Source organism: Triticum dicoccoides, chromosome 4A (assembly GCF_002162155.2).
Source record: "Triticum dicoccoides isolate Atlit2015 ecotype Zavitan chromosome 4A, WEW_v2.0, whole genome shotgun sequence".
In the NCBI taxonomy this organism is placed as follows: Eukaryota; Viridiplantae; Streptophyta; class Magnoliopsida; order Poales; family Poaceae; genus Triticum; species Triticum dicoccoides.
In genome coordinates, this window is record NC_041386.1 from 141,083,933 (window position 1) to 141,156,021 (window position 72,089).

A 72,089-nucleotide genomic window follows, 5' to 3' on the forward strand; every position below is an offset into this window, starting at 1 on the left:
GATCATTACTAGTTTGCGACCGTTGCGTAGTTTCTCATCGGATTCTTTTATTCGTAAGTTAGCCACCATATTTTGCTTAGTCGCTGTTGCAACCTCACCACTTATCCTTTCCATACCCATTAAGCTTTGCTAGTCTTGATACCCATGGTAATGGGATTGCTGAGTCCTCGTGGCTCACAGAGTACTACACCACCAGTTCCAGGTACAGGTAACGCGATGATCATGACGCGAGAGCGATGTTTATTGTTTTGGAGTTCTTGTTCGGCTTCTTCTTTGTTTGAGGGATAGGTTCCTCGTCGGTATCCTGGGCTAGTAGGGTGGATGTCGTTTGAGCTTCTATTTGTGTTTCATCTGTAGCCGGATGTTGTCTTATGTATGATGTATTGATGTATTCTTGCAGCATTTGTATGCCTTGTATGTATCCCCATCTATTATGTAATGTTGATGTAATGATATCCACCTTGCAAAAGCGTGTCAATATGCAGTTCTATCCTTGGTGGACCTTCGAGTCTCTTTAGGATAGTATCGCATATTGGGTGTGACATAAAGATTCCTCTTTTTCCCCATGCCTTCTTCCTTCTCCTGCTTTCCCATCTTCAAGCTCCAGCGTCCAATCCCCAATCTTTCCCACCACCACCAGCCTCCCCGGCCATGTTAGGATCTGGTTCAAAGGGCAAGTGGGAGGCCTCCTCCGTCACCGAGAAGGACATCAAGGAGCTCCGGGAGGCGGAATATCTATCTGTGGACATCGCGCACCGGCTCCCTGCTAAGGATCAAGTCATCCCACTCCGGAGCCCGGCGAAAGGGTTGTATTCATCCTCCACTTCCTCCGTGGGCTAGGGTTTCCCCTCCACCCCTTCGTCTGGGGCCCTATGTTCTACTACGAGCTAGATTTCCATGATCTAGCCCCGAATTCTTTCCTCCACATCTCGGCGTCGTCATGTGGAGGCACCACTCCGCATCCCCACACACTTTGTCCTATAGCTCAAGGTCTTCAATCGAAGCTGAAGGTGGTCGATGGGCAGCATGCAGACTGCGGCGGCGCCATGGTGAGCAAGCTCCCCAACGCCGTTTGGCCTAAGGGGTCCTTCGTGGAGACTGTCAAGGTGTGGCAGCAGGAGTGGTTCTGTATCACCGAACCCACGATGCCAAGTGGGCGGCCACTCCTGAGTTCAGATCCGGACCCCCTATGCGGCTTACCTCATGGACCACTAAGGGTCTGGACTGTGGATCTATGGCAGAAGTGCTGATGCTGCAAAAGCACATCACAAATATGATAGGCAAGAACACCAGTCTCACTAACGTGATTCAGGTGATGCTCTTCCGCCGGATTCTTCCCTTCCAACTCTGGCCCTCTCAAATGTGGGACTTCAATCCGGAAGATACATGGACCTTGAAGCACTTCTTCGGCACAACGCATGAAGACATCTAGAAGTTCCTCTGCAAGGCCCAAAAAGCGTGGCCGAAGAAGACCGAAGACATCAGTCTTGACAGCGAGAATCCGGCCACACCGATAAAGTATGTTTTTCCCAAATATATATTTGGTCAATAAGTTTTTAGACATAATGTGTTTGTTGTCCTTCATACAGGGTTGGATAGCAAAGGCGGAGCAGATTAAGTGTGCGACACTGCTGCCTGAAGACCCGGCCACACCCCAGTTGACGAAGATGCTGGTCCCGGTGCCCTATCAGGCGCCGGAGAAGAAGGCTAAGAAGAAGAAGGGCAAGGAGGCCAGAGGCGGCCTTCGCCACAAGGGTCCTTCGGATGCAATGTCCGGAGAGACCGAACCCCCTTCCTCCCATGAGGGTGATGAGGAAGAAGAGGAGGAGGAAGCGGAAAGTGACTCCCCTCTTAGGGGGAGGAAGAAGAAGAGGGCAGCCTCCACAGAACCGGAGGAGGAGGCGCCCAAGAGGGGGAAGATGGCCCTCTCAGATGGTTAGGATTTGGATGTCGAACCCATCTCCAAGAGACTTCCCAGGGTGAAGCCCCTAGCTGAATCGTAAGTACCAAAGGGTCTATTTTCTTTCTTTGGTCCTTTATGATTTTATGATATAACTTATTATACCATGTGTCTTTTAGCCCTGCTCGCGACCTCCCCAACCCTTCGCTATCTGAGGGGAGTTCTCTACTGCCCGAGATAGGAGAGAGCGAGACGCCACCGCGAGCCCCTTTGCCAACCATCGCGGATGACACCAGGTGTTGTCCCGAAGGACCTCTCCTGGCTGCGGACGGGTGAGCAAAGCTGCCGAGAAGGCGCCCGAGGGTGATACCGCAGCTGCCGAAGACATGGGGGTGCGACCCCCATGGCGACCGACGGCGGGGGCCCTGATCAATTCGGCTCCCAGCCGGACATCATTCCGGAGACCAACGTGGCTCCGGAATCGGGCGAGCAACCACCTTTGAAGGAGAGGGGAGCATCAGCTCCGACAGTGGCCTCCACTAGTCTGGAGGCACAAAATACTCTTGTGGAAGCACTGGAACGTGCTTCCATCATGGAGGAGCACCGCATGCTGATGGGTGTGGTGGTAGAGAAGGTTCAGTCCGCCAAGAGCGGGCTGAACGAAGCCTTAACCAGCCTACTAATAGGCTTCGGGGTATGCGTTGTAACGCTCTAGATGCGCTCTTTTTTAAGGAATATACAAGTGCATAGATAGTAGCCCCTGATGCTCTGTCTGGTTTTGAAAAAGCCAGATAGAGGATCACATAGTATTCGGAAGAGGTGATGTACTTTTCTATTCTATAACAAGCTTCCCTATTGGTGGCAACCGCCCGGGCCACCAAAGTTGCCGAGCTTAATCGGAAACTGAAGTTGGCCGATGACGAAATTGACCGCATTAACAAGTGGTTCGATGAGATGGAAGGTATGCATGTATTTTAAAGAGTTTTATCATATATCTGAAGTAATATGAAAATTCAGAGTTTAACTCATGTACTGCTGTGATTAGGAGTGCAGTTGGTGCAGCCGAGGTCGTGAACCTCAAGAGCGCCCTTGCCCAGGGCAAGGAGAAGGCGAAGGCGAGTAAAGCAGCCGCTGACAAAGCAGCTGTAGAACTAAAGACCGAACAGGTCGCTCGTCGCCAACACGAAGAGAGGGTGGCCGAAGTATAGCAAGAGTTGAAGGACGCTATCGGCAAGTGCGAGGCCCTGAAGGAGAAGACTTCAGCCTAAGCGACCGACCTTGCCAAAGCCCTCCAAGAGGCTAAAGAGGCGCGGACCGAGTCCCGGAGTGCTTGTGAGGAGATCCGGTAGGCCGAACAGATAGTGGCTGGTAAGCCCTTTCTCTTGCATAGTATATTTGGGGGTCAAAGATATGCCTTGCTCGCTCGACTGTGGAGTTCTCTAGACGCCTTTGCGGATCTTCATGTCAGCGTTCTGGGAACGGGGGTCCCCAGACTTGCCTACCTGCAGCCCACAGCATGGCGCTGCGAGTGGGCCCGTATGGCCCAACTTCACCAACAAGCATTCAAGACCCTCGCGAGGGGCCAAGCCTCGCAAGGCGTGCGACACAGGACCTCCTTAGGAGTGGCCTCACCAGGCTGGCTCGCGAGGGGCGGAGAGATCAAGGCCAGGCAAACCTCACGAGGTTCCAGTGACATGAGCCATGACGATCGAGACCAGGCGGGTGCCAGCGCTCATAGTGTCCTTGTTTCCTCTTTGGTGCTAAGGAAGCAAGCACAACCGAAGAGTACCGAGGCGTCAAGCAAAGGTTTCCATATCGGTGCAATGAGACCAAGACCATCAGGACGGCATGACGGAGGTCACCGTGGAGCCCAAGTCGGCGTCACCACCAGAGCCTTTGGCAGGTGAAGACTGCTTCTTTCAGGTAACTTGTACTAGATGTTCCCTTTCAAATTGGCCGTTGTTGGCTCCCTTCCCACTCAATATTTGGGGAGAGGACCAGGGCCGCTATAAATATGATTAGCCACCACAGCTGAAGGGGGATCGACCTCATCTTAGATCTGAGACATCACATCCTTATCCACGCACCAACCAAGCACAAGAACACCTCACCTCAGGAGGCCGTTCTTCCTCTTGTACTGTTCATCATCATCCCAAGAGGCTATCCACCACACCACACTAGAGTAGGTATTACACCGCAACTTTGGCCCGAACCAGTATAAATCTTGTGTCTCTTGCGTTGTGAGTTCGTTGAGATAGCCTTGGAGATCGCGAAGTGCTTGAGAGCGTGATCGGTGAGGGAGAGATCTTCCCGCGCACCCCAGAGTTCGAACCTTAAGGGTTTTGCCGGAACCCGAAATCCGACATTTGGCGCGCTAGGTAGGGGTGTGCTGGAGCTTTCCTTCCGTCGATTCGCGCTCCACCATCTTCACGCCCATTCTCCATGGCTAGCGCCGCCCTTCCGGCTGGATCTGCGGGTGGCCACAATGACGCACGGGGCTCCGAGCCCTTGCTCCCGCCCTGCGGCAGGTGTAGTGGCCACCCAAGTTCAAGCCGGAGATGCCCCCGCGCTATGACGGCATGACGGACACGTCGGCTTTCCTACTGGCGTATGAGGAGGCCGTCCTTAAGGCCGGGGGCGACGACAAGGTCATGGCCAACTGGCTTCCTATGGCCCTCACTGACGCACCATGCGCCTGGCTGCTCAACCTCCCCGGATCCACGGTGGCGTCCTGGGAGGAGTTGCGCGACCTCTTCGTTGCGCGCTACGCAACACCGGCGCACCACGCGGTTGCGGCCCTCCTCGGCGGCTCACAAGTGCCGCGCTCGGATCGTCACATCAAGCCATTCTTCTGCCAGATCGGCGCCACTTTCAAGCTCCCGGGGGCTCCGCCGGGCTGGGCCGCGCCCGAGGCCGACCTCACCTTCGACTCAGGGGATCATCCCGCCTCCACCGTCGGCTCGGGTGCACTCCCAATGCTTTGCACGCCCACCATCTCCCATGTGTTCATCACCAAGACGCTCGTCGACGGCGGCTGAGGGAGTCCTGGATTAGGGGGTGTTCGGGTAGCCGGACTATACCTTTAGCCGGACTCCTGGACTATGAAGATACAAGATTGAAGACTTCGTCCCGTGTCTGGATGGGACTTTCCTTGGCGTGGAAGGCAAGCTTGGCGATGCGGATATTGAAGATATCCTACCATTGTAACCGACTCTGTGTAACCCTAACCCTATCCGGTGTCTATATAAACCGGAGGGTTGTAGTCCATAGGCAATCAACTCCATATACAACAATCATACCATAGGCTAGATTCTAGGGTTTAGCCTCCTTGATCTCGTGGTAGATCTACTCTTGTACTACCCATATCATCAATATTAATCAAGCAGAACGTAGGGTTTTACCTCCATCAAGAGGGCCCGAACCTGGGTAAAACATCGTGTTCCCTGCCTCCTGTTACCATCCGGCCTAGACGCACAGTTCGGGACCCACTACTCGAGATCCGCCGGTTTTGACACCGACATTGGTGCTTTCATTGAGAGTTCCTCTGTGCCATCACAATCAGGAAGGATGCCTCCTCCTGTCTTTAAAGACGGCGCCGTTGCTAAGGGAGCCTTGGCTGTCGGCCAAACCCTCCGGCTACGTGGTTTCCTCATGACCGCCTGTTCGGCTGTTGCGCCAACGGTGACCTCTCGGGTCATCAAAAGCAACCTACACGTCAGCTCGGAGCTCGTCGAGCAGCTAGATCCAATGGAGCTCTCTTCCGTAAACGAGCTCTTGGATCGCATCGCCGCCCTGGGGGTCGCTACGGATTACGACCAGGTTGGGCTTAAACCCGATCTAAGAGAAATTAACTCTCCCCAAGTCACCCACCGCGTTGCCGTGGTAGAGGCACAGTGCGGCGACCCTTCATCTATTTTAAGGACTAGCTACGTCCGAATTCCCGACTCCTCCAAGCCGGATACCCACGGAGAGGAGGATGTAACTCAAGAGCTGAGCTTAGGATCAGGCAACGGGCTAGATTCGTTGGACAACATCCAAGAATCCAAACTTCAGAGTTCGGAAATCTTCGGCCTCCGAATCTTGGATTGGGTGAGGTTTCAGATTCAACGACACCCGCCCACCCGAACATAAGCGATCTCTCCCAAATCAGGCAGAGGCCCGAGGAAACAGTACATCATTACTGGGCCAGATTCCTCCTGGTTATGAACAGGATAAAGGATTGCCGTGAGGGAGACACAATCTCAATTTCCTGCAGTAATTGCACGGACGAGGGAATCCTTAACGCCGTAAGTCGTCGTGATATTACATGCTTCGCTGACTTGGCGTCCATAGTACAAAACTACTGTGCGATGGAAAGCGCCTGGAAAACCGAAATAAATTTTTGGGATAATCCGGCCTTGAATAGTAATCCCGTCCGAACTAAGAGGGTGCATCATCATAGGACACCCGGGATGAACACCAAAAAGCCATAACCCTCTACAGGGCATGGAACCATACTGGAAAGGTGGCTTGATGGACCCTGTAGAATTCACAATACAGAGGACGCCACACCAACTCACAGCCTTAGAGCATGTTGGATACTCCGGCAGGTGGCCAAAATTGGCGAGGACCTCTTAATTCTGGAGGCCGCAGAAAGCCAGCCCGAGGACACTAGTACCGTTCTCACGGTCTTCGAGACTTTAGCATCAAACAATATGCGAAAAAGAACACTCCGCAGCCTCGCCGAAGTCTATCAAGTTGCAACAATAAATCCATGGAGCGACACTGCTATTACCTTCAACGCAAGTGATGAACCTAGATTCCGAACAGCCCGAGCACCAGCCGCATTGGTCCTCAGTCCCATAGTGGACGGCTTTCGCCTCACCAAGGTGCTCATGGATGGAGGCAGCAGACTGAACCTCATTTATGAGGAAACCCTTCAAAAAATGGAAATAGACTGGAACCGCATCGAGCGAAGCAGCACAACCTTTAGAGGAACAATCCCCAGTCGGGAAGCGCGCTGCACAGGAAAAATCACACTAGATGTGGTGTTCGACACGCTCGATAATTACAGGTCCGAAGAATTCACGTTTCAGGTGGCCCCGTTTAAAGAGCGGATATCACGCTTTACTAGGGCGGGAAGCATTCACAATCTTCCAAGCAATACGCCATTACGGGTACATGAAGCTTAAGATGCCCAGGCCGAATGGAATTATCACTCTAGCTAGTGATCCGGACATAGCACTCCGCGCCGAAAACAAGACAGACGCATTAGCCCTTGAGGCGCTATCCTAAGCCTTAGTGGCCGAGGAACTGACTGCGCTGCGCTCCATGGTCAAAAGGGATGATGTGATACTTGATAAGAGATCCAAATCCACATCCTTCAAGCCAGCCGATGAAATAGTCAAATTCCAGGTCCATCCAATGGACCCCAATAAAATAGCTTCAATCGGGGCACGACTGAACCCTGATGTAGATGCTGCACTACGAGAGTTCCTACGAGAGAACTGGGACATCTTCGCGTGGCACCCTTCAGACATGCCAGGGATCCCACGCAGGTTGGCCGAACACAGCTTAAATATCCTAAAAGGATTTAAACCTGTCAAACAAGCCCTTCGGCGTTTTTCCTAACCCAAGAGATAGGCTATGGGAGAGGAGCTAGCCAAGCTATTGGAGGCCGGATTCTTCAGAGACATAAAACATCCGGACTGGCTAGCAAACCTGGTGATGGTACCAAAGAAGGACAAATCCTGGCGCCTGTGTGTCGACTTTAAAGACCTTAACAAGGCTTGCCCAAAGGATCCCTTCCCCCTCCCCCGCATCGATCAAATTATCGATGCCACCACAGGACACGATTTGTTGTGTTTCCTCGACGCATACTCCGGTTACCATCAAATCAAGATGGCAGAATCAGACCAAGCTGCAACAGCATTCATCACACCATACGGCCCATTCTGCTTCAACACAATGCCCTTCGGGCTAAAAAACACCGGCGCAACATATCAGCGCATGATCCAGACATGTCTGGCAAACCAGATCGACAAAATAGTGGAGGCGTATGTGGATGATGTGGTCGTCAAATCAAGACATGTTGAATCCCTAGTAAATGACCTGAGGGTTACATTCGATAACCTCCAACAATATGACATCAAGCTCAACCCAGAAAAATGCGTCTTCGGCGTTCCAGCCGGAAAGCTCTTAGGCTTCACTGTATCCGGTAGAGGAATTGAAGCAAATCCAGCCAAGATCCGAGCTTTGTCACAATTGGATATCCCAAAGGACCTCAAACAAATGCAAAAATTAACCGGATGCGTGGCGGCTTTAAGCCGCTTCATCTCCCGCTTGGGAGAAAAGGCACTACCCCTCTATCGCCTCCTTCGGCGCACCGAACACTTCGAGTGGACGGAGGCCGCCACGGCCGGACTTGATGAAATAAAAGCCATATTGGCAACAAACCCAGTCCTGGCCGCGCCGAACACCGGCGAACCAATGTTATTGCACATTGCAGCAACACATCAAGTTGTCAGCGCAGTGCTCATTGTCGAGCGGGAAACGGATGGACACAAATTCCCCCTTCAAAGGACGGTCTACTACATATCCACTATCCTCACTCCATGCAAATCACGGTACCCGCATTATCAAAAGATTGCATACGCGGTATTCATGGCATCCCGGAAGCTACGATACTACTTTCAAGAGTGTCCCATAACAGTAGCCTCGGAAGTACCACTCAACGATATTATCAACAACCGCGACGCAACGGGCCGGATTGCAAAATGGGCCATTGAACTTCTCCAGTTCGATATAACCTATAAGCCACGGCGAGCTATTAAATCGCAAGTTTTGGCCGACTTCGTCGCAGAATGGACGGAGGCCGAGCTCCCTAAAGAGTACGACACATATTCAAACTGGATTATGCATTTCGACGGCTCCAAAATGTTGCCCGGACTGGGGGCTGGCGTTGTCCTGACGTCCCCCACAGGAGACACAGTCCAATATGTGCTCCAAATCATGTACATGGATTCCAACAATGCAGCCGAATATGAGGCCCTCCTACATGGTCTCCGGATAGCAGTATCCATGGGTATCCAGCGCCTAGAGGTACATGGGGATTCAAACCTCGTGATATCCCAAATAAATGGAGACTTCGACGCCAAGGACCCAAAAATGGCAGCTTACCGCAACGCCGTCCTAAAAATGTCAGCTCGGTTCGAAGGGCTGGAGTTTCACCATATAGCCCGAGAAAACAATCAAGCAGCGGACGTCCTGGCACGCATCGGAGCAAAACGCGATGCAGTCCCCCCAACATATTTTTGGAAAGATTGTTCAAGCCATCCGTAGCATGGGAGGGGGAACCGGCAAATAACAGCCCGGACCCAGCCGCACCACTCGACGCCGAACAATCTGACACAATTGGAGGCTCTGCCAATGAAATTACACCTTCAGCCCACGTAATAATGGCGGTCATCGCCCCGTGGACAGAACCATTCCTAGCCTACCTTACTAGGCAGGAACTCCCGGAGGACCAAAACGAGGCCCGCTGCATAGTGCGGCGATCTAAAGCCTATAGAGACCATGAGGGAGAGCTTTATAAGAAAAGCACTACCGGAGTCCTTCAAAGGTGCATCTCCGAAGAGGAAGGGCGGAACCTTCTGGCTGAAATTCATGCCGGACTCGGTGGTCACCATGCCGCTGCTCGGTCCCTTGTTAGCAAGGCTTTCCATACAGTCTTTTATTGGCCGACGGCCCGGGCAGACGCTCAGGACCTAGTCCAACGATGCGCTGGTTGCCAACTTTTTGCCAACCAAAGCCATATGCCACCCACCGCACTCCAAACTATACCCATCACCTGGCCTTTTGCGGTCTGGGGGCTTGACATGGTCAGACCCCTTAAAGGTGGGACCGATAGGAAAAAATACTTACTGGTCATGGTGGATAAATTCACCAAATGGATAGAAGCCAAGCCTGTTAAAACGGCCGAATCCGGACCTGTGATAGACTTCATATCCGGGGTTGTACACCATTATGGCGTCCCCCACAGCATCATAACCGATAACGGTACAAACTTTACCGCCGACGAGGTAAAACTCTGGTGCAAAAACATGGGCATCAAGCTCGATTATGCTTCCGTCTATCACCCACAAACCAACGGCCAGGTCGAACGTGCAAATGGTCTTATCATGAGCGGCATTAAACCCAGACTGGTGCGGTCCCTCAAGGAATCTAACACGCACTGGGTAGAGGAGCTTGACTCCGTGCTATGGGGGCTGCAGACCACGCCAAGTCGCACCACCGGATACACACCATTTTTTATGGTGTATGGCGCAGAGGCAGTTCTGCCCTGCGACATAATTCATGACTCACCTAGAGTGCGCATGTACGAAGAAAGAGAAGCCGAGCTCGATCGGCAGGACAACTTGGACGCCCTGGAGGAGGAGCGTGACGTGGCAAAAGCCCGTTCCGCATTTTATCAATAGCAGGCCCAAAGATATCAAAGCAGAGAAGTACGGGCCAAAAATTACAATGTTGGCGAACTAGTTCTACGCCTGCCGGATAGGAAAAAGGACAAACTCAAGCCCAAGTGGGAAGGTCCATTCATAATCGACCAAGTCCTGACTGGTGGGGCATACCGCCTGCGAGATGCGTCGGATAACCGACTCGAGCCGAACCCGTGGAACACCAGCCGTCTCTGAATATTCTATGCCTAGCGCCGGACTATGTGTTCGTCTCCTTCCTCTGTCCATTTTTTGCATTTTTCTGTCTTACATTTCTCTCCTTCCCCTCTTTTCTTTTATAGCCCTTAAAGGCTCATCTAGTGACGCGCCACTCGCGCTCATTAAACCTGGGGGCTTCTTTAACAGAAGCTTATTTATACGGGCTTCACGCCCAACACATGCGTCAAACTTCCGCATGTACCTTTTCCTTCACCATTATATGCATCGATATGACTTAAGTTTTGGCCAAGCTGGGTTGCCTGGCTCCTGTGCTTACCCCTACATTCCCGATTGTTTGGCTAGGCGGTAAAGGGAGCACCTCTGCGATTGTTACTGCCGGGTCAGCTGGATGTGTACCTCAGACTGGGTGAAGCCAAAAGCTAGCGTTCTTAAGGGAATATTCGGTCGGTGAGATAAAAGATGATCTTTTTACTCATTTTATGCGCCCCCAGATGCTTTTTTCTGCGTCTTTTTACGCAGTCCAGACATGCACTTTAGGGCATGCCTCCCAGCGAAAGGAACCCCTAATGGAACTATTCTCTCTAGAAGATGTTTCTTACTAACCATGTAATATAACATAACTAGTTGGGCACTTGTCTGATAAAGCACTAATGACCCCTACGCCTGGTCTCCACGCATACCACGGTTCTTATATAACCGCTATGGTATTCTGACACACTCCGGACCGTCAGGTCCCGAGGTTGAAGCGAAAAGGTTGGCAACGACAAACGATCTACAATCCGGCTAGAAGGCATTACACATGTCAATTCAAAATTACATAGTCATTCTCACTGATTGTATTCCTCTTCTATACCATCTAACAGGCTGTCTAATTTACAGTCCTGCTGGGAATACTTCGCGGCCAGCTCTACTTGGCCGTATACTAAGCTCACAGGGATCTCCTTCCCGTCAGACCCCACTGGTCCGACCTCGGCCATGTGGTTTGGGTCAGACTTTGTAGAACGGGTCTTCACCATGGCCCAGGCTTCCCTAGTGCCTTGTCAGCAGGCCGATATCTTCCACAACCGGAAGCGCCGCCGAGCTCCCTTCAGCTTCTCCGCAAGCTCTCCAAGGCCCTCGGGCATGGAGTGGGCAGGCCATAAGGCTTGGGCAACACCTCGCATCGCCTGCCGAATTCGCTCGTGCAGTTGCATGAGTTTGGGAAGAAGGTCACCCGTAGAACCGGGCATCTCCTCTGTAGGACGACCTGTGAGCATACCTACAGACATTACTCTGTTAGTCAACTTCCTCGCCAAACTCTTTTTTTTTCAAAGTTCGTTCAAGCACTTACTGAATATGCCGCGTCGAAGCCGCTGATTCTCCCTCGTGGAGTCCGACAGCTGGTCACGAACATCTTTAAGTTCGACGTCCAGCCGGGTGTTGGCATCCTGAAGAGCATTCTTCATTCGCCTCACCTTTGTCAACGTACTCTCACCGTCCTTTAGCCGGCGTAAGAGTTGTTGCTTTTCCGGATCGAGTCCGGCGCCATCTGCAACATGATTTGTCAAATTTGCACCCACACCGCACAATACTAATCTTTCAAAGTGTATCTTACCTGAGGGGGTCTCTTTGGGCTCCCCTGCCGCGGCTAGTGCGGCCTCTAGTTGGGCCTTGCACTTTTCCAGCACCTGGGACAGTACAATATTCTTCTCTGTAAGAACCTGCTTATTAAATGATCCTTAAATCAGTTGCTCTAACTGTTTCAAGTCTCAGGGGCTACTGGTATATCTATATTTGACCAAAATTTTCTTACCCGTATGTCTTTTACATACTGCTCCGTGGCTCTGGCTAAACCATTTTGAGCGGCACGGAGGTACGCATCTCCCGAATTAAAGGCATCTAAAGCCTATTGGGAGAAACAAGCATCGCGTAGACCTGTCCGGCGAGGCCTGTGGTTCATGGCACTCTCCACTTCAGAATTTGCGGCAGACAGCCTGTCCGCATCCTCTGTCGGAGGAGCATCCGGTGCGTGCCTTGTGCTCACCTCCGCTTCCTGGCCAGACGTTGGAGCCTGGCTGATGGGGGCGCGATTGGCAACCTCTCCGGATGTAGTCCGATGAGGTCTCTTCGTTCTGAAGATAGCACGAACGTTAATATGCCCTGACAGAATAACACCAGGGAAACAGAGGGTGCTCTATACCTTTGCGCCGGCATCTCAGTCCGGACTGCATTCCTTTTTGCCCCACGGGGTCCTGCGGCCCCTCGTTGGCTAGCCTCCGCAGGTTTGGCCTCCTGCCTCAGAAATCTCCCCTGCAAAACACGGTTGTCGTCAGAAACACCGGAATACGTGAGAGTGGAATCTCTCTCAAGGGAATGAGACTCCGGTTTCTGTCACCCGGGAGGCCGGGATTAACCCTGGGTAATCAGCCGTGATGGCTACCAAGGTATTGTCCTTGCTTAGCTGATGGAACACCCCGTCGATAAGCTCCACCGATATGTCCGGGTCCTCTTCGGAGTCCGGATTGAGGGACCGTTCTGGGTCCTCGGGCTGTGGAGGGCGGCTGTTTATATCCTTTACCTCCTATCGCAGTTCCTGCACTGAAGTCGTTAGACTACATATCTAACCATGGGAGTATAAAACTGACGAGCAAGCACAATTATTCACTTACCCAACTTGGAGGATCGTACATAGTAAATCCGGCCTGTGGATTGACGCGGAGGAATTCCTCCTTTTCTCCCTTGTACAAAGAGGATAAGATCTTTACTAGGGCGGCAGCTGAGGCCGGCCCCTTACGACCGTAACGGGTGGCATCATCCTCCCCGTTGAAATCCCACATGGGGTGGCCTCTATATTGAAGTGGCTGCACCCCCCGCATAATGCATGCAGCCATGACTCCAATCATGGTTAGTCCGGAATGAGCCAACAGTCTTATCCGGCCCATCAGGTAAAGGACGTCTCTGTCGCTTTCTCTCTGAGAGCTCCGCGGATGCCAGCTCAAGCGTTTCTTCAATGGAGCACTGTTGAACTCAGGGAGACCGACCCGGATAGGGTCCGGTAGCGGGACGTCATCTATGTAAAACCATTCCGAAGGCCAGTCCTCGGACGCCTTCTTTGGGGTTCCGGATAGGTATCCGGTCCCGGCGATGCGCCATACTTCGGCTCCGCCCACTTGGTATATAGACCCCTCTCGAGAACGGGGCACCAGGCAGAATAACCTCTTCCACAGCGCGAAATGAGCCTCAATGCCTAAAAATAGCTCGCAAAGGGCGACGAAACCCGCAATATGTAATACGGAGGCGGGCGTGAGATTGTGCAGCTGGAGGCCGTAGAACTCCAGAATCCCGCGGAGAAATGGATGAATTGGAAACCCCAGTCCCCTTATTAGATAAGGGACGAGGCACACCCGCTCTCCTTTAGAAGGATTGGGGGTGCTCTCCGCTTGTTTTCCGCCATTATAGGTGGCGAGACCGGCTCGGACCGGGACCATGTATGCCTGACGGAGAAATCCCTTGGCCTGAAGCGACACTAACTCGCTATGCGGGATGGTGCAATTCTCCCAGTCCCCGGATTTGGGACCGGAGGGGCGAGGGGAGGAGCTGCGACGGCTGATCATGTTGGAATGGACCTTTGCTGGAAGTGCTCTGATGATAACTCGCGGAGAGGAGAAGATGTGGTTTGGACCTAAATCCCCATCCCGTTAAATAGGCGGCTCGTTTAAACGGCTAGGGGCGTGGATGTAAAAACGCACTGGCTTTTCGCATTCGTTTGACACGTGGAAGATGGCCATTATTGGGCGTGGGAGTCGAGGAGCGCTACATTACAAAAATCGGACATTATTCCTACAGGTACACAGGATTTGGAGAAGAACCTGCCTTGCAATGCCGAACAATCTGTGCGCCGGACTCATCGCCATTGAAGCCTGGTTCGGGGGCTACTGAGGGAGTCCTGGATTAGGGGGTGTTCGGGTAGCCGGACTATACCTTCAGCCGGACTCCTAGACTATGAAGATACAAGATTGAAGACTTCATCCCGTGTCCGGATGGGACTTTCCTTGGCGTGGAAGGCAAGCTTGGCGATGCGGATATTCAAGATCTCCTACCATTGTAACCGACTCTGTGTAACCCTAACCCTATCCGATGTCCATATAAACCGGAGGGTTGTACTCCATAGGCAATCAACTCGATATACAACAATCATACCATAGGCTAGCTTCTAGGGTTTAGCCTCCTTGATCTCGTGGTAGATCTACTCTTGTACTACCCATATCATCAATATTAATCAAGCAGGACGTAGGGTTTTACCTCCATCAAGAGGGCCCGAACCTGGGTAAAACATCATGTTCCCTACCTCCTGTTACCATCCGGCCTAGACGCACAGTTCGGGACCCACTACCCGAGATCCGCCGGTTTTGACACCGACAGCGGCGCCAGCCTCAACGTGCTCTCCGTCGAGGCCTTCAGCCTTCTTCACATACCACTCGAGCGGCTCCACCCTAGCAAGCCTTTCTCAGGGGTTGGTGAAGGCTTCGCCCGCTCCCTGGGGCAGATCCGCCTCCCCGTGACCTTCGGCACGCGCGACAACTATCGCACCGAGCTCATCGACTTCGACATCGCCTATTCGGGATCGTAGCAGAAATTTAAAATTTTCTACGCATCACCAAGATCAATCTATGGAGTAATCTAGCAACGAGGGGAAGGGGAGTGCATCTACATACCCTTGTAGATCGCTAAGCAGAAGCATTGCAAGAGCGCATATGAAGGAGTCGTACTCGCAGCGATTCAGATCGCGGTTGATTTCGATCTAAGCGCCGAACAACGGCGCCTCCGCGTTCAACACACGTGCAGCCCGGTGACGTCTCCCACGCCTTGATCCAGCAAGGGGAGAAGGAGAGGTTGGGAAGACTCCGTCCAGTAGCAGCACGACGACGTGGTGGTGGTGGAGGAGCGCGGAACTCCAGCAGGGCTTCGCCAAGCACTACGAGAGACGAGGAGGGAGAGAGGTAGGGCTGCGCCAAGAGGGAGATGATCTCGTGTGTCTTGCAGCCCCCAATACCTCAAGTATATATAGGGGAAGGGGAGGGCTGCGCCCCCATCTAGGGTTCCCTCCCTAGGGGTGGCGGCAGCCCCAAAACCCATCTAGGGTGGCGGCCAAGGGGGGAGAGAGGGGGGCGCACCTAGGGTGGGCCTTTAGGCCCATCTGGACCTAGGGTTTGCCCCCTCCCAGTCTCCCTTGCGCCTTGGGCCTTTGTGGGGGGCGCACCAGCCCACCTGGGGCTGGTCCCCTCCCACACTTGGCCCACGCAGTCTTCTAGGGCTGGTGGCCCCACCTGGTGGACCCCCGGGACCCTCCCGGTGGTCCCAGTACGTTACCGATAGCACCCGAAACTTTTCCGGTGACCAAAATGGGACTTCCCATATATAAATCTTTACCTCCGGACCATTCCGGAATTCCTCGTGACGTCCGGGATCTCATCCTGTACTCCGAACAATATTCGGTAACCACCTACATCTATTCCCTATAACCCTAGCGTCATCGAACCTTAAGTGTGTAGACCCTACGGGCTCGGGAGTCATGCGGACATGGCCGAGACAACTCTTCGGTCAATAAACAACAGTGGGATCTAGATACCCATGGTGGCTCCCACATGCTCCACGATGATCTCATCAGATGAACCCCGATGTCAAGGATTCAATAAATCCCGTATACAATTCCCTTTGTCTATCGGTACGATACTTGCCCGAGATTCGATCGTCGGTATCCCGATACCTTGTTCAATCTCATTACCGGCAAGTCTCTTTACTCGTTCCGTAACACATCATCCTGTGATCAACTCCTTGGTCACATTGTGCACATTATGATGATGTCCTACCGAGTGGGCCCAGAGATACCTCTGCGTTACACGGAGTGACAAATCCCAGTCTCGATTCGTGCCAACCCAACAGACACTTTCAGAGATACCCGTAGTGCACCTTTATAGCCACACAGTTACGTTGTGACATTTGGCACACCCAAAGCACTCCTACGGTATCCGGGAGTTGCACAATCTCATGGTCTAAGGAAATGATACTTGACATTAGAAAAGCTTTAGCATACGAACTACACGATCTTGTGCTAGGCTTAGGATTGGGTCTTGTCCATCACATCATTCTCCTAATGATGTGATCCCGTTATCAATGACATCCAATGTCCATGGTCAGGAAACCGTAACCATCTATTGATCAATGAGATAGTCAACTAGAGGCTTACTAGGGACATGGTGTTGTCTATGTATCCACACATGTATCTGGGTTTCCTATCAATACAATTCTAGCATGGATAATAAACGATTATCATGGACAAGGAAATATAATAATAACTAATTTATTATTGCCTCTAGGGCATATTTCCAACATCGCCCACATTGGCCTCCCGGACAACACCATCCTCGGGTACCCGGCCCTGGCTCAGTTCATGGCGGCAACCCATCCGGCCTACAACCTCATGAAGATGCCCGGGAGCAAGAGTGTCCTCACAGTAGTTGGGGACACCAAGGAAGCCTTGATGACGCTCAATATCGCCCTCAAGACCGCTGCTACTGCGCAGCCCGCCGACACGGATTCCTCCAGGGCCAAGGGAGCCGCACCAACCAAGAAGAAGCAGGTTTTTACTCAGGACAAGGCAGAAACCAAGAAAGTGCCAGTAGAGGAGGACGGGTCCTTTGGGGCAACCTTCACCATAGGCGCTAACCTCGAGCCTGGTGAGGAGGAGGCGCTGGTGAAGTTCTTGCCCGCGAACAAGGAAGTGTTTGCTTGGGAGCCCGATCAGCTGGTAGGGGTCCCAAGAGGGGTGATAGAGCACCAACTGAAGGTGTGCCCGAACGTACGCCCATAAAGTAGAAGGTGAGGCGACAGTCCACGGAGAAGCAAGCTTTCATCATCCAAGAGACCCGCAAGTTGGAGGCTGCGGGTGTCATTCGCGAGGTTCGGTACCCCGAGTGGCTGGCAAACCCCATCGTCGTCCCCAAGAAAGGCGGGAAGGAGCGGATGTGCGTCAACTTCACCAACCTCAACAAGGCCTGCCCCCAAGATCCGTTCCCCCTTCCACGTATCAACCAGATCGTTGACTCCACTGCAGAATGCGACTTGCTGTGCTTCCTGGACGCGTTCTCAGGATATCACCAGATCAAGATGGCGGTAGAAGATGTGGAGAAGACAACCTTCCTGACCCCGTGTGGGGTGTACTGCTACACTTGCATGCCTTTCGGACTGCACAACGCAGGCGCAACCTTCCAGCGGCTCATGCACATCGCCTTGGGTCGGCAGCTCGGGAGGAACGCTGAAGCCTACGTCAACGACATCGTGGTGAAGTCTCGGGAGGCAAGGACCCTGATCCAAGACCTGGAGGAAACCTTTGAAAGCCTCCGCCAGGTGGACTTACGGCTCAACCCGGAGAAGTGCATGTTTGGCGTCCCTTCCAGCAAGCCGCTGGGCTTCCTTGTGTCCCACACGGGGATCGAGGCCAACCCAGAGAAGGTCAAGGCCATTGAAGACATGAGTCCACCACAAACCCTCAAGGAAATGCAGAAGCTTTCTGGACGGGTGACTACATTGGGACGCTTTATTTCCAAGCTGGGAGAGCATGCCCTACCCTTCTTCAAGCTGATGAAGAAGAAGGGCCCATTAGAGTGGACCTTGAAGGCCGATCGAGCATTTCAAGACCTCAAGAGATACCTCACCAGCCCCCCAGTGATGGTGGTGCCGCGACCTCTTGAGCCCCTAGTGCTTTATCTTGCTGCCACTCCCTACTCGGCCAGCATGGCTCTAGTGGTGGTTCGGGAAGAACACCAAGCCAATGGTACATCACGCCGAGCTACGCCCCCAGCTGAGATGACACAAGACCAGAGGGTCAAGCTTAGCTGGACGACGCTCCCAAACCCGCAAAGGCCCTGATAAGCGATCAAGAGTTGGGGGCTCCACCTCCTCAGGAGGCACCCCAACTCCTAGAAGACACAAACCTCATTAGCGCGCCTACCTTCGTCGAGCATTCGGTATACTTCGTTAGCACGGTGTTGCGAGATGCAAGAGCACGGTACCCCATGCCTCAGAAGCTCTTACCCGCGCTCCTGGTGGCCTCATGAAAGCTGCGACACTACTTTCAAGGACACCCCATCAAGGTCGTCTCGGCCTACCCACTGGAGAGGGTGCTCAGAAGCCCCAGCTCCGTCGGGAGGGTAGCCGAGTGGAACATCGAGCTGCAGGCGTTCAGTTGGAGTTCAGCACCACCAAGGTCATCAAGGGGGCCACGCTCGCCGATTTTGTGGTAGAATGGACGGACGCCCCTGCGCTTGAAATAGGCGAGGACCAGTCTCTCTCGTCGGGAAGTGAGGCACCCGATGGCTTGGTCATGTATTTCGATGGTGCCTTCGCGCGCCAGGGCGCGGGGGCTGGAGCAGTGCTCTTCTCGCCCACTCAGGACAAGCTGTACTACGCCGCGCAGCTTTGCTTCCAGCAGGGCGAGAAGGTCTCCAACAACATTGCAGAGTACTAATGCCTCATAGCCGGCCTGAAGGCTGCCGCGACACTAGGGGTGAAGCGTCTCACCATCAGAGGCGACTCGCAGCTCCTCGCAACTTCTCCAACAAGGTATACGAGCCGAAGGATAAACACATGGAGGCATATCTCGCAGAGGTACACAAGATGGAGAAGCAGTTCCTGGGCTTGGAGTTGTAGCACGTGCCCCGGGGAACCAACAAGGAAGCCGACAACATCGCCAGAAGGGCGTCCAAGCCACAACCCCAAGAGCCTGGCGTCTTCGAGGCTCTTGAAGCCATCGGCGACACCACCGCTTTCAAGGACATCACAGCCTTGGGAGGAGCTCCCGCAGCCACCTGCCGCGGGAGCCCCAGCCTGTGGCCCAACTTCGGGAGCGCGTCTACTCTTGGCGCTCGAGCCCCAGGAGGGGTGCTGGACCAAGGAATTCAAGGAATACCTGATGCAAGGGACGTTGCCAGAGAAGGAGGAGGACGCGGAGCGTGTGGCTCGGCAAGCCATGGCATACTGCATCTAGGATGGTGAGTGATATAGGAAGCAGCCAAATGACGTTCACTACGTTGCATCTTCAGGGAACAGGGGAAGGAGCTGCTAGCCGACATACACGACGGGGACTGTGGGCACCACTCGTCGTCACGAACTCTCATCAGCAAGGCATTCCGCAGCGGATTCTACTGGCCTACGGCACTCAATTACGCAGCTAAGCTGGTGAAGTCCCGCGAGGCCTACCAATTCCACGCCAAGCAAATCCACCAGCCAGCTCAGGGCCTCTAGACCATTCCACTCTCGTGGCTGTTCGCGGTCTGGGGGCTGGATATCCTGGGCCCGTTCCCTCGGGCGCTTGGGGGCTATCGATACCTCTACGTCGCCATCGACAAGTTCACTAAGTGGGCGGAGGTGGAAACCGTCCGCACCATCCCAGCTGGCTCTGCGGTTAAGTTCATCAAGGGTCTCGTGAGCCGTTTTGGGGTCCCCAACCGCATCATCACCGATAATGGTTCACAGTTCACCAGTAATCTCTTCAAAATGTACTGTGCTAACCTTGGAACGCAGATCTGCTACACTTCAGTGGCGCACCCCCGTAGCAATGGTCAAGCCGAACGCACCAACGCAGAGGTCCTGAGAGGCCTCAAGACCAGGACCTTCAAGAAGAAGCTCGAAGCCTGCGGTAGGGGCTGGCACGACGAGCTCCAGTCTGTGTTGTGGTCCATCCGCACCACCGCCACCAAGCCAACGGGAGAAACCCCATTCTTCCTCATTTACGGAGCAGAAGTGGTTCTCCCTGACGAGGTCATGCATCGCTCTGCACGGGTCCTAGCATTTGATGAGACATAGCAGGACGCCACACGGAGGATGGACCTTGTGCTGGGGGAGGAATGCCTCCGCGGGGCTGCACTGTGGGCGGCAAGATACCAGCAGGCACTACGGCGGTACCACTGTCACAGCGTCCGCTCCAGGACGCTCGAGGTGGGTGACCTCGTCCTAAGGCGAGTGCTCTCCAGGGAAGGGCTGCATAAGCTCTCACCCATGTAGGAGGGCCCGTTCAAGGTTGTCCATGTCTCCAGGCCTGGCGCCGCGTGCCTGGAGACACAGGACGGGGTACCCATCCAGAACGCCTGGAAGATCCAGCACCTCCGGAAGTTCTACCCCTGAAGAAAGGCCCAACGCCTGTGAAGAAAGGCCCATCGCCTATGAAGCAAGGCCCCGTGCCTGTGAAGGTCTCCGCTCGTGACACTCTCACGTAATAATGAGTGGGGTTGTACACGCCCCGGAGTCTAAGGAGTGCCGCCCTTGGGCCCCGGGGGCTCCCTCCCACATCTTAGTGGCAGCACTTAGCTCCACGCCGGTGAGAAGACATGAAGACTAAACTAGGTGCCGGATTTGCTTTCCTAAGTTGGCCTGCACCTCTTTTAATTGAAATTTGCCTTCTGGTGTCTCTTGCTGGTCTCGTCCTGTCATTTTCGGCCTATGTTTCTACCTTCATTTCTCTGATCGACCTGTACTCTCTCTTGCGTCCCTCGCGAGGGGGCTGAGCAGGTACCCTCGTGAGGTTCCTCCTTCTGTTTTTTGGGAGGTACCCTCGTTCGAGCCCGCAAGATGGCGCACTTCTCCTAATCCGTGCCCCTAAGGTAAAGCGATAAGAAGCGCTGGGTCAAGGCCAGCGGCGCCAGTGACCAAGGCTCGGATGAATGATAAGCCTCTTAACGAATTTTTTGCAGTTCCTGAGCACCTACCAGGCCAAGGAGGCCTCGGCAGGCACCAGGGAGCAAGCGCCTCGCGAGGAGGAGACTACTCCGAGCAAGTCAAGCTTAGTTATCTCTACATAAAACGACGATGTTGCGGCACAACACAGAAATGATAAACATAGCATAATAATTGATAAATCATAATTCGTTGCACGCCCGTCCGGGGCCCATACTGGTTTCTTTCTTGGTGGAGGAAGGAAAGGAAGAATAAAATAAAAGTGGCACGGGCCCCTACAGTGATCAACGAGGGCGGGCTCTTGGCGCCGCCCCGAGCTCAGCCAGACCCCTCCTCGCGCTTCACGGAGGCGCAGTGACGAGACGGCCCACTGCCGCCTTCGATGCAGGCGCGGCAGCTGGTCGTAACCGCCGCTGCTGGAGCTATCATCGGAGGAAGAGCCGCTGTAGCTGGACGAGACGTGGTCGGCCCCAAGGGCGGGTTCGCCCTCATCCTCATCACGACCATCGCCAAGGCCGAGCACCTCCTCGCCGTTGTTGACCTCAGGGCAGCACCTGGTGCGATGACCATCTTTCCCAAACACCCTCACGTAGAGGGTCGCGTCACCATCATACTTGAAATGGAGGGTGCACCGCCTGCCCAAGCCACACGCGCGGGCAAACGTCTGCCAGCCGCGGGCCAGGGGCTATGTTGCCCGCAACAGAGACCTCAACCGCGTCCCAGGAAGCCCTGCTGCAGTAGCCATCTGCCTGTAGCCAGAACCCGCCGGTACCTCAGGCCGGCAGCTCGCCGATGAAGAAGCGCGGGAGCTGAAGCCAGTTACCGACCGGGTTCTCCGACCAGACGACGAACTCGGGTAGCAATTCCGCCAAGTGGAAGCGCAACCGAGGAGACCGCGCGACCACGCCATGTCTTCCCTCATCAACAGGACTGCCACGACCGGAGCGACCCCTGCCACACGAAGCGTCACCGCCACGGTCGCGCGGGGCCGCGACAGGGGTCGCGGTGTGCTTGCGGGGACGACCGCGACCACGCTTGGGCACCGGAGAGCCGGGCCCGTCACGAGGGGCCTTCCCCTTCTCCGGGGCGGAGAACCTCTTCGATGGCGCCATTGGTGTCGCAGCTGGCAATGGAGCAAAGGTGGAGAAGCGAGCGGAATGGGAAGAGATGGGCGATGGGGGCTCTGCTCCCTCCCAATTTATAGCATAAGAAGGCCAACCAACGCCCCCAGCGATCATAGGTAATGATGGTGTTTCCTTGCATGCAGCAGGGACTCGTCAAATCAGGCAGTTGTCGAGGCTGCGTGGGGAAGCGGAGACGCCCACGTCCAATCAACCGCCACGCGTCGACCAAGGCCGCAGGCTATTGGGGCCCGCGGCGCTTCGCACTTGCCCCTTGGCTTCGCGTCGAATACAAGCCCGAGCGCGCCTTGGGCCCGGGGGCTACTGTCAGCGTTCTGGGAATGGGGTCCCCAGACTTGCCTGCCTACTGCCCACGGCGTGGCACTGCGAGTGGGCCTGTACGGCCCAACTTCACCAACAAGCAGTCAAGACCCTCGCGAGGGGCCAAGCCTCGCGAGGCGGGTGACGCAAGACCTCCTCAGGAGCGGCCTCACCAGGCTGGCTCGCGAGGGACGGAGAGATCAAGGCCAGGCAAACCTCGCGAGGTTCCAGTGACGTGAGCCATGACGATCGAGACCAGGCGGGTGCCAGCGCTCACAGTGTCCTTATTTCCTCTTTGGTGCTAAGGAAGCAAGCACAGACGAAGAGTACTGAGGTGTCAAGCAAAGGTTTCCATATCGGTGCAACGAGACCAAGACCAGCAGGACGGCAGGATGGAGGTCACCGTGGAACCCAAGACGGCGTCACCACTAGAGCCTTTGGCAGGCGAAGACTGCTTTTGTCAGGATAACTTGTACTAGTTGTTCCCTTTCAAATTGGCCGTTGATGGCTCCCTTCCCGCTCAATATTTGGGAAGAGGACCAGGGCCTCTATAAATAGGATTAGCCACCATAACTGAAGGGGGATCGACCTCATCTTAGATCTGATCCATCACATCCTTAGCCACGCACCAACCAAGCACAAGCACACCTCACCTCAGGAGGCCGTTCTTCCCCTTATACTGTTCATCATCGGCCCAAGAGGCAATCCACTACACCACACTGGAGTAGGGTATTACACCGCAATGGTGGCCCGAACCAGTATAAATCTTGTGTCTCTTGCGTTCCGAGTTCGTTGAGCTAGTCTTGGAGATCGCGAAGTGCTTGAGGGCGTGATCGCTGAGGGAGAGATCTTCGCGCGCACCCAGAGTTTGAACCTTAAGGGTTTTGCGGGAACCTGTCAGGGATATACCCCACGGCGTAAACCGGCCAGAAGTATAACCCGACCGAACTTGGCGTTTCATTGGTAACCCGACAGAGGATTGGCAACTTATGTGTCTGGCGGTTCATTGGTATGACGATTCACGAGCCTGAACACTCATTGGTGACCTGACGCTTGTTTCAGATGGATGACAAGGCCCAAGGCCCAGAAGGCTGGTTTATGTTAATGGTGGGCCGGTTTACGAGGAAAGGCGTGAGTAATATTTACCTTACAAAGAGTTAAGACCCGGACTTGGAAGGGCTCCCCAAAGAAGGAGAGGAAAAATAAGGTAATTTTTAGGGCTAGACACGAAGAGCCGGTTTACGGCGACTCCATCATGATGATAATAAGACCTAGCCACGAACAACACGTAGGGTTGTTACCGGATGATGTTTCCCGGCACCCGAAGCTGTCTAAATCCTTGTCTTGCATTGCGTCTCTCAATTCCGCTCAACCCCTCTCAAGCTACAACATATATGCGTTGGCCTCATGACTAAGTTCTCACACTAAGACATCTGCCGTGACAATTCCACGACAGTTGACACCCACCGTGGGGCCTACGCACGGTGGTGTTGAGTCCTTGGAGGGCGCTATCCCAGGGATCGAGAAGTTCCGCACATCTCATTGAAGAGTTCCGGCTGGCTCGCAAAAGAGTTCCGACCGACTCGAGAAAAAGTTCCATCAGGCTCATCAAAAGGTTCCGCCAGCTCGTCGGAAGGTTCTTGCCGGATTATTAAAAAGTTCTGAGCACTTCGACATAAGGTTCCGTCTGAATCACCAAAAGGTTCCGCCGGCTCGTCGGAAGATTCTAGCCGGATTATTGAAAAGTTCCGAGAACTTTGATATAAGGTTCCGTCTGAATCAGACGGAAGGTTCCGATCGCCTCGACGAAAAGTTCTGTTCGAAATGTCAAAGGGTTCCAGCCGAATCGCCGAAAGGTTTTGTCCAAGTCGATAAAGAGTTCGGACTTAGATTACGAAATATTCCAGCGGATTATTAGAAAGTTCCGGTTCAAATAGTTTCGGATTATCAAAAGTTCCGGCCACATTATAAAGAGGTTCTGGTTTAAAAGTTCCGGATTATCAAAAAGTTCTGGTTCCAGAAATTCTGGCTTAAAAAGTTCCGGCCGGGTTATGTGGAGACCTTAGGCACTAGAAGACACAGAACCAATCAACTCTTCTCTCAAAAACAAAAGCATCACTATTCATTATCCAGCGCCAGCATCCGGCAAAAAAATACCTGGTGTTATTTTTCCTATGTATTTTATCAGTACGTGTTAATTCATCCGACAACAATTATTCTGGTTTGTAATATTTTTACGTAGGGCAACTATTAAAAAAATGGGGTGGTGGTATACCACGGATGCATGTTCGGCTGTGCCGCACGGCTTTATGGACAGGCGTGTCATGGACTGGTTTACATCAACGCGACGGCCGACTTGCCCGTCCGCGCCGCATTACAGCGCCATAGACGACTCACCCGCCCGCCATCGCGACCGGTTCACGTGTCCGCATCGGCTTACAATGAGGAGGACAATTTGGTCGCCCGCACCGGCTTATAAACGCCGCGGCCGATTTATCTGTCTGCTCCCGCGGCCGATTCACCCGTGAGGGATTTCAGTTTCACCTAGTGATCATCAACTTCCTGGCGGATTATTTTTCGGCCTAAACACATGAGGTGATGTCCATCTAAAATATATTTTATTAGCACATATTATTTTTGTCAAAAATCAGTTCATCTTTGCCTTGGTCTGCAATATTGTTTATGCAGGACAATTATTCACTGCAAAAGCTATGGTTGTGTCATGGATGTATAACTCACGCCGCCATTATAATGCACTAGTATTTTACCATGCTATCAAGATTGATTAAAATATGTGCAAGCCGCCATTCTACAGACCGGTTTACATCAATATATGATGTGGCTAACTCGCCTATCCATGCCGGTTTACAATGCCGTGGTTGATTCATGTTTCTGTGCCGCCTCTGATGCTACGGTTGTTTTTACTGTCCGTCCCTCGCAGTTTGGTCTACATCAACACACCAGGCCGTACCTATCTGCATGAGCTGTTTATTGAATATGAGCAAGTCACTGTTCGGGTAGCCCGGTTTTTCTTTCAAATCGGAGGCAAATTATCATATGTTATCAGCTGCCGTCTGCACTAGATGGCTCAATGGGCAGGCACACAAGTCGTCGCCACTATAGTTTGGTTAACTTCAAATAGCCAGTTGGAAGGAACCATTGGCCGAGTTGCTGACACGGCTCATACGGGATCATTTATAACCCGCCGCAGTCACCTCAACCTTCTGTGGATTCACATCGTGCTATCAACACCAATGGTATACAACTTTTGCCGGTTTATATCACGGTCAAATATGGAGAATCTCAAGCCAACTCCTCGAGTCACCTTGAGACTCGGGGGCTACGATGACATGAGTCAGCAAATCTTGCCAGTTTCAGCAAATTTAAGAACCCCGGGACGATGGAGGGAAAGATAACCCGGTCCGAGATGCTACTGTTATATTGATGAAAATTTAAAGGTCGTGAGAAAATTTCTGGCTTAGAAAGTATATGACAGTTACAAAATCCCGGCTCAATGAAGAAGTTCCGGGTCATCACAAAGGATTCATGTTTAAAATCTGACTGGAGAGATACTTTGAAGATGTCCTAGCGGGTGCCCAAATAGTAGAGGGCCAATGCTCAAAGAACGTTATGTTTGAGTAAATGTATCTGGGCTATCAGAACTTTGTTTTATGAATCAAGGCTTTTAATATATTTATGCCTTTACCTTGAGTTATTTTCCTCCCGTGCGGCTGTTTTAATTTTGAAAGTTTGCCAGTAGTCGGCTTGAGCCCCCACGTAGATACCAAGGGGGTGTTCGGTATAGCGCGTGATCACACTTTATCCAACGTCTTGGTCCGTGAAGGAGGTGTCCGCGCAGTGAACCAGGCAATCAGACTATGCGGCTTTATTACTTTCACTTAGCCATAGGAGTTTGACGGTGGGGCTAAGTACTAGCCCCTGGTGCGTATGTGGCAATCCGAACTAGGATGCCTTTGTCGCATGACTGGGCGAAAGACCAGCCCTTCATATAACATGGGGTAAATCACTAGTGATTTGTTGTAAGTCGCCGAATCGCCGACCAGCTCTCGCCACATCATGATAGTCCGTTTTCGTCTTTCTCTATGGAGGTAATTGACTGGACGAACCAGAAACACAATCGCAGTAGTTCCCCCTTTACTACCTTAGCCGAACTAGCGGAACGTAAGGTGGTAATCACAGGAGCCGGGCAACCCAACTATAGACCAAAGACACGATTCAGAGCTGATGCATATAATACAATATTCGGGACGCTGAAGAATACCCTATAGGTGTTCGGACTTTTCAAAATATACATGGCCAGATAGAGCCCCCGACATTTAGGCCAGACCAAGGCATATGTGGCAATCTGAAGCAAGGAGGGAATGCAGATGGTAAAATAAACCAATACCGAACAGGGGTTGGCGATCAACTGTTTCCTTTATACTCTGATTAATATGTCAAGATGTGCTATTACAGATAATGCCATGGACATCAAGGCTATTTTACATGCCGAGAATTTTTACACAAGGGGAAGCTGTAGCCTAAAAAGAAAAGGTAGTCTTGAAGATCCCATTGATGTTGTGCTGCACGTCTGCGCCATTTCTCCTTGGTCAAAAATCCTTTGAGAGGAGTAATCGACGGTCGTCTATACAAAAGGGGCCTGAAAAAGAGCCCTTGCACGACCGTAGGGTAGCTAGGTTTTTAATGAACTTGTAGTATGAGAGATGAAGAAAAAGAAAGAAAAAGGAGAATAAGTTAAGGTCTGAATAGGGTCAAGCCGCACTATAGACCTTTTCCCCAGTGTGCCTCCGTCCCTGCCCAGGGTATTTTAAGTGCGTAATTATGCACGCGTGGTACGTATGCCGCGGTTTTATGGGGCGATCGGCGGAGGCGAAACTGCTAGTCGAGCTCTGGATCCACTGAGTTGTCGTTCTGCAGAGTAGGCCAGACTCGCTTAGAAGTGTCCAGGGTCTTAATGACCGATGAATTGTTCGGCTTGATGAGGCCGCTCTGCATCTCGGCTGCAAGGGCCGCGGTGTGCTCCTCAGTACGGAGGGAGCGCTCCATATTTCCATTGACTGTGATAACACCGCGCGGTCCCGGCATTTTGAGCTTGAAATAAGCATAGTGCGGGACTGCATTGAAATGGGCGAAGGCAGTTCGTCCGAGCAGCGCGTGATAACCACTTCGAAAGGGGACAATGTCGAAGATCAAGTCTTCGCTGAGGAAGTTATCTGACAAATCAAGGACTACTTCCAATGTTAATGAGCCCGTGCAACGGGCCTCTACGCCGGGTATCACTCCTTTAACGGTAGTATTACTAGGCTTGATACTTGACGGGTCAATACCCATTTTACGGACAGTGTCTTGATAAATCAAGTTAAGACTGCTACCTTCGTCCATAAGGACTCAAGTGAGATGGTATCCATCAATGATTGGGTCGAGTACCAGGGCCACCGAACCTCCGTGACGAATACTTGTTGGGTGGACCCTGCGATCAAAGGTGATCGGACAAGCCGACCATGGATTGAATTTTAGGGCGAGAGGCTCTACGGCATAGATGTCCCTTAGTGCGCGCTTGCGCTCCCTCTTGGGGATATGTGTGACATATACCATGTTCACTGTTTTCACCACGGGGGGAAATTTCTTCTGTCCCCCTGTAGTGGACGGGGTTCATCATCTTCCTCGCTTGGAGGCCCTTTCCCCTTGTGTTCGGTATTTAACTTACCGACTTGTTTAAAAGCCCAACAGTTTCTGTTGGAGTGGATGGCAGGCTTGTCGGGGGTGCCATGAATCTGGTGAGGCATGTCTAGTATCTTATCCAAATTAGATGGACCGTCTCTATTTCCTTTGAATGGCTTCTTCAGCTGACTGGGTTTAGAGCCACTGAATCCGGTGTTGACCGCCATATCTTGAATTTCTTCATTGTTGTTCTGACGCTTGTTTTTGTTATGTTGTGGCCTTCCGTAGCCATCCCTGGCTTCAGAGGTGCCAGGGTCACTGCTACTGTTGCTTCTAAAAGGCAACGAGCTATCTTCGCCCGCGCATAAGCGGGTCATGAGTGCAGTAAGAGCTGCCATAGTCTTTGGCTTTTCCTGACTGAAGTGTCGGGCGAGCCATTCATCACGGACGCTGTGTTTAAAGGCCGCTAAGGCTTCAGCGTCCGGACAGTCGCCGATTTGGTTCTTTTTAATTAAGATTTGAGTCCAGAGTTTGCGGGCTGACTCTTCGGGTTGCTGGACTATGTGACTAAGGTCATCAGCGTCCCGTGGCCGGACATAAGTACTTTGGAAGTTGTCTCGAAAAGCATCCTCCAAGTCTTCCCAGCTGCCAATAGAGTTCTCTGGGAGGCTATTCAACCAGTGTCGTGCTGGTCCCTTTAGCTTTAGGGGGGTATTTAATGGCATGGAGATCGTCACCGTGAGCCATGTGAATATGGAGAAGAAAATCTTCAATCCATACAGCGGGATCAGTCGTTCCATCATATGCCTCGATGTTTACGGGTTTAAACCCTTCTGGGAACTGGTGCTGCATTACCTCATCGGTAAAGCACAAGGGGTGTGTGGCACCTCTGTATCGGGCAACGTCACGATGGAGTTTGGATGACATCCGTGTTCGGTGTTCGGCCCGAGTTTGGTTATGGTTATCACGCCAAGCTTGATGGCCATCGTCTCATGTTGGAGCACGTCCCCTTGATCCATAAATTGATCTAGTCTTCCCAGCTCTATTGTCTAGGTCCCGACGTAAGTCATAGGTATAGCCCGGAGCCGCTACCTCTTTGCCTCGATGGCGAGGCGGCACGGGCTGGTGTTCGCCGTAAGTAGCCACTTTGTCCCTTCCACATGTTAGTCGGTCTGGTTCGCCAGCATGATTATATCTTGACGGTAATGGCTCAAGGTCCTCGTTGTCAAATTGTGGTAGCAACCTGCGCTTTGGGTAGCTTTTTGTTGGGCGCTTGAAGCTGTATTCTTCGGCAGCCAGGACCTTGGTCCATCTGTCGTTGAGCGTATCCTGTTCGGCATGAAGCTTTTTATGTTTCTTTTTAGGCTCCTCGCAGCGGCGATAAGTTGTCGCTTGAAGCATTCTTGCTCAAGGGGTTCTTCTGGTATGATAAAATCTTCGTTACCGAGGCTAACATCTTCCTCGGAGATCAGTAGATAATTACTATCCTCTGAATCCTCGCGATTGACAGGTTCGTCTGGGTTGACTTGTCCTTCTTCCCATCCATCCTACTCGAGGGCAGGTTCGACGGGGTGGTCGGAGTCTTTGGCGTTGTCCGGGGTGTTATTGTCTCCGGTGCCGGTATTACTGTCCTTTTCCCGACGCGATCGTGAGCGGCGCTGCTTACGTCGGCGCTTTGGTGGTGCTTCGACAGGCTTGTCCTCGATTGGATCCTGAGTGCCATCGTCGTCCTTCTTCAGGCGTATCCACCATGTACACGCCGTATGTAGAAGTGGTCGTCCAACATCCAGTGATGGGTGGGTTTTGGCCTGATTTGGCTCTGGCATCGTCGTCCATGTCGTCGATGTCCTCATAGGTGTAATCTAGCATGCCAGTTAGGTCCTCGACAGTGGCTATCAAGTGGGTGGTGGGCGGGACGTAAAATTCCCCGCTCTCAGCCCTAGTTTGGGCTGGGCGTAGTTCGGAGGTGATACTTCCGTAATGGCGAGATATCGCATTAAGTCTAGAGCCTCGTTTAGGAGCGAAGGTTGGATGGGTGACCGAGGTCTTGCAGAGCAAGTATCCAGTGCCCATAGTCGAAGAACTCCTGGATGTCTGGTGCCTCATGGTTTTCTAAACCCGATCTCAGAGCTGGTTATCACCAGATTCGTATGGCTCGGGTCGCACGACAGAAGAACACCCAACATAAAGATGCACACTCCTCCATGTGAAATAGAAAGATTCATCTTCACTTTTTTGTAGTAGTCGTGACCAACAGCCATCAGCAGTCGGCTCGTTGGTAAGGCGAGAGCTTCAAGCCCGCTTTCTGGTGGCACACCCCCAAACAAGCACCACTCGACGAGGGGAGGGGGAAGCTATAGGCCCAAAACCTTCGACCCTTCTTTCCATATGGGGGTGCCCGGGGCACGATTAAGTAGCAGTTGCTTTCGCTGATGGGCCCAGTGAGGGGGGCATTGTCCCTCAGTTCTTACCAACCTCAGGTGTGTACATCTAACTTATTATCTTCTTTTTTCATGCAAGCCTGACCTCAGCTGTCCATTTCTTATTCATTAAGGGCGCCCCTAGTGGACTTGGCGGTGCTCCTTTCTCAAACCAGAACAACTCTGAATGTTAGGGAAAATAAGGGAAGACCACCTGAGCGAACCGACCGAAGGGACTTTACTTATCCGAGAAGGGGACCTTGCAAAGCTTGACAAGTTTTTTTTATATTTATCGATCCAATCTGTCTACAGATAGGCGCCTGCTGTGGCAGCAATTAATTAATCTCCGCCTTAGCATACAAGGACCATGGCTCGCAGCGGGTAGTTACGGTGGTTTTGAGGATACCCGCTCAAGGTCGCTGGTTCGGAGCTATTCCGAGATCTCAAGGAGCGCCAAGCTCAATACGTGCAAGAAGAAAGAAAGGCTTCCACCTACGACTGCAGCTGCTGAGTGCCTGAAACTCCAGTTTTTCTAGGCAGAGGTAGGTATATATATATATATTTAACACATTTTAGTTTGTAGGAAGATTCGCCGCTCTGAATTTTTTTCTATTTGGAGCTTCTTCCAAAGAGGTTGGGATTCTAGTTTCAATTGGATGTGTCCTGGTAAGATCATTAACGACTGATATACTGCCCGAGACAGGGCATGCTCTCCCCTCTGCGTATCGAGAGAAAGAAACAACTTCCTGATTCCAGGAAACTCACTTTGCTATGCTAGGAAACTGACTAATGAAACTAACAAGTTCAAGTGCTCTAGTCAAGTAGTAAGCTCCAGTGGGAAGCGCTAGTCCAGATAGAAAGAATAGACAGGAGGATTGCCAGGTTGGCTACCCATTCCATCCATCATATCAGTCGAGTCGAGGAGATTCGTTCTTATCTATAGATAAGGCAAGAGAGAACTTATGACCTCGCGGATGGAGGGCATGGTAAACGCCACCTGACTATGCTCAGTGGACGCAGACCTCTAGAGTTCAGAGTTAGCATCCAGAGGTGAGTCTGACTTCCCGATGATAGGGAGAGTCCTGTTTGATTCCAGGCCTGCCGATAATACGGTCACCTCTGGGTCTCCAGTAGGGAGCTTTGTAGTAGGAGAGGGTCTGGTAGGGTTCATACTCCTGTCTTCGGACAAGGTTGTCCACTCTGGATCTAAGGCCAGGGCAGGAACGATAGTTGATTCTTGAACGGAGCCTGATGGTGGATCTGACGGGTTTCCTTCTTGTAGACGGGGAACGGTGGTCGGGGCCGAGAACCCTTCGAAGGTCAAGTCTCCTCGGATATCTACGATATAATTCAAGCTTCCAAACCTGATCTGATGACCAGGGGCATAGCTGTCGATCTGTTCAAGGTGACCAGTTGAATTGGCACGCAGAGCGAAGCCACCAAACACAAAAAGTTAACCAGGGAGGAAAGTTTCCCTAGAAATAGCATCGTTGTCGATGATCAAACGAGCCATCGATCCTTCTGATGATGACATAGTGGAAATCTCAATGAAAGTACCAATGTCGGTGTCAAAACCGGCCGATCTCGGGTAGGGGGTCTTGAACTGTGCATCTGAGGATCGAAGGTAACAAGGGACAAAGGGAACACGATGTTTATCCAGGTTCAGGCCCTCTTAATGGATGTAAAACCCTACGTCCTGCTTGATTGTATTTGATGAATATTGGGGTTACAATAGTTGATCTACCTCGAGATCATAAAGGCTAAACCCTAGATGTGTAGCCTATATGAATTCTCATTGTCCCTATGGACTAAACCCTCCGGTTTATATACACATCGGAGGGGCCTAGGGTTGTATAGAGTCGGTTTGTAGAGGAAGGAAATTACATATCCGGACACCAATCTTGCCATCCATGCATAGGGGAGTTCAACCCGGACACGTGGGAAACTCTTCCGCTTTGTATCTTCACGGCCCATCAGTTCGGCCCATATCAAATAGCCTGGACACCCGAGGACCCCCTAATCCAGGACTCCCTCAACCCCCACATATATATAGGTGGGAGAGGGAGGGGAGCAGCAAGGGGCACCACAAGTAGGAGGGATCCTACTTGGGCACCCCTTCCAAGTCGGCCTCCCCCTTCCATATGCATTGGAGGGGGAAGGAAAGAGAGGGGGGAGGGGAAGGAAAGGGGGAGGCTGAATCCTCCCCTTTCCCTCTCCCTTCCCGACGGTGTCCTGGACTAGGGGGTACTCACCATGTCGTCTCCCAATCAGTTGGATTGGGCCGAGGACCCCCATGGCCGTATGCTCACGGGCCAATTCGGACATCCGATGTATACACGAGGAAGATTCCACAAGACTTGGTGATCAAGATAAGGACTCCTCTCCACCGGCGTATTCGACTAGGACTCCTGTTATCCTAGGCCTCTGGTACATTATATAAGCCGAGGCCAGGCTAGTCGGTAGATTATCATGACATTACTCATCATACCTGTAGGGTTTAGACCACAACATACGATCTCGAGGTAGATCAACTCTTGTAACCCTTATACTCATCAAAGTCAATCAAGTAGGAAGTAGGGTATTACCTCCATCAAGAGGGCCCGAACCTGGGTAAACATCGTGTCCCCTGTCTCCTGTCTTCTATGGTATTGTGCATTGTTTTTAACACGTGCCCATAAAATTTTAAGCCTTCTTTGAGGCACTCTTCACCATTGCGCTGGTGTCACACCAGTCCGGTAACATTGCCCCATGTCTGCCGACCTGTGCTAGACAGATCGTTGCTTCATTGAGCCGAGCCTAACCTTATCGGATCATCAGCTCGGCAAGCCGAACAAGAGTTCGGCATCGCGAAGGATAAATCATCACCAACACCATCGCCCCATGGATTGCATGGGTCAGGCGCGCCGACATCGCCGCTTGGTCACTTCATCAATTCGGCATTGACCGCGTCACAAGTTATGACCAGCGTCGGCATGGCCGCACTGTTGCTTTTTCAAGACGATGTCCATCATGCCGAACTGCTTCAACACCTCAGCTGACATGGCAGCTGCAACGTCTCCTTACTGACCCGCTCCGTCATCTCGACTAGACCGGGGACTTTGCTACTTCTTCATCAACATACTCCGGTGACTTCGGCGTCACCAGCCGACCAGCTTCATCACGTTAGCTGGACCGGGGGCTTTGCCTCGGCGAGCCCACCTTTGCCAGCATCGCCATGCTGTCACTTTATCACCCATCAGGCAATGGGTGTGCGGATTGAGTCCTAATTTTGGGAGTAACCTTTCTTCAGATTGCTAGAACAGATAAACCAGGTGCTATTAATCCTAGTATTTTTTGTTGCTTGGGTTTATTTTTCTCAAGGAATTATTACTCTAGTTTGTTTCATCATCTGTACACAGGTCTGTCAAATGGTGGCCGCATTAACAATGGTCGCGCGGTGGTTTGGTCAGTTTCCGTATACAGTTCGGCGAATGCCGCATCCGGAACTCAGACCGGCCTACGAATTCAGGCTTGGCCACGCCTTCACCGCGTCACGCCGACGCCCTGCATCGACATGACTTCGGCGCCAGGCCACATCTCTTTCAATAAATTATTTTTGCGAAAAACAATTATCCTTTTTGTACTGCACTATTTTATGTAGGTGATCGACTTCGACTGCGTCACGCGGTCACTTTGGCAAGCCGACGTCGTTGTCCCAATCGGCTCGCGTGATCACCTTGTTGGTCGAATCGCCATACCGACATGTTCGGTTGCCTCGGGGACTTCGGCATCGCTGAGAGAGCTCTACCTCATCGAGTGTTCAGCACACGGGCCATATCTCTTTTATAACTCACTTTGCGTAAATTATTAATTATGGAACATTTTTTTTATTATTCCTATCATCTCCGGCTTGCACTAGTTTCTGTGCATAGGTAAAGGATCCGGGTCAGGCAGCGCTGTCACCTCGGCGTACCAATGTATCACGTCACCTTGGCTGGATCAAGGGCTTTGTCATTACTTCATTAAGCCACGCTGGGGACTTCGGCCTCACACTGCCGGCCTGCATTGGTCGTGCTATGTCGCCACTTCGGAGTGTCGAGCTCTTCGCTCCGCCACCTCGGGACCGACTTGGGGGCTGGGACCTTGTCCTGCCGTAAGCTCGGGCCGTGCATCGACACCGAGCACATTAACTAGCTAAGTCGCTTCCCTTCTTAAAAACCTTCATTTTTAAATTTCGTTCAGTTCGACCAAGCATTATGCCTTTTTTGACAAAAAGTCATTTGCGAAAAACTTTCTTTGTCAAAACCTTGTTTGTTGCAAGCAAATTCAAATACCCCGTTTACTTGGGGGCTTCCTTTATGAAGCCTTTCCTCTTGCATATGGTTATACTTGTATGGCTTCGTTCCTTGTTCGTGTATTACGCCACAATATGCACCATGTTGACTTAAGTGTTCCGCAAGCTGGGTTGCCTGGCTCCTATGCTTACCCCTACGTTCCTGATTGTTCGACTAGGGAGTAAAGGGAGCACCTCTGCGATTGTTACTACCGGGTCATCCGAGTTAGTACCTCAGACTGGGTGAAGCCAAAAGCTAGCGCTCTTATTGTTTTCAACCATGGTCGGCACACAACGGACCTCATGAGTACAAAAAATCTATTGCACAAGTCTCATAGTAACAATGAGCAACCTAAGAAAGGTATCGGTGGTGGTACTATTTTCTTCGAAGATGCTTCTTACACTTCGTCAGTAATATAGCATAAGTTCCCTGAGCGCGCTTTGTCTGTTACAGCCTTATGGCCTGATTGCCTGGTTATCGGAAACACCGTCGATACTCTCAACAGGTGGAGTACATGACACTTTTCGGCCCTTGACCAAAAAGGGAGAAGCCGACGGTCGGTTAAGATGCGTTTAAAGTTCAGTGAACACAGATATGATATAAGTACATCAGTACATACAATCATTATACATAAAATTCTTTTACCTAAGTCACTTGGGGGCTCTTAAAATTTATATGAGCTATTTAATAGTAAATGTGTTTTATTCTTGGCTGTTGCAAAGTCTTTTTCTACCGCTCCTTTTTCGACTCGAGTGTATGGTCAATTGCCGGATAGCCTATCTTCTCTCTAAAAGCTGCTCGAGTTTAGTTTGCCAAACTGACCTCGGAGAAGTACTCCGCCTTTGGGATAAGGAGCTTGAAGCCGTAGGCTGACCCGCATGAAGTGTTGAGATCGGATGTGTCATGTTAAAGCACGACAGAAGCACATTTTTTTTCTTTTCCAATTTTCGGATTAGCACCGAACACTTGATCTTGTTCGGACGTCAAGTTTTTACTAACTTTTTTGGTTTTACATGCTTATGGCACTTTTAAAACTATTTGTGTGTTTCCAACATAAGTCTCGCAGTGCAATGCCGGACATCTGTAGAGATTCGGCAAAAACATTCCCGGATATTGCTATATATGCATCGGTTTCAAATTGTGTCTTCGGTCAAATAGTTGGGTTGCCCGGCTCCTATGCTTGCCCCCTATGTTCCACTTTGTTCGGCTAGGTGTGCAAAGGGAGAACCACTGCGATTGTGCTTCCAGCTCGCATGGTTAAGCACCTCAGTGGAGAAAGCCGAAAAATGACTGTCACAATAAGCGTAAACTGGTCAGTGATCCGATGACTATGTTAAATGATGGGTCATTCATAACATTGGCCGAAGTGTTTTCGGCTTGACCTCAGAGGTCGCCGAACACTAACCGGGGGCTCGTAGCTAGCTTCCCCAGTTTAAAGCTCCTATGACTAAGTGAAAGTTATAAAGCCCGCATATCTGATTGCCTCGTTTCTGCTAACACAACCGCCTTCGGGCACCGAGACGTCGGCTAAGGGTTGTCTTGTTGTTGCGGGGACACCCTGCATAGTATCTACAAAGGAGTAGAAGCCGACGATGGGCCACTTTCAACTGATAAATGGTCGCAACGGAGTCAACATAAACATATATCGTCATTTGTATTTAATATACAAGGGTTGCCTTCCATAATCATCGTTATAAAACCATAAATATGCATCAATTTGACTTAAGATTTTTGCCAAGCTGGGTTGCCTGGCTCCTGTGCTTGCCCCTACGTTCCCGATTATTCGGCTAGGCGGTGAAGGGAGCACCTCTGTGATTGTTACTATCGGGTCATCCGAGTTAGTACCTCAGACTGGATGAAGCCGAAAGCTACGATCTTAAAGGATCACATTGGTCAGCAATGACGGAAGTAAAAATTTTGGTTCATTAATACCACAAAGTTAGGGAACTTTCCCCGAACTAAATCCTCAATATTTTCGTCCCACATTAATCGTAGGTGAGGTTTCATGATCATGATACGCATGACGACCCAAAGAAAGGAACCGATAGCGGGACTATTTTTCTTGGAAGATATTTCTTACATTAAGTAATATAACATATTTCTCCGCGTACCTTTGTTTGTAAAACCGTATGGTCGGATTGCCTTGTTTTCCATAAATATTTGCCCTTATAACAACTTTACAAAGTAGGACAAACACTTCCTGGCTTCTGGACGAGGAGGTTGAAGCCGATGGTCGGTCAAGAAAGTTTTGTACAATGTGGATCCGAGCATTAATTATGTAAAGTACTTGGATATGTAGAATCATTACACATAATTTGTGGTTTTACTCTGGATATCGATCCTTAATTCGGCCACCCATGCCCACATTAAGGCTCGGGGGCTACTGGGCTTTGGGCTTATCATTCACTAATATTGAAAGGGGCGTATCGATCCCCTGATCTGGTGTTGCCACCTGACCAGTGTCTCGGGGGCTACTGCATTGACAATCCAATGCAGAAAATTTAAAGTGCAATATAACTTTTGAGGAGATTATGATCCTCAGGTTGGTCGGCCGCACCCAACCTGAGTCTCGAGGAATTTGCACACGCTTTTTGTGTCCCGAAGTATTTTGCCGAGCTAGGAGTTGATCCTCAGGCTGATTTTGTGAATCATCCTGAGTCTCAGGAGCTACTGGGATCAGTGGTCTTATGTCATCCTTCAGGTGCATCTCGGGTTTTAGACTGATACACAACTTGAGGGCTACTGGCTATATATCTCGGCAGAGCATAAATTGCACCAATAAAAATATTGACAAAAAATTGGCCTGCGGTCGGGGTGGTGCACCACCTCGGAAGCAGTCCGGCATAAAGCTCGGGCGCTAGTGGCTGGCTCCATAGAGGGCATTTCAGACATTAAGCTCGGCTAAACTCCTTCAACTTTTTTGAACCAAGGTGATTTATGACACCTCGGATATAGTCCGGTGTTGGACCTTGGACATAGTCCGGCGTTGGAGCTCGGATGCAGTCCGGCGCTGGAGCTTGGATGCAGTTCGGCGTTGGTGCTCGGCTGCAAAAGATACCTCGAATGCAGTCCGGCGTTGGAGCTCGGACACAAGAGGACACCGCCGCCCGGGAACAACTTCAAACCCGAGGTGTGGCATAAACATAGCAAGGCATTGATAAAGGCCGAGAACTTAAAGGGGCTCCTCGGATACCCGACGTGTAAACTCTTCGGATTTACTTCGGTGATCCTCAAGATCGAAGATGGGAAGATTTGTTGAACCAGTTTTCAAGACCGATGACCGAAGACGAAGAACAGTTCAAAGGAATCGAGGAGCGTCCCTAACTTGAAGACCGGTTCAGGGGCTACTAACAGTGTCCTGGACTAGGGGATACTCACCCTGTCGTCTCCCAATCAGTTGGATTGGGCCGAGGACCCCCATGGCCGTATGCTTATGGGCCAGTTCGGACAGCCGATGTATACACGAGGAAGATTCCACAAGACTTGGTGATCAAGACAAGGACTCCTCTCCACCGGCGTATTAGACTAGGACTCTTGTTATCCTAGGCCTCTGGTACATTATATAAGCCGAGGCGAGGCTAATCGGTAGATTATTATGACACTACTCATCATACGTGTAGGGTTTAGACCACAACATACGATCTCGAGGTAGATCAACTCTTGTAACCCTTATACTCATCAAAGTCAATCAAGCAGGAAGTAGGGTATTACCTCCATCAAGAGGGCCCGAACCTGGGTAAACATCATGTCCCCTTGTCTCCTGTTACCATCGATCCTTAGACGCACAGTTCGGGACCCCCTACCCGAGATCTGCCGGTTTTGACACCGACACTTCCCTCCTTTCCTTTTCCTCCTATTTCAGCCTATAGGGGGCGCACCAGCCCCTTAGGGGATGGTCAGTCCCTCTCTTGGCCCATTAGGCCCATATAGTTTGCCGGGGGTTGTTCGGAACCCCTTCCGGTGACCCGATACGTACCCGGTACCCCCGGAACACTTTCGGTGTCCGAATACTATCATACTGTATATGAATCTTTACCTCTCGACCATTTCGAGACTCCTTATCATGTCCGTGATCTCATTCGGGACTCCTAACAACATTCGGTCACCAAATCACATAACTCATATAATACAAAATCGTCATCGAACATTAAGCATGCGGACCCTACGAGTTCGAGAACTATGTAGACATGACCGATACACCTCTCTGGTCAATAACCAACAGCGGAACCTGGATGCTCATATTGGTTCCCACATATTCTACGAAGATCTTTATCGGTTGTACCGTAATGACAACATACGTTATTTCCTTTGTCATCGGTATGTTACTGGCCCGAGATTCGATCGTCGGTATCTTCATACCTAGTTCAATCTCGTTACCGGGAAGTCTTTTTACTCGTTCGTAAAACTCATTAGTCATATTGCTTGTAAGGCTTATTATAATGTGCATTACCGAGAGGGCCCAGAGATACTTCTCCCATACTCGGAGTGACAAATCCTAATATCGATCTATGGCACCACAACAAAAACCTTCGGAGATAACTGTAGAGCATCTTTATAATCACCCAGTTACGTTGTGATGTTTGATAGCACACATGGTATTCCTGTGGTATCCGGGAGTTGCATAATCTCATAGTAAAAGGAATATGTATATGACATGAAGAAAGCAATAACAATAAAACTGAATGGTCAATATGCTAAGCTAACGAATTGGTCTTGTCCATGAGTTGCATACTCTCTCTATTGTCAAGGTATGTGCTTTGTTGATAGGTGGGAACCCGATGAACGAGTTCACGCCCGAGGGTGGCCCGATCTTCACGTCGTAGGACAAAATCGGGAGGGATAACTAGCTGCAAGCAGCCGGGTTAACTAGCTTTATACCTGCCAAGGTTGGATGCAACCCGTATGTTGGGGATGGCTGACCGAAGCTACAAGAACTCCAACCCGCTATCCGAACAATCGCAGAACCACAAACCGGGACTAATCCACACAAAACGTCCCGAACCGTAGAGCAGGAGCTAGGGGGATCCAGAGGCTTCTTCTCGCTAATCCGAATGAACTCACAAGAGCAAAGGTAGCAAGATCTCTCGGATCTCTCTAGTAGTCTTGCTACATAAGCTTGTAGCTGAATGGTTTGACAAAAAGGTTTTCTAGAGGATGGGGGAGATGGGGTTTTGTAGTAGGGACAACCCCCCCTAGCTAGGTGTGAACATGGTTTCAAAAGTAAGCAGGTTTGCATGACTTTCTTGGGTGAATAAGCAGTCAACTTTGGAAGTTGTTGCAGAGCTCCTTAGAAATTCGCGAAGTCTTGACAGCCTGGACATCTTCCACGAGAATGACTAGAACTTTTGACTCACAACTCCAAATGATGTGAGGTTTTTTGCATTGGAAAGATAATTTGATGTAGCTTCTGTTGATGTACCTCTATGGCCCCGTCTCTCCATCATATGGGTGTGGCACAAAGAAACATCAGAGGTAAAATCTGACAACATCAGCTTCACTTGAAACTTGTTTTCTCCAAACTTTTTCCTCCAAAGCGATTGCTCCAAAAGTTCATAGGTTGTTGGATTTCTTCCATGTGATACCTAAATTCAACCAACAACAATGGAGATGAAAGTGCAGCCATGTGGTTAAGATTGTGGTATGAACTTAAGTTAGCGTTCACCTGGCCATGTGTTTGCTCGATTTGGCTTAGTAATTCTTTGCAACTAAATTGTGCACTTTTCTGAAATGTCATGTATGATGTACCCATGTGCTCATCATCCTCCCTCCCTTGATGAAGAGTCGTCCTCGACTCTATTTGGTCTACCAAAGATAAGTAGAAGGGAAGTAGATAATATCCATGCAAAGAAGTAATACAATCCTCATTTGTAGCTTTCACCTTTGAATTGTGTTGCATTTGATCATGTACTTGTTTGTCACGACTTGGAGTTTGTTCAGGGATGATCAGTGTTGTTTCAATGATTGAGATGTCCTTACCATCCCTCCTCTTCTTAAAAGGAGTCATCCTCGACTCTACCTGGTCTTCACACAAAAGAAAGTAGGGCAAGACCAAATCATAATGCAAATGTTTCATGATATGAAGAATTTTAGTTTTCAGCTTTGCTATCATATGGACGGTGCCAACATGATGTTTTGTTCGACTTAGGAGTTTCTTCCAGCAAATATTTTCATGGGGAACAAATTTATAACCAACTATGAGCCTCTCCATATCGTCCTCCCTCTCTTGGAGAAAAGTCGTCCTCGACTTCGTTCGCTCTATGAAATTATGGCACGAGGACATTACAAAATAAATAGGACAAGAAAATGATGAATAATCATGTGCAACATTCAGTTTTATTGGATCTTTAATAGCCTCTTCAAGATTAACAAAATCACATTGTTGGATGGATGATGTATCAAACAATTTTTCTCTAACCTTATCACGCCATTGCTTCAAAAACTCATAAGTGCATACCTCTGGGTTCCTCAAAATGGAAGATCCTTTTTGTTTTACCTCATTGAGTACTTGAATGCCTTTCTGAAAATCAATCTTCACACATGCACCTTATGTAGTGGTGTTCCAAGTGCACCACAATTGTTCCTGGATCTCGTCCTCCCATCGTTTCAAGAGAGCTAATAGGTATGACTTTTGTATCTGCACATATTGTAAAGAAAGATAATTTTGTGAAAGGTTAGTAATTGAATACTCCTCTTTCTTTTCATTTGGTGTATCACTCATTTCTTTAATATTATGGGGAAACACCTCAAGCTCACGTTTGGTGAACTCACACAACTCACTAATCTTCTCTCTTGGATGATGTGGTATATTACGTTGTGGTTCACTCATCTCTATAATGTGGTGTGGAATGATCTCAATCTCACATTTGGTGGAGTCACTCAAATCATTTTTGTTTTCACTCTCAAGTGGTGGGATTTTTGAAAGTGGACACTCTTCCTCATTTTTGGTGGAGTCACTCACCTTGCTTTTCTTATCACTCTCAAGCTGTGGGATTTTGGATTGTGGACTCTCTTCCTCACATGGAATTTGTGCCACATGTCTTTTGGATGTTGGGACAATGGTGGTGGTCAAGATGGAAATATTAGGAATGAGCTTATCATGTAAACATGGGCTATGAATCACCGGAGTCGGTTCATCAACTACGGTCATGCTTTGCGGTGGGTTGGGTATGCCGACGGGTGTCCTGACTTTGTCGTCGGGCATGCCGTCCTTGTTGTGATTCATGAGCAGCAGCAACACGCCTAGGGGCAGAAGTATCTTGCCCTCGAGCATGCCATCCTTGCCGCATTTCAAGAGCAGCAGGAACACACCCACGAGCAGCGGCAACACCATGTCCTCGAGCACGTCCTCCTTGCTGCACTTCTTGGGTAGTAGCGACACGCCCACAAGCATCAACATCAAGCCCTCGAGCATGTCTTCTTTGTTGCACTTCATGATTAGTAGTGACATGCCCACGAGCAGCAATGTCATGCCCTTGAGCATGTCTTCTTTGCCGCACTTCAGGAGCAACAGGGTATTGTCGGTGTCGAACCCCATCACCACTTGCTCAAAGACGCTCATTAAGCCTCCTTCGAAATTCTAGAACCATGTTCTGTAATTCCATAAACTCAACACGTGTGATCGGGGCATCTCCTTCCCCATGGTTTTCTCCATAAACACTCGATCTAGATCCTGCCATGTTGGTAAGGCCAAAAGTGTAATAAGATAATTTTGTGGAACCACACAACCTCACCTCTTACTCACCAAATTTCTTATGAGTTCACATCAGATTGGGCTTCTCCCGGATGTGTTAAAGCGATTGAAAGACATGAATCAAAGAACTAGCTTCGGTTTTTGGTGGAGCTCGGTGGGGTAAACAAAAAGGGGCTTGTGCTGAAATCAAGTTGATGCAAACCAAGAAAAATATGTGGATGGATCTGCTGCACCTTTGCACCAAGATTAGGAATACACAACACACAAGCTTTCGAAATTTTTCTACCAAGCTGAAACTTTTGGATCTTACACAACACTTTCTTTTTCTCTCTTGACTTTTTTCACTCTTTTTTCCTCTCTTTGATTTTTTGCCGCTCTTTTTTCTCTCTCTTTTTCCAAAGCACAACAACCAAATCTGAAAGCAATTATGAAGATGAACTTGGTGCAGATCTAAAAGATGAAGAACATGCAAGGTATGCAACAACAAGATCTCAGCACCAACAAGGCTTGGATTTATTTTTGGTGGGGCTTTGGACTTCTAGGACAGAAAATATAGCATGAAAAACACTCTGATCTAAAGGGATGATAGCAACATAAACTTGGAAAACAAATCCTACCGTGTCAACGAAGGCTCTGATGCCAGATGATAGGTGGGAACCCGATGAACGAGTTCACGCCCGAGGGTGGCCCGATCTTCACGTCGTAGGATTGAATCGGGAGGGATAACTAGCTGCAAGCAGCCGGGATAACTGGCTTTATACCTGCCAAGGTTGGATGCAACCCGTACGTTGGGGATGGCTGGCCGAAGCTACAAGAACTCCAACCCGCTATCCGAACAATCGCAGAACCACAATCCAGGACTAATCCACACAAAACAGCTGGAACCGTAGAGCACAAACTAGGGGGAACCAGAGGCTCCTTCTCACGAATTTGAATGAACTCACAAGAGCAAAGGTAGCAAGATCTCTCGGATCTCTCTACCAGTCTTGCTGCATAAGCTTGTAGCTGAATGGTTTGACAAAAAGGTTTTCTAGAGGATGGGGGAGATGGGGTTTTATAGCAGGGACAGCCCCCCTTAGCTAGGTGTGAACATGGTTTCAAAAGTAAGCAGGCTTGCATGGCTTTCTTGGGTGAATAAGCAGTCAACTTTCGGAGTTGTTGCAGAGCTCCTCGGAAATTCGCGAAGTCTTGACAGCGTGGACATCTTCTACGAGAATGACTAGAACTTTTGACTCACAACTCCATATAATGTGAGGTTTTTTGCATTGGAAAGATAATTTGATGTATCTTCTATTGATGTACCCTTATGGCCCCGTCTCTACATCATATGGGTGTGGCACAAAGAAACATCATAGGTAAAATTTGACAGCATCAGCTTCACTTGAAACTTGTTTTCTCCAAACCTTTTCCTCCAAAGCGATTGCTCAAAAAGCTCATAGGTTGTTGGATTTCTTCCATGTGATACATAAGTTCAACCAACAACAATGGAGATGAAAGTGCAGCCATGTGGTCAAGATTGTGGTACGAACTTAAGTTAGCGTTCACCTGGCCATGTGTTTGCTTGATTCGGCTTAGTAATTCTTTCCAACTAAATTGTGCACTTTTCTGAAATGTCATGTATGATGTACCGATGTGCTCATAATTTGTGAAAGTCCAATTAAGCGTCTTGATCTATCTCTATAGATCTTGATGCCCAATATATAAGCAGCTTCACCGAGGTCTTTCATTGAAAAACTCTTAATCAAGTATCCTTTTATGATACCCAGAAATTCTATATCATTTCCAATCAACAATATGTCATCCACATATAATATTAGAAATGCTACAGAGCTCCCACTCACTTTCTTGTAAATACACGCTTCTATGAAAGTCTATATAAAACCATATGCTTTGATCACACTATCAAAGCATATATTCGAACTCCGAGATGCTTGCACCAGTCCATAAATGGATCGCTGGAGCTTGCACACTTTGTTAGCACCTTAGGATCGACAAAACCCTCTGGTTGCATTATATACAACTCTTCTTTGAGAAATCCATTAAGGAATGTAGTTTGACGTCCATTTGCCAGATTTCATAATCATAAAATGCGGCAATTGCTAACATGATTCAGACAAACTTAAGCATAGCTACGGGTGAGAAAGTCTCATCATAGTTAACTCCTTGAACTTGTCGAAAACCTTTCGTGACAAGTCAAGCTTTATAGACAGTAACATTACCATCAGTCTTCTTCTTGAAGATCCATTTATTCTCTATGGCTCGCCGATCATCGGGCAAGTCAACCAAATCCCATACTTTGTTCTCATACATGGATCCTGTAAGTTCATCTAGTGCCACCCTTAGTTGGTTTTGGAGTATTGACGACAAACTTGGTTGAGGGATGCTACCTCTTTTAGCACTGCGTTGGTTTTCCCCGAAGAGGAAGGGATGATGCAGCAAAGTAACGTAAGTATTTCCCTCAGTTTTTGAGAACCAAGGTATGAATCCAGTAGGAGGCTACACGCGAGTCCCTTGTACCTGCACAAAACAAACAAATCCTCGCAACCAACGCAAATAGGGGTTGTCAATCCCTATAGGGCCACTTACGAGAGTGAGATCTGATAGATATGATAAGATAATATTTTTGGTATTTTTATGATAAAGATGCAAAGTAAAATAAAGGCAAAGTAAATAACTAAGTAGTAGGAGATTGATATGATAAAGATAGACCCGGGGGCCATAGGTTTCACTAGTGGCTTCTCTCGAGAGCATAAGTATTCTACGGTGGGTGAACAAATTACTGTTGAGCAATTGACAGAATTGAGCATAGTTATGAGAATATCTAGGTATGATCATGTATATAGGCATCACGTTCGAGACAAGTAGACCGACTCCTGCCTGCATCTACTACTATTACTTCACTCATCGACCGCTATCCAGCATGCATCTAGAGTATTAAGTTAAAAACAGAGTAACGCCTTAAGCAAGATGACATGATGTAGAGGGATAGACTCATGCAATATGAAGAAAATCCCATCTTGTTATCCTCGATGGCAACAATACAATACATGCCTTGCTGCCCTTACTGTCACCGGGAAAGGACACCGCAAGATTGAACCAAAAGCTAAGCACTTCTCCCATTGCAAGAAAGATCAATCTAGTAGGCCAAACCAAACTGATAATTCGAAGAGACTTGCAAAGATAACCAATCATACATAAAAGAGTTCAGAGAACATTCAAATATTATTCATAGATAGACTTGATCATAAACCCACAATTCATCAGTCTCAACAAACACCGCAAAAAGAAGATTACGTCGAATAGATCTCCACAAGAGAGGGGGAGAACATTGTATTGAGATCCAAAAAGAGAGACAAAGCCATCTAGCTACTAACTATGGACCCGTAAGTCTGAAGTAAACTACTCACACTTCATCGGAGAGGCTATGGTGTTGATGTAGAAGCCCTTCGTGATCGATGCCCCCTCCGGCGGAGCTCCGGAACAGGCCCCAAGATGGGATCTCGTGGATACAGAAAGTTATGGCGGTGGAATTAGGGTTTTGGCTCCGTATCTGATCGCTTGGGGGGTACGCGGGTATATATAGGAGGAAGAAGTACGTCGGTGGAGCAACAGGGGGCCCACAAGGGTGGAGGGCGCCCCTGGGGGGGGGGGGGGGCAGGCGCGCCCCCTACCTCGTGGCGTCCTGTTAGCTGGCTTGACATTGGGTCCAAGTCTCCTGAGTTGTATTCGGTGATAAAATCACGTTCCCGAAGGTTTCATTCCGTTTGGACTCCGTTTGATATTCCTTTTCTTTGAAATCCTAAAACAGGCAAAAAACAACAATTCTGGGTTGGGCCTCCGGTTAATAGGTTAGTCCCAAAAATAATATAAAAGTGGATAATAAAGCCCAATAATGTCCAAAACAGTAGATAATATAGCATGGAGCAATCAAAAATTATTGATACGTTGGAGACGTATCAAGCATCCCCAAGCTTAATTTTTGATGCGGAGTGCTACTTGGCATAATTTTAATGTAATTCTTCTTAATTGTGGTATGAATATTCAGATCCGAAATATTCAATACAAGAGTTTATATTGACATAGAAAATAATAATACTTCAAGCATACTAACAAAGCAATTATGTCTTCTCAAAATAACATGGCTAAAGAAAGTTATCCCTACAAAATCATATAGTCTGGCTATGCTCTATCTTCACCACAGTAAGTATTTAAATCATGCACAACCCCGATGACAAGCCAAGCAATTGTTTCATACTTTTGACATTCTCAAAACTTTTTCAATCTTCACGCAATACATGAGCGTGAGCCATGGATATAACACTATAGGTGGAATAGAGTGGTGGTTGTGGAGAAGAAAAAAAGGGGAAGATAGTCTCACATCAACTAGGCGTATCAACGGGCTATGGAGATGCCCATCAATAGATATCAATGTGAGTGAGTAGGGATTGCCATGCAACGGGATGCACTAGAGCTATAAGTATATGAAAGCTCAAAAAGAAACTAAGTGGGTGTGCATCCAACTTGCTTGTTCATGAAGACCTAGGGCAGTTTGAGGAAGCCCATCATTGGAATATACCAGCCAAGTTCTATAATGAAAGATTCCCACTAGTATATGGAAGTGATAACATGAGAGACTCTCTACTATGAAGATCATGGTGCTACTTTGAAGCACAAGTGTGGTAAAAGGATAGTAACATGGTCCCTTCTCTCTTTTTCTCTCATTTTTTTATTTTTTTATTTGGACCCTTTCTCTTTTTTTATGGCCTCTTTTTTTTGGGCTTCTTTGGCCTCTTTTATTTATTTTTCGTCCGGAGTCTCATCCCGACTTGTGGGGGAATCATAGTCTCCATAATCCTTTCCTCACCGGGACAATGCTCTAATAATGATGATCATCACACTTCTATTTTTCTTACAACTCAACGACTACAACTCGATACTTAGAAAAAAAATGACTTTATGTGAATGCCTCCGGCGGTGTACCGGGATATGCAATGATGCATGAGTGACAAGTATGAAAGAATTATGAACGGTGGCTTTGCCACAAATACCATGTCAACAACATGATCATGCTAAGCAATATGACAATGATGGAGTGTGTCATGAACGGAACGGTGGAAATTTGCATGGCAATATATCTCGGAATGGCTATGGAAATGCCATGATAGGTAGGTATGGTGGCTGTTTTGAGGAAGGTATATGGTGGGTGTATGATACCGGCGAAAGGTGCGCGGTATTAGAGAGGCTAGAAAGGGTGGAAGGGTGAGAGTGCGTATAATCCATGGACTCAACATTAGTCATAAAGAACTCATGTACTTATTGCAAAAAACTACAAGTTATCAAAGCAAAGTATTACACGCATGCTCCTAGGGGGATAGATTTGTAGGAAAAGACTACCGCTCATCCCCGACCGCCACTCATAAGGAAGACAATCAATAAATAAATCATGCTCCGACTTCATCACATAACGGTTCACCACACGTGCATGCTACGGGAATCACAAACTTCAACACAAGTATTTCTCGAATTCACAACTACTCAACTAGCATGACTTTAATATCACCATCTCCATATCTCAAAACAATTATCAAGTATCAAACTTATCATAGTATTCAACACACTCATAAGAAAGTTTTATTATTAATCTTGCATACCAAGCATATTAGGATTTTAAGAAAATTACCATGCTATTAAGACTCTCAAAATAATCTAAGTGAAACATGAGAGATCAATAATTTCTATAAAACAAATCCACCACCATGCTCTAAAAGATATAAGTGAAGCACTAGAGCAAAATTATATAGCTCATAAGATATAAGCAAAGCACATAGAGTATTCTAACAAATTCCAAATCATGTATGGCTCTCTCAAAAGGTGTGTACGGCAAAGATGATTGTGGTAAACTAATAGGCAAATACTCAAATCATACAAGACGCTCCAAGTAAAACACATATCATGTGATAAATAAAAATATAGCTCCAAGTAAAGTTACCGATAGAAGTAGACAAAAGAGGGGATGCCTTCTGGGGCATCCCCAAGCCTTGGCTTTTAGGTGTCCTTAGATTATCTTGGGGGTGCCATGGGCATCCCCAAACTTAGGCTCTTTCCACTCCTTGTTCCATAATCCATCAAATCTTTACCCAAAACTTGAAAACTTCACAACACAAAACTTAAAGAAGAAAATCTCGTGAGCTCCGTTAGAGAAAGAAAACAAAAGACCACTTCAAGGTACTGTAATGAACTCATTCTTTATTTATATGGGTGTTATACCTACTGTATTCCAACTTCTCTATGGTTTGTAAACTAATTTACTAGCCATAGATTCATCAAAATAAGCAAACAACACACGCAAAACAGAATCTGTCAAAAACAGAACAGTCTGTAGTAATCTGTAGCTAGCGCAAGATCTGGAACCCCAAAAATTCTAAAATAAATTGCTGGACGTGAGGAATTTATCTATTAATCATCTGGAAAAAGAATTAACTAGATAGCTGTAACGCCCCGTATGTAACTTGCCATATTTGTATTCCAACTCTTGCCATTTTCGGCACAAAGTTATGATATTCCCTCGTGGTTGGGTTTTGTCTTCGTTTTGCATTTTGTCCATGTCATGCATCTCATATCATGTCATGATGTGCATCGCATTTGCATACGTGTTCGTCTCATGCATCTGAGCATTTTCCCCGTTGTACGTTTTGCATTCCGGCACTCCTACGTCCTCCAGCGCCCCCTTTTGCTTCTTTTCGTGTGCGAGTATTAAACGTTCTCGGATTGGACCGAGACTTGCCAAGTGGCCTTGGTACACCACCGGTAGACCGCCTGTCAAGTTTCGTGCCATTTGGACTTCGTTTGATACTCCAACGGTTAAGCGAGGAACCGTAAAGGCCTCATGTGTGTTGCAGCCCAACACCCCTCCAAAGTGGCCCAAAACCCATCTAAACCCCCTCCATCCTCTCGGCCATTCGATCACGATCGCGTGGCCGAGAACTGCACTCCATTTGGAGTCTCCTAGCTCCCTCTACCTATAAATATGTGCCCCTCCCGGATTTTTCGCGCAGTCCAAACCCTAACTCCACCCTCCACCGCCGCCGGACAAGTCCGGGCGGAGCCGGACGCGTCCGCTGCCGCCGCCCGACCTATCGCGCGCCGCCACCTGTCCCGCACGTCGCCCCCGCCGCCGTGGCACGCCGAGCCCAGGACAGGCCCGCCTGGCCCGCGCGCCTCCCCGCCGCCTGCGACCGTTGTTGAGGATATCACTACTGGGCGTAAACCGGCCTATCTGGGCCGGGTTAACTTCTTCAGTAGTTAACTATGTTGAAACGCAAGAAGGCAGATGAGGGCTCAAGGCCCATAGTAGGTTCAAGGCCTGTAGCCGTAAACCGGCGTTGGTATGTAACTTGTATTATAAGTTAGGAATAAGTAGAGACCAAACCGGACACATCTATGAGCCGGTATTGGGAATCTGTGAACCGACGGGCGTCACCCGTGTATATAAGGGGACGACCCGGCAACGCTTCAGACGACAGACAACAACTCGAGACATAGGCGAAGCTTGTTTGCTCCCTAGTCATCGAAACCCAATCAATCCCATCACAACTAGACGTAGGCTTTTACCTTCATCGAAGGGGCCGAACTAGTATAAACTCTATTGCGTCCCTATGTCCGCTTTAACCCCTTCAAGCTAACCCGACGGCGATGGCTCCACGACTAAGTCCTTTTTCTAGGACATCTGCTGTGACAAAACCATGACAGTTGGCGCCCACCGTGGGGCTATCGCACGATGGTTTCAAGTTCTTGGAGGGCCGCTTTGAAGGACTCGAGGGCTACGCTATGGGCCGGATGACTAAGAGTCGTCGCGGCAAGCTCTACATCGATGATGCAGGCTGGGGCCCCGAGGCCGGCTCAGTTGAGTACGGGTACCGGGTCCCCTTTGGTGGCATACACGTTTTCATCGGCAAGATCGGTGAACCGGGCCCTGAGCCAGACATCTGCACCGACCTCGTCGAAACGGCTCAGTGTGCGTGGTCCGCCCGGGTTAAACCGGCCGTGAAGCGTGCCTTCGTGCGAGTTATCGATGGATGAAGTTACGAGGATGGATCGGAATCTCGCGGCGAGACCGTCGTTTATTCCGGCGACGAGTCATCAACCGGAGAAACCGAATCTCTATATCAGCTACAAGATAGCCGGATTGGGGGCTGTTCCGACGGCGACAATATTCCGGACCCCTCTGATCTACCCAACCGAGTTGGAATATTCATGGCCGGCACACAAGCAGCGCTTCATTCTTCGACCGCTGCGCCAATAACCTCTGGTTTAGCAGCGGTGACAGCTGCCGGAGCAGGAAGCTCTGCACGCCCGCCGGCTCAAGTTCTATCAGATCTATTTGATGCATTGACTGTGCTTATGGCAGAAGCTAATCCGGCGGATCAGGAAGTCCACAACTCGGAGATTGCAAAGGTGAAGGAACAGATCACCCAGGCCAAGGCGGACCTGGCAGCTGAGAATGCCAGGATGACCACAGAGCAGGCCGCTTTAGACGCACAAGCCTACAGGCTCATGTTGGACCAGAACGCGTCGCATGAAGTCATGAAGAGGAAGTACCGATCCCGTTTGCATTCGGTTTTCAAGGCCAGAGACCTTTTCAACACCCGAGGAGCAGGAACCAGCAATCCGGTGGAGGGAAACCAGCCGAAAGCTCCGGGGACCGGTGCGCCGGTTCAGCCCCGTCCGATGAATCTGCCTCGTCAAAACACTGTTATACCTCAGGCTATTTCAACACCTCCGGGTCACTACTCCAACCCAATGGACAATCTCGTTGCCGCTGCTGCATGGCTGGAGGCCATTCCAATTGAAGGTGACTCGCCACAGGCGGTAGAGACACGACATGTCAAGGAGCTTCTTAGGACAGCTTTGGTCCAACAGGAAGCGTACTCATACAGCCGCGACCGGATCCACTCGACCCCTCGTCCAAGCCGGAGCTATAGCAGGCGTATGGATGAACCAGCAGTGTCAAGTAATGAACGACATGGAGCACCCCGCGGCAACAACCCGGCGGGTGGTGCTGATAACGCTCAGGAAGTGGTGGACCGGGCCTGAGCGCGCAGGGAGGCCGAGTTAGCCGCACAGTATTAGGCTCGGCAGCTTACGCCGGTTTGTCCAATTATTTCGGTCGAAACCGGTGTTACTTCTAGCTCTTTGGGGGTGCCTTGCCTTGTCCCCGCTTTACGCAATGTGCGCCTGCCCAAGGATTTCAAGGGCCCGCGCAAGGTACCAAATTACACGGCGGATCAACCCCCAGAGACATGGGTGGAGAGCTATGAGATGGTGATGGAGATGCTTGATGTGGATGATGCGGCATGTGCGAAGTACTTCACCATGATGCTTGAAGGAACGGCCCGCACTTGGTTAAAAAGCTTACCGGCCAATTCTATCAGTTCATGGGCCCAATTACGAGCCCGGTTTATCAGTAATTTCAAGGATACATGTAAGCAGCCCATGTCGATAGTAGACTTAGCTGCCTGTGTCCAGGGGGAAGGAGAATTGACAACTCATTGGGTGCGCCGGGTCTCACAAGTGTTGCATTCATCAGACCGCATCAACGCTGACACCGCAGTCTTAACCCTAGAAGGCAACTGCCGGTTTGGGCCCCTAAAGCTGAAGTTGGGACGGATGAAGCGCCATTGCACTGACATGGGGACCCTCATGGCTGCTTTGGTAAAGTATGATGATTCTGATAGTACCAAGGATCCCGAATCTGATGATGACAAGGCAGGGAAGGGAAAGAGGAACAACAACTCCAAAGGTCAGCAACATCACTTGGCAGGCAATGGTGGTGGAGGCAAGCGTAAAGCGGATGGTAGCATGGACTTTGTGGCTAATACCAACGCGCAGGACAAGGGCCAGCGACGCAGGGGTAAACCGCCAAATCGCAGTGGGGCGCCCAACCCTAACCCGGACCGCCTAAATTATCTACTGAGCCAGCTCTGTCCAAGACATGGGACGAAGGAGGTGCCAGCAAACCACCTTTGGAAGGATTGCTTCATTATGCAGGAGTTCAAGAATTCTAATGCTTTCCGGTAAGATCACGGCTCCGACGGTGGCTCAGGATCCGGGCCGGGTTACGGTGGAGGAAATTCCGGTTCAAGATTTAATGGTAATCCGGGCGGACATAATAATCAAAATAATCAGAGCAACCAGGGTGATTACAACCAACAGCAGCAACAGTTAGGTTACCAGAGCAACCCAAAGCAGTTGAATAGTGGGCAGTACCATGTCTTCACCACTAGCTTGGACAAGCGAAACCGGAAGGTTCAGAGGCGGACAGTCAACTCTGTTGAACCGACCGTGCCCCGTTATCTACGCTGGTCTGAACAACCAATCATATGGAGCAGAGAGGATCACCCTCCCCAGGTTGATAATCCGGGTCAGTTGGCTCTGGTGGTGGCGCCTCAGGCGGGAGGTTACAAGTTCACCAAAGTGCTCATGGATGGAGGGAGCGGCATTAATATCTTGTACTATGAGACCTTCCGTCGTATGGGACTAACAGATAAAAATCTCAAACCGTCTAATACGGTGTTCCACGGTGTGGTACCTGCAAGTCAGCATATCCTGTTGGTAAGATAGCTCTGGAAGTGGCCTTTGGAGATGATCATGATTCCAGGTCGGAGACATTGACGTTTGAAGTGGTGAAAATCCAAAGCCCATATCACGCCCTGTTTGGACGACCGGCCTACGCCAAGTTTATGGCACGACCCTGTTATGTGTATTTGCAGCTCAAGATGCCGGGTCACAAGGGGACAATAACGGTTCATGGAAGCCGTTAAATCTCTTTGGAGTGCGAGGAAGGAGATGCGGCCTACGCAGAGTCGGTTTGTGCCACCAAGGAGCGGAAGTATTATAAGGACAATGTTGATCCGGTGGACATGACTCCATTAAAGAAGCCAACTACGGAGCATGATCCGGCCCTGAAGTTCAAATCGGTAGCAGAAACTAAGCTTGTGGACTTCGTACCTGGCGATTCGTCCAAGCAGTTCAGCATCAGTGCCAACTTGGATCCGAAATAGGAAAGCGCGCTCATCGAGTTCATCCGTGAGAATCGAGTCATTTTTGCATGGAAGCCCTCTGACATGCCAGGTGTATCGAGGCAACTCGCTGAGCACACCCTTAATCTGGATCCTAAATACAAACCGGTGAAACAGTTCCTCCGTCGGTTTAACGAAGAAAGACGCAAGGCGATTGGAGAAGAGGTAGCCAGGCTCTTAGCAGCTGGCTTTATTGTTGAAGTTTTTCACCCTGAGTGGCTTGCCAATCCGGTGCTAGTCCTTAAGAAAAACGGCACCTAGCGCATGTGTGTGGATTACACAGATCTTAATAAGGCCTGTCCAGCAGATCCTTTTGCCCTCCCCCGTATTGATCAAATTATTGATGCTACGGCGGGTTGTGAGCGTTTGAGTTTTTTGGATGCATATTCTGGCTATCATCAGATCAAAATGGCAGTTAAGGACCAGGAGAAGACGGCATTCATAACTCCCTTTGGAGCCTTCTGCTATGTGTTTATGCCCTTTGGGCTCAAGAGTGCCCAGGCAACTTATCAACGGTGTGTACAAAAGTGTCTTCACAAGCAGATTGGCCGTAATGTACATGCTTACGTGGATGATATCGTGGTTAAGTCCAGGGAGAAGGAGACTCTGGTTGACGATTTGAAGGAAACCTTTGATAACCTGAGGACGTACATGATGATGCTTAATCCGGCCAAGTGTGTCTTTGGTGTACCGGCAGGCAAGTTATTGGGTTTTTTGGTGTCCAACAGGGGAATTGAGGCTAATCCGGAGAAGATCACAACCATCACCTCCCTGGCTAAACCAAAGTGTATCAATGATGTTCAACGCCTGGCAGGCCGGATTTCCGCGTTAAGCCGGTTTATCAGCCGCTTTGGTGAGAAGGCAATCCCTTTGTATCAGATGTTGAAGAAGACAGATCAGTTCGTCTGGAGTTCCGCTGCTGATGAAACATTTGAGGACTTAAAGCGGCAATTGGCCAATCCGCCTGTGCTCGCCGCTCCCATTGACAAGGAGCCGTTACTGCTATATGTTGCTGCTAATACTCGTGCGGTCAGCATGGCTATTGTGGTGGAGCGAAAGGAGGCAGGTAAGGAGCATCCGGTTCAACGTCCGGTCTATTATATCAGCGAGGTACTCATTGAGTCCAAGCAAAGGTATCCTCATTGGCAGAAGCTGGTGTATGGAGTTTTTATGGCAAGTCGGAAGCTTAAGCAATACTTCCAAGGGCACCCAATTACGGTGGTCAGTTCTGCTCCTTTGGGGGATATCATCCAGAACCGAGAAGCGACTGGCCGGATTGCCAAGTGGGCTATAGAGCTTGGGCCGCACGGATTGAAGTATGTGCCTCGGACGGCGGTTAAGTCTCAAGCACTTGTTGATTTCATCAATGATTGGACGGAAATGCAAGCACTTGAAGAAAAGCCGGATCACACATATTGGACCTTCCATTTTGACGGATCCAGGCAATTGGAAGGCTCGGGGGCTGGAGTCGTATTAACTTCCCCTTGAGGTGATAAGTTTTGTTATGTTCTCCGCTTAATGTTCCCTTGTACTAACAATGCAGCTGACTATGAAGCCTTGCTCCATGGTCTCCGGATGGCTAAGGAGATGAACCTAAGTCGAGTTAAGTGCTTCGGTGACTCGGACCTCGTGGCTCAACAAGTATCTGGCACTTGGGACTCCAAGGACCCACTCATGGCAGCATATCGTCGTGAGCTGGATATTGTTGGAGGTCACTTTAAAGGCTATCAGGTGGACCACGTGGACCGACGGAAGAATGAAGCGGTGGACGCTTTAAGCCGGCTGGGCTCTTAGCGCAAACCGGTCCCGCCCAATGTTTTTCTGGATGTGCTGCACAACCCGTCGGTCAAGCTCCCTGGTGAAGCGGATTTGGCTATTCTTGATATGGAGGCTCAGTTGGTGGCAGCTCTTCATGTCATTCCGGATTGGACGCTTCCTTACCTGGTGTACATGAACCGGGGCGAGTTACCAGAAGATGAGATTCTGGCCCGACAGATAATCCGTCGGTCCAAGTCCATGATTATTGTCAATGGCGAGTTGCATCATTGCAGTGTATCACGGGCATTTCAACGCTGTGTGTCTCCTGAAGAAGGCTGTGAAATTTTGCGTGAGATCCACGAAGGAGATTATGGTCACCACGCCGGTTCAAAATCTTTGGTAGCTAAAGCGTTTCGCCATGGCTTCTATTGGTTAACTGCTCATGCTGATGCGGAGGATCTGGTCAGACGATGTGATGGTTGCCAAAAGTTTTCAAGACGTGCTCATGTGCCGGCTCAAGAATTGAGAATGATTCCAATTACTTGGCCGTTTGCGACTTGGGGGCTGCATATGGTTGGGCCTTTCAAAAAGGTCCAAGGATAAGAAGACCCACCTCCTGGTGGCGGTTGACAAGTTTACAAAGTGGGTGGAGGCAGAACCTGTTAGCGAGTGTGATGCGGCCACGGCGGTTCAGATCATCAAAAAAGTGATTTTCCGGTTTGGCTTTCCACACAATATCATCACAGATAATGGTACCAATTTGTCCAAGGGTACCATGAAGGAGTTCTGCGAACGGGAGCACATCCGGCTTGACGTTTCATCAGTTGCACACCCACAGTCCAATGGTCAAGCAGAAAGGGCTAATCAAGAGATCTTGAAAGGCATCAAGCCTTGGCTTATGGTTCCTTTGCAGAGAACACCGGGTTGTTGGGTAGAAGAGTTACCATCTCTGTTATGGAGCATCAATACTACACCCAACAGATCAACAGGATACACACCGTTCTTCATGGTTTACGGAGCGGAGGCGGTTCTCCCCAGTGATATCCGTCATGACTCACCTCGTGTGGTGGCTTATGTTGAAGCGGACAATGAGACAGCATGGCAAGACGCTTTGGACCTGTTGGATGAAGAACGTGACATAGCAGCCGCCCGCTCGACGATTTACCAACAGGATCTTCGTCGTTATCACAGTCACCGAGTCAGAACCAGAACCTTTAGGAAGGAGATTTTGTGCTTTGGCTCATCCAAGATCACACTGATATGCATAAGCTATCCCCACCTAGGGAGGGACCTTTCGTGGTCAGCAAGAATCTGCACAATGGGTCATACTATCTGATCGATATTCGAGAGCATAAAGACTCACGTACATCAGAGGAAGAGACCAACAGGCCGTGGAACATAGCTCATCTTTGGCCTTACTATACCTGAGCCATTGGCTCTACCTATGTACATATTACGACAATGTATATATTGTGATTAAATATAATAAACCGGAACCTCAGCTAAAGCGGGGTATCTATCCTTTTACATCATGTGTGGTTACACGGAGTTGTTCTAAAGCGGCCTCCGGTTTACCCCTTGAGTTAGCTTTTCAAAAGCATCATGTTATATCACTTGGGGGCTTGGTCGTGTCCGAACCAATGCAACACCTCTTGATAGGCGAGAGCCACCAGATCACTTGGGGACTTGGTCACGTCTGAACCAGTCACGCCTCTTGATCGGCCTAAGGCCACAGAATCACTTGGGGGCTTGGTCGAACCCGAACCATTGCCACGCCTCTTGATCGGCATAAATGCCATGGTTTCATTTGGGGACATGGCTGACTTGAACCATAGCTACACCTATCGGGAGCTTGGTCATGTCCGACCATGGTAACGCCATCTGATCGGCTCAAATAAGCCTCTTTTTGCAAATGGTTTCATCATTGCCTTTGCTTCACAATTTTCTTTGATAGATATTTCTTTCTTTTTGTTGCGTTTTTTAACCGACAAAAGTTTAAAACCGGTTCACACTGTCAATTGATGGAACACGGTTCATTTTTAATCCGGAGACTATTTGCCCGGTTTGATTTTTTTGTTAACATCCTATTATGGAGTAACACGGTGCTTTATTATAACCCGGCACGGTTTACATGGTAAACCGACATTATATATATACAGGAGCTGCTATCTCCTCCAACAGTGTGGGTTTATGAAACCTCCGTTTCAAGATTGGCTAAGCCAACTTCATGCCCAACGATGGCAGGTATCATGTATCTCAAAGATTTGATCATATGCTTACATTTCAGATATTTTGATTTCATATATGCAGACATCATACTCCGCCTGACGGTACAACCGCGGTGGCATTTTAAGATTTTTATATTGCAGAAAATACTTTGGAAAGTTCATCACCCAAAGGAAGAACAAGTTGTAGTAATTATGGACGAAGGCATATAAAAATCAAGAGTACCGGCTATCGTATTACAAGGCAACACGGTGCCCAAAACAAGATCATTGTTTTTTCAAAGGAGAAGCAGTTTAAACCGGCTTCCGGTTCAAGCTTGGTCACCAGCCCGGCCTGATGGTTGTGGGTCATCCCGCGCCACTTCAACTTCAGTTTCTCTACCCAGTGGCTGGAAATCAACAGTTGTCCAGTCGATTCCCATTAATGCTTGAAAGACAGCTTCATCATGGATCAGCAACGACGGTTCAATATCGGGAGCGTAAGTATGCTTACGGATTGGAGGGATAAGATTTTCCGCTTCATGAATTGGTGCAGCTACTCGCTTGTTTTTATTGTCATATTGGGCTTGATAATGAGACAAGTCTGCTTCTTCAGCCAATTGACAAGCTAGCGGATGCACCTCCCGGTTTATTGCTCGCAGATCCGCTTCAGTAAACTCTGACCCGTCTTCCTTCAAGCTGGGATAGCCCTGAGCCGCTTCAATAGGATCAAAATCCGGCACCCAAGCTTTTGCCCAGATTAAGGCATTGATCGCACCGGTTCGAGCAGCAGATTTCTTCAGCTCTTCAACCCGGGCAGGAAGCACCGACAGTTTCTGCAGAGTGTCCTGAATCAAAGTGGGCATCGGCTTGTTGTGGGATGCAATATAGATGATCCGTTGTGCGCCAGTGTACAGTTGTTCGATCAACGTATAGGCGGCTTACAATTTCTTCCGCACATCTGACCCCAAATGACCAATGCGTGTCCCTGAAATATCACAAAGGCTTAACAAACTGGCAGCTCTGTAAGACGGCAGAATCAATTGAGAAATAAAACCGGCTTACCAAAGATAGCAGCGGTCATGGCATGCACGTGCCGCTTTATGCTGGTCAGTTCATCCACCACCAGTTTTAGTGCAGCCTCGGCGTCTTCTGCTCGTTTGGTTAAAGCGGATTTTTCAGTAGCCCAATCCGCCCGCTCCTTCTTGAAATCCTTCTTAAGTTGTTCCATGACGCTTAAGGCGCTGGTCAACTCCTCTTTTGCTTTTGAGGTTTCAGTCTGTTGGGACTTTAGATTTTCTTGGAGATCGGCGATTTGGATCTCTTTTGTCTTCAGCTCAGCCTGCATACAGACAGTTATATGATTCAGCAAGCAGTGCAAGAATTGAAGCACCAACCACATAACAAGTTATGCACTTGGTGCTTGGGGGCTAATGCCTATTTGATCTTCATATTTCACTTGATTATAAAGTCCCAAGCTCAATACAAGTATTCAACTTGGCACTTGGGGGCTAATGGCTATTTGTTCAAATATGTTCTGATGCGGCAATTTTAGTTACTTAAGTCCCGGTTTAACTACACTAAGTTGAACCGGCCCTTGGGGGCTACATCAGCGAATTTCGAGGCATTAAGATTTATATTAGTAAGTCCCAGTTTGAAAGAAGATTACAAACCGGTCCTTGGGGGCTAGGCGAGTCAGCAAGAATTGAAGCATACAAGCAGGAAAGAGCATATGGAAGTTACCTCATATTTATATTTCGTCATGTTAACCAGACCGGCTTCATAGTGACGACTGGTATACAGCCGGTTTAGATAGCCGGAATGGATGTCTTGGGCGTTCAGAGCAGCGTAAGTCGCCAGATCAACATTCCACTTGCCCTTGCCAAAGGCAGCAAATTCTTCCTTGGCAGTATGTTTAGACAAAGCGACATGATTGCTTGGCTCTGTATGGCCAATGCTAGTAATAACAACTTCATCATCCTTGGCGTTGCCGGTTTGCATTGGGGCCGTCAGTTTATCAGTAGACTTGGATGGACTGGTGGATTTCTCAATCCGGATGGGGCTTCTGGGCTGGCCAACAGGACCGGAGGTATCAACATGTCTCTCTTCAGTAATAAAATCATCATCTTGTGGTGGTGGGTCGTTTGGCACATCCTCACGGATGGCCGCTTCAGGGTTGAGTACTCTGTCTGGTTCAGGAATAGCATCTTCTTCAGCCGCTTTATATAGGCGAGCCTTCTTGCTTGTCTTAGGCTTGGCCCTGAAAGGAGTAACAAAGGTCAGTACAGTATATGCTACAAAGTAATACACCAGAAGCATTATGATAAGTATGGCTTACCCAAGCACCGTTTTGAGCGGCGGCAGCTGGGTAGCTGATGACTCGCCAGATGATGAATGGGAAGTGACCTGATAATCGAAGTCAGACGGATTAAGAGGTTGACGAAAACAGCCCATTTTAGGACAAGCACTGACAGGCAAATTAGAGACCTCTGAATGGCGTTTCCGAACCGGACTATTCAGTAAAACGGCGGAGGTAACTACCTGGCCACTATGTCGGGTCGTGCGGCGAGCTTCGTGCTGTTGGGTCTTCATAAGAAATTTGGGATCCAAGTAAGCAAGAGGATGAGAAAATTTAACCTTCCGGTTTGCCTGACGGATTTTTAGTGAAGGCAGAGGATCTGAATCGGAGGAAAGAATAATTACCTCTGCAACATCAGCATGACTGGCTTCAGCATCATCCTGACAAATATCATCATCAATAAGGCGCGTGAAAAATAAGCCAAGTGAATCAAGTTCTACCTCAAGGTCCGGGTTACCCACATCGTCATCAGCGGCCGGATCAGAGGATGCAGTGGTTGTTTTCCTGTGGGTAGTCTTCTTCACAACTTTAGTCTTTTGCTGGATTGATCTTTCCGGTTTGTCTGGTTTTTCTGGTTTCTCCTGCGGCAGTTTCTTGCTCCAAAACGGATCATTGCCCTGTTTAAACAGGCATTGATATTAAACAATGACCAGATATATCAATAACAGGTTCAGAAAAAAGAACAATCAAACTCTTACAGCTGGCGGTTTGTTGGTGGCACAGAAGGGAAGCAGGCCGGTTCGAGCACAGATGTGTTCTGGTTCATTCAGCATTTTATTCACAGCCTCTGTGATTTCTTCGTCAGTAAGCTGGATGTTAGCATGTTGCAATGGGTCATCAACACTGCCAGTATACTCGCACATCAAACCGGAGCGCTGACTAAGGGGCAGTATGCTCCACGATATCCAACAGCGAGCGAGATCAACTCCTGTTAAACCATTGACCATGAAGGCTCTGAGCTTAGACAGTTGAGGAGCATATTTGCTTCTCTCCTTGGCAGTCAACCTTTGCGGAAAGGGGTGTGTATTGCTAAGCCGCTCCGGACGAAAGCCAGACAAAGGATTTTCACCAGCAGGGGAGGTGTCTCTGCAATAGAACCATGTTTGATTCCACTCTTTGGGGTGGCTGTGCAGCTTGGCGTGAAGGTATGTGACCTCTTTCCTTTTCTGAATCGCCACACCGCCCAATTCCGTATTGGAACCGTCAAAAAACTCAATACGGCGGTTTAGATGGAAACAGTCTCTGAACAACTCCACTGTGGGCTCCTCTTGAAAAAACACCTCACAGGGCACTTAGAAGTGACACATGTTTGTAACAGAGTTGGGACCAGTGTCTTGTGGGTGGAGTTGAAAATCGGCTAAAACGTCCCGGTAAAATTTAGAACTGGGCGGCTTAAAGCCCCGGGCTAAGTGATCTACGAAAATGACGACCTCTCCTTCTTGAGGTGTGGGAGGGCATTCTTTGCCAGGAGCTCTCCAATGGATGGTGTTTTTGCTGCCAAAAGCGCCGATCAGGACTAAATTATTCAGTTGAGTCTCTGTGACGCGAGAAGGAACCCAATTGCACTCATATACTTGCTTGGCCATGATGAAATCTACAAGATAGGTAATTCTGGTTCAAGAATGAATTTATTAAAGTGCACTGGTATGTACAATGTTAAACCGGAGACAGCTCTGTCTAAACCGGAGTTTTATGAAGCTACAGCATCTGGCGGTTCAACAAGGGGACTAATGGTATATACCGGTTTGGCAATTTTTCTACAAAGTTAAACCGCCGGATCTAAGCATTGAAACAGTTGAGATTGCGGATAGATAAGTGTACAGAAACAGATTTCACAAGATTTCTCTACAGCGACGGATCTGAAGCAAGTTCAGAAAAGAAGGAAAATATTCAAGGTTCAAAAAAGAACAGTACCGAATCAATGGGCAGAGATACAGGTAGATCTCTGGTCTTGAGGCATATAAGTAAAGGCGGATGCTAAGAACTACCGCTACATAGAGCAAAGGTTCACAGATTCATCTAGGATCTATCATATGAGTACGAAGCAGACGATGAACACTGAAGAACTTGGAAACCCTAGAACGGATCTACGGAGGAAAATGTGAAGAACTCGTCGGAGCCGAGGAAGAAACAAAAGGTTCCCGCGATGCTCTGGTACAATCAGGGTGATGCAGCGGCCAAGGTTGGAGCACAAGTCGTCGACGGTGGCGGAGCTCCGAAGATGGACGTCGCGGGGAAGATGAAGCAGAAGGGCATGAAGGGGAAAAAGAAATGACCCTTCGGTCTTATTTATAAGGCAAGGGGCATGTGTCAGGCGCGAAAATCAAGGAACCGTGGGTCTGGAAACGGAGCTGTCGCCTCGATTGTCGCAGACCTATTAAACAAAAAAGGTATCATGGATAAGTTTCTTTATAACAGGTGACGTCACGCAGGTTTACAACGACCAGAGAAGATGACATCACGGCGATTCAACAAACTACAAGAAGGTGTTGAAGATGAAGATTTTTGCTAAGGATTGACATGAACCTGTTCAAATCAATCTGGGGCCCAATGTTGAGGATATCACTACTGGGCGTAAACCGGCCTATCTGGGCTGGGTTAACTTCTTCAGTAGTTAACTATGTTGAAACCCAAGAAGGCAGATGAGGGCTCAAGGCCCATAGTCGATTCAAGGCCTGTAGCCGTAAACCGGCGTTGGTATGTAACTTGTATTGTAAGTTAGGAATAAGTAGAGACCAAACCGGACACATCTATGAGCCGGTATTGGGAATCTGTGAACCGACGGGCGTCACCCGTGTATATAAGGGGACGACCCGACAGCGGTTCAGACGACCCGACAGCTTGTTTGCTCCCTAGTCATCGAAACCCAATCAATCCCATCACAACTAGACGTAGGCTTTTACCTTCATCGAAGGGGCCGAACTAGTATAAACTCTCTTGCGTCCCTGTGTCCGCTTTAACCCCTTCAAGCTAACCCGTCGCGATGGCTCCAGGACTAAGTCCTTTCTCTAGGACATCTACCGTGACAAAACCACGACAACCGCTCCCCGCGCCACCTCCCTCGCCGCGCCGCCGCCCGGCTCCGACCGTCCCGTCGCCCGGTCTCGCCGCCTTCATCCGCCGGCCACCGCCTTGTTCGCCACCCCCACGCCGGAGCAATGCCACGGCGCGCCTCTCCGCCGGCGCGCGCACGCCCCTCGCCTTCCTGCTCGGTCCCGCGCCCGGCCACGGCCAGATCCGGCCGGACTCTTCTTCCCCTACAGCTCTGGCCGCCACCCTCCTTCAACTCTGGCGAGACTCCAGCCAACCTCGGGAACCGTGCCAGATCTGGATCGGACAAACCCTAGGTCGATTTTGCCTAAGTCCCTTTTCTGCATATTTTTTAGCTATGTTCATCATGCCATATCTCATCATCCGTAGCTCCGTTTTGCGCGTGTTATATACCAAATTGTTCTTCTGGATGTGCTCTTCATTTTGTTCCATTGCATCAGGCTTGTTTGATTCCATCTTGATGCCCTAAATGCTGTTACAAGAGTGCTATAAAATGTTAGTTTCTGTTTCTTAACAGATTATGGGCATTTGTCATTTTTGCCATGATTATTGTGTGCTGCATATGAGCTTGAGCCCTACATGTGTTTTGGGCTATGCCATGCCATCTTTACATGGGTGTATGCCATGTATTTTTGTGATCAATGTGGTGACTAGCACAAGCATGCAAAGTAGCTCTCGTGATGTTGCTGATTTCAGGGACTTAGAATTCTTCTAAGTCATTTCCCTGATGTTATTTTTATGCCATGTATTCATGTTGCTACAGAGTGATCCATGCCTCTTTTGAGCATGTTCAGTAAGGATGATTTTGAGATATTGTTATGTTCTATCCATCCATGTCTTTGTTTGCAATTATGTAGTACCCTAGCATGACTCAATCTTGCTCTACTTTTGCTATAAAATGTTCCTGGCAGATTGTTTACGTGTTAATCAATTTTGCCGAGGTTGTTGTAGTTGATCCATGCATGCTATGAGGTTGTTCTTGCCATGGTTAGCTTCTTGATCATGTCTTCGTGCTGGGTGTATGCTTAGTTTGTCATGCAATTCCTTGTGGTGAGTGCATCGAGCTCGTAAACATGCCTACGCAACTCTATTTTTTCCATGTCCAGTTTTCTGCTAATCTGAATCTGTTAACGAAACTTGCTATGTTTACATGGGTGCCATCATATTTTCTGGTCCCTTTTGGCTTATGGTCAGTAAGGGACTTTTGTTATATGCTTTGAGTAGTTTCATGCCATGCCTTGCTTTGCCATGATATGTTCCTGTAGCATGTTGTTATCTTGCTCTAAACATTGCTTCCTGATGTTAATTCCTCGCATGTTGTTATTTTCACCAAGTCTGTGAAGCTGATATCTTTTGCACTTTTGCCATGCTTGTTTGAACCTGCTATTTTGTGATTTAGCCGTAGCTCAGTGTTCATCTTTTGTCAAGCATCTTGAGTGGATCGCTGCCATGTGCTTTGTTGCTATGTTAGAGTGCAGTAGCTTAGTTTCTTATTGCATTCTAGATGGCATCATGCTGTTAATCGCAGAATCGTGCCATTTTTGTTTTGCTTGCCATTTGCAAACCGTGCATACGATTCCGGTGATCTTTATATCGATTTCGTCCGAAATCAACTCATCTTTCCAGCGGCACTCTTGGTTTGCCAAGATGAGGCCTGGTTCAATATTTTCCTTCCGGCGCACGCATATGCATTGCATATTACATCCCGCATATCATGCCATGTTTTGCATCATGTTGCTTGCGCATTGCACCGTGGTTGATTGTGTTTCCCTTGCTTGTGTTCTTTCCTTGGGTAGAGCCGGGAGACGAGTACATGATCAAGGAACCCGTTGAGTACGCTTACGAGGATCAAGCTTACGTTAACTCGGAGAACTTTGCAGGCAAGATGACCATACCCTCGAAATCACTTCTATCTTTGCTTGCTAGTTGCTCGCTCTATTGCTATGCCTATGCCTCGATACCTACCACATGCTTTATCATGCCTCCCATATTGCTATGTCAAACCTCTAACCCACCTTGTCCTAGCAAACCGTTGTTTGGCTATGTTACCGCTTTGCTCAGCCCCTCTTATAGCGTTGCTAGTTGCAGGTGAAGATTGGAGTGTGTTCCTTGTTGGAACATGATTATTGTTGGGATATCATTATTATATCTTGTTTACTTTAATGCACCTATATACTTGGTAAAGGGTGGAAGGCTTGGCCTTATGCCTGGTGTTTTGTTCCACTCTTGCCGCCCTAGTTTCCGTCATACCGGTGTTATGTTCCTTAGTTTTGCATTCCTTACACGGTTGGGTTATAATGGGAACCCCTTGACAGTTCGCCTTGAATAAAACTCCTCCAGCAAGGTCCAATCTTGGTTTTACCATTTGCCACCTAAGCCTTTTTCCCTTGGGTTCCGTGGACTCAAGAGTCATCTTTATTTTAAACCCCGGGCTAGTGCTCCTCTGAGTGTTGGTCAACCCTGTCAGCAGCCGGTGGCCACCAGGGGCAACTCTGGGTTGGCCTACTGGAATCTTGGACAATCCGGTGTGCCCTGAGAACGAGATATGTGCAGCTCCTATCGGGATTTGTCGGCACATTCGGGCGGCTTTTCTGGTCTTGTTTTACCATTGTCGAAATGTCTTGTAACCGAGATTCCGAGTCTGATTGGGCCATCCTGGGAGAAGGAATATCCTTCGTTGACCGTGAGAGCTTGTGATGGGCTAAGTTGGGACACCCCTGCAGGGATTTGTACTTTTGAAAGCCGTGCCCGCGATTATGGGCAGATGGGAATTTGTTAATGTATGGTTGTAGAGAACTTGTCACTTAACTTAATTAAAATGGATCAACCGCGTGTGTTGCTGTGATGGTCTCTTTTCGGCGGAGTCCGGGAAGAGAACACGGTCTCATGTTATGCTTGAACGTAAGTAGTTCTAGGATCACTTCTTGATCATAGATTCTCGAACGTGCTTTGCCTTCTCTTCTCGCTCTCATTTGCGTAAGTTAGCCACCATATATGCTAGTGCTTGCTGCAGCTCCACCTCACTACCTTTTCCCTACCCATAAGCTTAGATAGTCTTGATCGCGAGGGTGTGAGATTACTGAGTCCCCGTGACTCACAGATTACTTCCAAAACCAGATGCAGGTGCCGATGATGCTATTCCAAGGGAGGCGACTGAACTCAAGTGGGAGTTGGACGAGGACTCAGGACGTTACTACGTTTCCTTTCCAGACGATCAGTAGTGGAGCCCAGTTGGGGCGATCGGGGATCTTTCGCATTTGGGGTTGTCTTTATTTTGGTTCCATAGTCGGACCTTGATTGTATCTGGATGATGTAATGCTATATTTATGTATTGTGTGAAGTGGTGATTGTAAGCCAACTCTGTACCTCTTTCTTATTCAGTACATGGGATGTGTAAAGATTACCCCTCTTGTGACATGCCTACAATGCGGTTATGACTCTAAGTCGTGTTCCGACATGTGGGAGATATAGCCGCATCGTGGGTGTTACAAGTTGGTAATCAGAGCCTTCCCCGACTTAGGAGCCCCCTGCTTGATCAAATCGTTGGCGTTGTTGAGTCTAGAAAAAAATGTTTTGAGTCTTTTAGGATTATATATATCGGAGAGTAGGATTCTTTTTACTTCCCAGTCCCTTCGTCACTCTGGTGAGGCATCCTGACATAGAGTTTTGACTCTTCTCTTCTCAAATTTCACTAAAAAAAATTAGGATCACGCGGGTATCTTGGAATCGTTTCGATGGTTTTGTGACGAGAACATTGTTCTTGGTGCCTCCTAACATTTAGGGGTTGTGGCAGTGTCCCGGGGAGTTGAGCTCCGAGGTGTTGTCGTCACAATTTTATCGTTGTAGTTCTGGAATACGTGAGTTTCACCGACATCGAAAATCTCTTTTATGCAGTTGTTGGTGAGATAACCTCGACGCCACCCAGTACTGTGGCGGGAGTTTGGGAGTATTGCCATAACTCGTATAACGGATGCTTTTTGAAGGTTGAGGTAAATGATTTCCGAATGTTTCTTGGTTATGTGTTGAAGGATGGATACAGCTGGATGTAGGATTTGCTAGTTTTGGGTGAGATATTATGCTTCCCCTGTATCCCCAACACCTGATTGCATAACCAGAAAGTTTCGGGAGTTTCATTGGTGGGAATTCATGTAGCTCTAGTATTTCTTCCACAGATATTTGGTTTGTGATTGGGTAATCCTTACCAAGTATTTGTTCATGTCCATACTCTGTTGTTTTATTTATCTACCTCTATCTAAGTGGCTTCTCAACTTATGGAAGTGTGACCATATAATTTGGAATTCATTCGTTCATTCTTGTTTGAATGTTAAGGCTATATGTTGCAATTTCGATCCTTTTGATTCAGCTTGAATATATGTCTTTCAAGATGCTAACGGATGTCACCCTCTTCAGGATGGCTGCTCCAACGCGTCAGAATCCGGAACCTCCGCCACCACCTCCACCTCCGGAGGCATGGCAAGCTGTGATGGCAGCTACCAACGCCAACATGCAGCTGATTATGCAACTCTTGCAAGAGGGCAACCAAGGAAATAAAGGCAATGGCAACAATCAAACTCAGTTTGCTACCCTCAACCAGTTCCTCGCAAACCAGCTGAAGTCTTTCAGTAACTGTGTCGAGGCCACAGATGCTGACGATTGGCTCGTGGATATGTGCAAACATTTTGAGTGTAGCAATGTCAGGCCTGAGGACTTTGTCAAGTTTTCTTCGTTCCAACTCAAAGACCAATCTGCTGAGTGGTATCAACAATACAAAGATTCCAGAGGAGGTCGTGTGATTACCTGGGGTGATTTCCGCCAAGACTTCAGAGCTCACCACATTCCTCAGAGTGTTGTTGAGAGTAAGCGTGAGGAGTTCCGCAATCTGAAGCAAGGCAGCTTGTCTGTTTACCAATACAACATCATGTTCCAGAGGCTCGCTTGTTTCGCCAAGCAAGACGTCCCTGACGAGAAGAGCATGATTTATCAGTTTAGAGGTGGCCTCAGAGAAGATCTGCAACTAGCCCTCGTGCTTTTTGAGCCGAAAAAGTATGATGAGTTCTACAACATGGCATTAAAGCAAGAGGCTGCTCAACTCAAGTGTGATGCTTCCAAGAAGAGAGTCAGGGATGCAACACCTTCTTCTTCTTCAACTCAAGTGGCAGCTAAGTAGCAAAAGTACTAGTTGCCCCCTCCTCCTCCGTTCCGCCAGCCTTATCAGCAGAAGAGCAAAGGTGGCAATGGATCTTCCCACCCACCCAACCCAGCCTTTCAGAACAAAGCTTCATCTCATGCTCGAAGATCAAGTGCTCCGTATCACCGGCCGCTCTCAGAGGTCACGTGCAACAAGTGTCAGTAGAAGGGTCACTATGCAAACAAATGCTTCAACCAGAGGCATCTTCCGCCTCCTCCTCCTGTGAGATCTGCTAGAAATGCAGTGGTCAAGCATAATCCCAAGTTTGCAAAGGTCAATATAATGAACGCAGCTCAGGCAGAGGACTCTTCAGAAGGGATCATGGGTAACCTTCCTGTTAATGATATTCCTGCAAAAGTTCTTTTTGACACTGGTGCATCGCATTGTTTCATCTCAAGACCATTTGCATCTAAGCATGAGTTGGCTTTCCAATATTTGCCTAGTCCATTAGCAGTTGTCTCACCGGGTAAATGCATGAACGCTAACTCCATGGTTCCGGATGTTACTATCAAGATGGGCGATCATAAGTTTTTGTCTTCTCCAATGGTCGTTGGTAATTCGGATATTGATCTTATTCTCGGAATGGACTGGCTTTCTAAGCACAAGGCTCAACTTGATTGTGCTGCCAGGTAGATTCAGTTGACACACTCGTCTGAGGATGTGATCATCTTTGCCGCTCATGATGATACCATTCGAGTGCTTTCTCTCAATGAGAAGGGCGAGCTGAATGTCATCTCTCAGATTCCAGTCATTTGTGAATATCAAGACATCTTTCCAGAAGAGCTTCCAGGAATGCCTCCTCACCGACCAGTTAAATTCGTCATTGATCTTGAGCCTGGCACGGAACCTGTTTGTAAATGTCCTTACAAGCTTGGACCAGAAGAGTTGAAGGAGCTGAAGAAACAACTCGATATACAAGAGCATATGGGTCTGATCCGACCGAGTTCTTCTCCATGGGGTTGTGGTGTTCTTTTTGTCAAGAAGAAGGATGGCACGGACCGACTTTGTGTCGACTACCGTCCATTGAACAAGAAGACCATAAAGAACAAGTACCCACTTCCCAACATCAATGAGCTATTCGAACAACTCAAAGGTTCTCAAGTATTCGCCAAGCTTGACCTCCGTATGGGCTATCATCATATTCGCATTCGTGAACAAGACATCCCCAAGACAGCATTCAGAACAAGCTATGGTTCTTATGAATACACTGTCATGTCTTTCGGCCTTGTCAATGCTCCGCCAACATTCTCTCGCATGATGAACTTCATCTTGAACCCTTACACAAATGACTTCGTCTTGGTCTATCTCGATGACATTTTGGTCTTTTCCAAGAACAAGGAGGATCGTGCCAAGCATTTGAGATTGGTGCTGGACAAACTCAGAGAACATCAATTCTATGCGAAATTTTTAAAGTGCGAGTTTTGGCTCTATGAGGTTCTCTACCTTGGGCATATCATCTCTGCCAAGGGCATAGCTTTTAATCCTGAGAAGGTGTCTGCAATTGTGAATTGGGAACCGCCTCAGAATGTGAAGCAACTCCGCAGCTTCCTTGGGCTCGCAAGCTATTGTCGAAGATTCATTGAGAATTTCTCTAAGATCGCGAAGCCTCTTTCCAGCCTCCTCCAGAAGCATGTGAAGTATGTATGGACGCCTGAATGTGATATCTCTTTCAACACCCTCAAAGAGAAGTTAGTCACAACTCCAGTTCTGACTCCTCCTGATGAATCCAAACCATTCGAGGTTTTCTGTGATGCTTCCATGCAAGGTCTCGGTGCTGTGTTAATGCAAGAGAAGAAAGTTGTGGCCTATACCTCTCGCCAGTTGAAGCCCAATGAAAAGAACTACCCCACTCATGACCTCGAGTTGGTGGCAGTTGTCCATGCTCTTTTAACATGGAGACATCTCTTGTTGGGAAGAAAAGTGGACATCTTCACTAATCATAAGAGTCTCAAGTACATCTTCACTCAGCCCAACCTCAACCTCAGGCAGACTCGTTGGCTCGAAATGATTCAAGAGTATAATCCGAGTATTGAATATAGTCTAGGCAAGGCCAATGTCATTGCTGATGCTTTGAGAAGGAAGGCTTACTACAACAGTTTGATTCTCAAGCCGTTCCAACCGGATCTTTGTGAAGCTTTCCGAAACTTAATCTTCAAGTTGTTCCTGAAGGATTCCTTGCCAACCTCCAAGTCTCTTCTACTTTGGAAGATCATATTCGTGAGGCACAACTTCTTGATGCAATGGTGAAGAAGGTGAAGATTGGGATTGCCAAGAGCCAACCCAAGTACAAGTCCTATCGCCTTGATGACAAAGATACTATATTCTTCGAGGATCGAATTGTTGTTCCTAAGGGTGACCTTCGTAAAGTCATTATGAACGAGGCTCACAATTCACTCCTTTCTATTCATCCTAGAAGTACAAAGATGTACCATGACCTTAAGCAGTCGTATTGGTGGACTCGAATGAAGCGCGAGATTGCTTAGTTCGTGAATGAATGTGATGTGTGCAGAAGAGTGAAAACAAAACACCAACGGCCAGCTGGTCTCCTCCAACCTCTTGCCATTCCAGAATGGAAGTTTGACCATAGTGAGATGGACTTCGTGACTTGATTTCCCAAGTCCAAGCGTGGCAATGATGCAATCTTTGTTGTCATCGACAAGCTCACTAAAGTGGCTCATTTTCTTCCTATCAAAGAATCTATCACAACAGCTCAGTTGGCAGAGCTATATACCTCCAAGATTGTCTGGTTGCACGGCATTCCACAATTGATATCTTCAGATCGTGGAAGCATCTTTACCTCTAAGTTTTGGGATTCCTTTCAGAAGGCTATGGGCACCAACATTTGCTTCAGCACAGTTTCACCCTCAAACTAGTGGCCAAGTCGAGCGAGTAAATCAAATTCTTGAAGATATGCTCAGGGCATGTGTCATTTCTTTCGGTATGAAGTGGGAAGATTGTCTTCCATATGCCAAGTTCTCCTACAACAACAGCTTCCAAGCGAGTTCGGGCAAGGCCCCATTCGAGATTCTCTATGGCAGAAAATGTCCTACCCCTCTTAACTGATCAGAGACTGGTGAACGCCAACTTCTTGGAAATGACTTGATCACGGAGGGTGAAGAAATGTGCAAAGTCATTCATGAAAATCTCAAAGCCGCGCAATCGCGCCAGAAGAGTTACTATGATAGCAAGCATAGTGACTTGGCTTTCGAGATCGGAGACCATGTCTACCTCCGTGTCTCTCCAATGAAAGGTACTCGTCGCCTTGGTATCAAAGGGAAGCTTGCCCCTAGATACGCGGGTCCTTTCAAGGTCACTGGCAAAAGAGGCGATCTCGCCTATCAACTTGAACTTCCATCCAACTTTGCAAATGTGCATGACGTGTTTCACGTGTCTCAGCTTCGCAAGTGTTTCAAGACTCTTGACCGCACCATCAACTTTGAAGAGATTGATCTCCAAGAAGACATGTCTTATCATGAGCATCCCATAGCTATTCTTGAAGAAACCGAGCGCAAGACTCGCAACAAGTCTATCAAATTTCTGAAAGTGAAGTGGTCACACCATTCCGACCGAGAGGCCACCTGGGAACGTGAGGACCACCTCCGTTCCGAATATCCGGAGTTTTTCCAGTCCTAGATCTCAG